Source organism: Podarcis cretensis (genome assembly GCF_951804945.1).
Source record: "Podarcis cretensis genome assembly, chromosome: 8".
Classification (NCBI taxonomy): Eukaryota; Metazoa; Chordata; class Lepidosauria; order Squamata; family Lacertidae; genus Podarcis; species Podarcis cretensis.
In genome coordinates, this window is record NC_137177.1 from 47,363,377 (window position 1) to 47,435,465 (window position 72,089).

Here is a 72,089-nt window from a genome sequence, read left to right on the forward strand (position 1 = left end):
GCCTGCTCATCTGTATGCCCTGTCCTTTTTATCCAAGATGTTTGAGAACTGGCTTGGTTTTCCCTTTCTCATTCAATGGGCCCTGTGCCATTTTGCCACCTGAAACAAAGCCCAAATTGTGCTCCCTCCATGCTGGGGCCAACACTCTTAAAAGTTGTATTGTACTACTCAAACACTAGTTTCTGCCTTCATACTGTATATCCCACTACCACCACAATGCCCTGGGTGCAAAAGATGGTTTACAATGTTTTAGCTTATCATTAATTTAGTTCGTAACACAGCTTTCTCTATATAGCATCTAAGCGGGACTATTTGAACAGGGGCAGGCAGGTCAGGAGATATGGAGCAGGTGTACAATACATTGTTGTCTTGCCCCACTATTTTGTTGCAACCTGCCCAGCACAGGATTAGCCAGTTGCAATCAGGGCTGAGTAGGATTTTTTAAGGCATCCCTGATTAGCATTTTGGGATGACTCCTCCCACCTTGCCTGCCTATTCTGCACTGTTCTGGGGTGTATAATTAATTTAGCTTAATTTGCTGTTACTGAAGAGCATCAAGTTGGCTATCCTTGATCTTGTCTAAAATGGGGAAAAAATAGATGCCTGTAACTATGCAATGGAAAAGCAAATTATTGTTTATTTTTTACCCTATTTTTGATGTCACCATGCAAATCCTAAAGTAGAAAGTTCCCCTTGCACTTCAGTGATTTTTTAAAAATGTTTCTTTATCTGACAATAGTTGCTGTTGTTAATAGCCAAGAGAATTGCAGGCAAAGTGTAAGAAATAATGCATGGATTTCTTGCATGTACCAGTTAATCTTATGTCTTGTGGGGAAAGCAACGCCTTAACCCTTTTATAACTCAAAGTCTAAGAAGACTGCCACTTAAGTTTATACTATGTTTTGACTCCACAGTTTCTTTTGGCTGAAATCCTATGCATATTTACATAGAAGTACAGTATGTCTCACTGAACTCAATGGAGCTTACCCCTGAGTAGACATGTATAACTCATTGCTCTGTCAGTTTACAATGGCCATATTAACACCCTCTGCTCTCTTCCCTCGTTTTCAAATACTTTTTAAAAAAATGCTGTCTACCTTAGCTCTTCTATGCCAGATTTCTGCCTAAAGCAAAATTGTAAGGCTGATTTATAAATACATTGATGAATCCAGCTGCAAACGTCTTGTGTAATTTAATATGCAAAAACTAATCTGACTCATGCATGTCGACAGCCTTCCCTGGGTTACCAGCAAGTCAGTCAGCTTTAAGTTTTGATTTTCCTTCTGCTTTAAAGTCTCCTCTCCTGAAGGAGCAAGACTTATGGCCTGAAGCTAAATAGGTTGGGCATAGATCTATACACCTTATATTTCCACTTATCTCTCGAGCTGGCTCTCCAAGTGACTTAGCTCCCTTAAAATAATATGTGTGTTTTCCCAGAAAGATACATATAAAATAATATCATGGGTAGTTTCTTAGAGCAAAGGGAATCTGTAATATTTCTTATATGTTATGAAGGGATGGGAAAGTAAATTGGATAATGTTTCATTGGAAGAAATGTTATCGTTCCTTCACTGGGAACAATAGAATGGGTCTCTCCCTTGGAAAGCATTGGCATTGCCTTGAAATCAGTTGTGATGGCACCACCACAATCCTAAAACATTTAGCATTTTTATCCCTGTTAGCTTGGTAAATTCTTCATATTTAAAGCTAATAATGTGTAGTAGCATGACTAATATGATCCTTTAATTGGATATCTCTCTTCTTTTTGACAGTAGAGAATGAAAATCCACGAACATCTTATTTCGTTTGTATTAGCAAATATGGAAGTTGCTAAGCGATCTGGTGAGTTTACATGTTACTGTCCTTAAACATTTCCCAGTGCATTCCAGATATAGTAGGCAGGTTGTACAATCTGCTTCCATATGAGCTTGCTGCAAGAGACATGGCTTCTTCAGCAGTAGCACCTGACTTTAGAACCACCACCTTAGGAAAGTTGGCCTCGAATCATAGACAGTGTCACTTAGGTGACAAAGACTGTCCTGTTTTCTCAAGCTTTCAATGAACAGCAGTTGCTTTTACACCTTTATAGGGTTTTGCTGGACATAAGAAGAGTCAGCTGGACCAGTGCACCAGTATCCTGTTCTCACAGTGACCAAACAGATGCCTGTAGGAATCTCTCAAGCAAGATTGGAGCACAAGAGAACTCTCTACCTGTGGTCTCCAGCAACTGGTATTTGGAAGCGTTACTGCCTCCAGCTGTAGGGGCACAGTATAGCCACCACAGCCCTCTCCTCCCTGAATTTGTTGAACCCTCTTTTAAAGACATCCAAGATGGTAGCCATCACAGCCTCCTTGAAATATTGAAGGGTTGCCCAGTATATGATTTACTTATTAGTATTTTCTTTTCATGTTTTCCAATTTGTATTATAAGCTGCCCTGAGGATTTTTCACAAATGGAAAGAGGAAGAGGAAGTCTGTTTCCAGAAACAGAAGACATTGCTGTATGAGAAATGGCATCCAGCTTTCCCTAACTAGACATCCCTAAGCTCACAATTTGCAGGCCTGGCAGAGTATCACACTTGGTTGAGATTCAGCCTGATCAGCCTTTCTTGAATCAGGTACCTTTGGGCTATGTGACTCCCTGGTATGCTAGTCCACAAACCTCAAGGAAGTAGGAAAGTCTTAATCCCAGCTACAGCCATTGCCTATGAAAAATCTGTACCTTTGTCAGTGATCTTCCTGTTTCCCAGTTTGATCCCCAGATGGGCATGCTTTCACAAGTTATCCCCTTAACTCTCAAACTACATCAGGATTTTTATTATATACATATACATAAACTAGTCCATTTCATTCATGTCTATATTTTTTAACTGTCTAAAATGCATATTCCAGGCACACCCACAAATCCATGCAGATATTCATACTGAGCATACATAAAAAGCTCATGCCTCCATCAAGACAGACTGAATGTCTGCAAAGCAAAATCACAGATGTCTGTGTAACCACACATGCTGACTGTATAAGCACAGAGATTAGAGTTCCACAATATTTCTTCCTATATACATTTTCCCATATAGATACAAAAATGTACGGCTGTCATTCCACAGTCCCCACTGAATGATTTGTAGTACCTCATCACAATCTCGGATTGTGTTTTATATTTCAGTTGATATATATTTTAATTTGTCATGCAAATTTGCTAAATTGCAACTCACTTCTTGTAATCTGTAGATTTGTTATAGTTTTACTTATACTGTCTTAATGATCCGGGTGGCAGGTGATGTTTCACAGTTGCCTATGCACTGATGGCTGCCATCTTCCTAGTTGGAAGCAATCTATTCACGTCTCTTGATTAAAATGTTTGGCTCCAGGTGACGTGTCCTCTGTCAGGAATGCAAACCAGACTTGTTTATTTCTGTTCTTTCTGACCTTCTTGGCATCATGATACGTGTGGGAGTAAACAAATAGTAAAATCCAACTTTTGTAAAGAAAGTCAGCAGAATTTTGACTCTTCGGTACATAAACAGCTTTGTTGAGTGAGACTGTACAGCTGTACAATGTTGCACTTGTGGTAGAATTGCACTTCAGAGTCCACCAAATAACAACTTTCCATGGAGTATTTTAAATCAACTTGACTTCAGGAAGTACATGAAGTAAACAATACACCTGCCTCAGGTTTTTCTCTCTTTTATTGCAGAAAAGTGAATATGGAAAAAGTGCAAGAGGAAAAACTGAGCTGCTCAGGAAATATCAGACTCCCATTCCTTTCAACAGAACATGCAGAGGAGAATTCCCTCATAGATTGTGTCCCAAATCAGACGTGTGACAGATTTGGAAGTAGCCTACCATGTGATACAGCTCTTGCAGGGCTTTGTTACTTACTGCAAGAAAGGGAAATGACATATCTGAGTGCTTTCTGAATTTCTAAAAATTCCCTACACTTGCTAAAACTGAAATACATTGTAATATTATTTATCCTCTGTTAATCACTGTAGAAATATAGTGTGCTGCCTTATATCAGGGCAGACCACTGGTTCATATAACTCAGTGTTGTCTACTCTGAATGGCAGCACCTTTGTACAGTTTCAAGCAGTTGACAATCCCAGCCCTACTTTGAGATGCTGAGAATGGAACCTAGGACTGTCTGCACACAAGACAGATGCTGTACCACTGAGCTATATAGTGTTTCCTGTAAAATAAGTATGTACATGTGTAACAATGCATTTAAAAAAGTAAAGAAAATCAGAAACTCATTAAACTTTGAAAGAGAGAAGAGAAAGGGATAACAGACTCATGTTCTTAAGAAAGAAGCTGAAGAAGGCAGAAGCTGAAATGTTTTGCTTCAGCACTTTTGTCTATCTACCTGTATATCTTCCTGATTCCCATTTGCAGTCTGAAGTGCTGCAGGCCAGGAACCTTATGACCATTTATCGGATATGCTTTTGTAGACTAAAAAGGTAAAAGGTAAAGGTACCCCTGCCCGTACGGGCCAGTCGTGTCCGACTCTAGGGTTGTGCACTCATCTCACTCTAGAGGCCGGGAGCCAGCGCTGTGCGCAGACACTTCCGGGTCACGTGGCCAGCGTGACGAAGCTGCTCCGGCGAACCGGCACCAGAGCAGCACACAGAACGCCGTTTACCTTCCCGCTATAAAGCAGTACCTATTTATCTACTTGCACTTAAGGGTGCTTTTGAACTGCAAGGTGGGCAGGAGCTGGGACCAAAAGACAGGAGCTCACCCCACCGCGGGGATTCGAACCGCCGACCATGCGATCGGCAAGCCCTAGGCACTGAGGTTTTACCCACAGCACCACCAGCGTAGACTAGGAACATACAAATCAACAAAAATCCTAATGATTTGTATAGTTCCATTTCTAAATCCCACTGAAATCAATGTTAGAATTCCGGCTCCATGATTGCAGTCATGGGTTCTTTGTCTTTCACATGACGGTATATGTTTTCACTCCACAGAGTGGGAAGTGACGGAGACAGGATGTTTGTGTTACTGTGTTCCATGAAGTGGGACTATTGTCCGTTGTTCTTTTTCTCTGTGGTGTCTGATGCTAGAGAGAGAGGGAGCCATGCTGCAGTGCTCCGTGTGTGTTTATATGTAAATAAAGTAGATTAGCCAAAATGCTGAGTTGCTGAGGTCTGTCACGCAAACTGTGAACACTCTGCGGATTCCTAAAGTGTGCCGATGTCTGTTGGCATCGGTCGCTGTGATGTTCGGGCTGAAGAAAGCTTTTGAAGCTCCTGAACAATCAACCAGGAGGGAGAGAACATGCCAGTTGGGCATGTGTCTCTGCCAGGGTCCTACTAGAGTGTAGGACGAGCTCCTGACAATCAACACCACTGATTTCAGCAGGATTTAGAGATTGATGAATTAGCACTTGGTCTCTCATCACTTCATTACTTGTTGACTCACAACTGAACTACTGTCTTGCACAAGTTAGGTTTGCCTAATTTGGAGTGGGGGAAATGCACGCTAGGTAGATTTTGAATTTTCCCCACAATAACTATCTATCCAGGGAGGGGGAATCAGAAACAAGATTTTGTCACTCTGAAAAACATAGTGTAAGAAATCACATTCAAACTTTCATGTCTACCCTTTCCCTGTTTATAAGGAATGAAAAATTGTACCGACAGGGATAACGCTACAATCTCTTCAAGGCTTGCTCTCCATCACTTATGTTTTGCCAGACTTGTCAGTATAAACATGAATGTGTCTGACATTAATGGGACATTGTTCCATGTGAAAAGAATCTCTGCATGCAAAAGGGATGGCTTCCTGAGTTCAAAAGAGAGTGAAAAACTGAAGAAAGTGATGATGGTGGGAGAGATATCGAGAATAACTGTTCTTGAGACTATTAGATATTTCCTGCCATTTGCCACAAAATTTCACTGAACTGCATAATTCAAATACTTCACTAGTTAACAAGGTTCATGTCCCTCCTTTTATGGATCTGAAATTCTCCTCCTAGAATCAGAACTTGCATGACTTCCATTCGACCACTCCAGTCTGGGGAATTAGTACTGTTGCAGATGCCACATAATATTCATTCTGCACTTGCAAGAAATCAATCTTTTAATGTAGCAGCACCTATACTTTGGAACTCCCTGCTTATTGACACCCAGCAGCAGCCGTTACTGTACACTTTTTGGCATCTGCTTAAAGCTGTTTTGTTTAGGGAAGCCTAACAGACATGTAGAATGCTGATATGTGTTTTAACCTTTTTTCCTTACTGCTGCTTTTAATTATTTGTTAATAATTTTTAAATATTTGTTTTTACCTGAGCTTTATGGATAATTTAGATGTTTTAAATACTTTTTAAAATATTTTTTTAAAAAAACAACAACAACCAATTACAATCAAGGGACCATCCAAACTCTGTTTAAAAGCCTCCAATGAAGGAGAGGCCACCACCTTCTGAGGTAGCCGGTTCAATTGTCACACAGATCTTACAGACATAAAGTTCCTCCTAATGTTTAGTTGGAATATCAGTTCTTGTGATTTGAATCCATTGGTTCGGTTCCATCTCCCATGTGGCAGTTAGATATATGAAGATGGCCATCGTATCACCTCATGCTTTTAACTTATCCTGGAAACCAGCAATAAAGAAGCTAGATGTGTCTTAATTTGATACGCTACCAAATCCAAACTATTATTATGCCAGTGATGCAAAACTTGGCCAGCTGCTGGTGCCCATTATGCTTAGATTCAATTTCAATCGAGAAACTGAACCTGCATTTTCTGTCCCAAATGCAGCAGGACAGTTCTGGTCTTCCCATTTCTTCTCTTTGATCTATTTCTTCCTAGTTGAAGCCTTATACGCTTCCTCTCCAAGTGCAAAGTATGAGGCATTCTGTTTTATGACTAATCTTTTGGTTGGAGGCCAGGGTTGTGCGAGTCATAAGTAATAGCCCCCATTAATCTGCTTTGACAACTAACTACAGCAGTCAATCATGTTTTCCATCTGCCCATCTGGAATAGTCTGTGTCAACTCATGGTTCACCTTCAGAGATGAGTCTGGATATTATTACAAATTACCACAATAGTCTAGTCCCATTGTTTTAGCTCCCTGCCATCTTCAGTCTCAGTTTCTCTGGCACATAAAAATTATTTGTCAGACAGCAGGGTAGACACTCATCAATAGCTTTTTGAGGTGGATGGAATTAGGTTTTACCGGTACTTAGAGTAGAATCACTTAAACTAATGAACATTACTCATTTAGGTCCATCAATGTCAATGGGCCTATTTTGAATAAAACTAGTTGAATGCCACCCTATGCAACAGGATAAACCAGGTGCATAGATAATGAAATCTAGCATAGAAATGTAACACAATAACAGATGGCACAATCTTGTTCTTGTCTATTCAGAAGTAAGGCCCACTGAGTTCAAATGGACTCATTCTACAATGGTGTGTATAAGGTTGCATATTAAGACTTTAGCCTTATACACACTTACTTGGAATTATAGGATTTGCTCTGTAAGAAATTCATTTTGATATTGCACATCTAACAGATATTTAGAGCACGATTCTGTGCATGTCTACTCAGAAGCAAGCACCATGGAGTTCCATGGGACTTATTCTCATTGGAGAATACCTGATGGTGCAGTGCTGCATCAAATGATCTGCAGGCAAACAGTTTGCGTTTTAATCCCCAGCATCTCCAGCTAGGGCTGGGGAAAAGTCTTATCTGAAACCCCAGAGAGCTGCTCCCAGTTCTTGGAGATGAAACTTTCAGATACCTGTGTATATAGAACTGCAACTATCAGCCTGGACACTTAAACACCATTTCATGTGAAACAATGTTTTGCCCAGTAACTGCTAATTTTTTGCTGTAATCCTAAACCCATTTACCACAGAAAAAGCTTCATTGAATGAAATGGGACTTAGTTTTGAGCAGACCTGGTTAGAATTGCACTGTGGGGCTCTCTCTCCCCCCCCCCCCTCAAAAGTTCAGAGCTTTTAGTTTACAAGAAAGTTATATATGTGTCCTTTTTGTTTTTATACTTTCTATCTGGCCTGTGAGGCATTGCTAATTTTTGAATTATGGCCCTATGTTGTTTATAATTGTTACAGCAACCAGCAAGTGTCCAGGAAATATGCAAATAAATAAAATTGGCAACTTGATTTAAATGGACGATTTGAACTAGCCTTTTATCTTGGTAGCTTATGTCAGCTTGCTTTATCCATTCTTCTGGATTCAGAATACTGAGTAACTGTTCCACAGCACATGCTTGGAGGAGAAGTACTCAATGAAGTGTGCTCCATGAACTTTTAAAGTGGACAAATGATTTCAGTGTAAGGCTGAAGTCCAATACGCATTTACTGGAGGTACTCTTAAGTAACTCAGCAGGACTTCCTTCTTATTATTCATAAATAAGATCATACTGTTAGGTTGAAAACTTCAGTTGTTTTATTGGGAGGGATGGCAAAGTGGACTTAAAGACAACACCATGGTTGCAGGACCAGAAAAACCCACAATTGGTTCCATCCCATTTCTGACACAACTTCCAAGGTTTGTTGCCTTGATGCTTTGTCCATTAGATGCTGATCAGGATCAGGACTTTCTGCTACTGTCCTGCACAGTTCTCTTGTCAAATCTTGTCAGTAGCCAACTGATGTAGCCTTTGGATTCAACAAATAACATAAGCATAAAATTGTGGTTCGAGGACCCGATCCCCGCTTTGTGGAATGAAGACACACAGACACAAAGTATAAGGTTAATGGGCAAGAAAAGGCCACAACTTTATTGATTACAGCAAGTGAGAAGGTATTGGCTTAGGCATTGGACCACGGCAGATTGACTCCACCCACTTGGAGAGGGGTGAGCCCAAAGGGGGTTTATTCACCATAAGGTGGAGCCTGTTGATGCTAATACAACTATAAGCTCTCCCCTGATGTCACCGAGGGTCGTGCCATGGCCCCCCGCCACACAGGCATTGGACAGGATCCACAACTGCCGGATTCCTTTAATGGAATACCCAAATTTGAAGGGGTAGGTGATGGCCACACCTAGCCCTTCCGCATACCATTAACACATTGCAATGCCTAACCTAACCGCCAATACCAAGAAAGTTGTGACGATTGCTACGAGGTAGGCGAAAAAACCAAAAGGCCTAATGCCAATTGGAAAAATTCCTACCAGGCCCCCTGGGCAAACTGGGTGACCAACCTAAGGTCCATAGCAAGGTCAAGAGAAAAACTAAGCCCTAAGCTCTAAGGGAGTGGAGGTTGGGTGACTCGCGGCGAGAAGGCAGAAAATGAGGCAGAATGGCTGGCACAGCAGTAAGTTAAACTGCAAACCACGCCCCCTCCAATCCGCCCGGTTGGGCGCTTACCTGTGGGCGTGGTGCGCCAGCCAGGTGAGTGGGGCAGGGGGCGTAACGCCCCCCTGCATGACGCAGAAATTGCGTCCCGCCCACAACACCTCCCCTCTTGGATGAGGAGAGGCTCTGTGAAACGTATACATCTAAAGAAAAATCACTGCACAAGCAAACCGGTATATCAAATGACAAAGACTGAATGTTTGTTTCTTTGTAGCTACATGCAGAACTAGGCACTAATTCATAGAATAGCAACCTGCTCCCTTATTATTTATAGTTGTTAGACCATTTAAGGATTTCAGTCCTGAAGCAGATAAATAGCTTTAATATGGTGTCTTCTGCTCTTGTTGTCACTCATAAGACTAATAAGAAAAGTGACTCAAACAATGGAATGCCCCTCTTACCTTTCAACATCTGGTCATCAATGTGCAAAGTTAAGAATAAGTGACATTGTTAGTGAATCAGACATTGAATGTTTCAACATTATTAAAATGTTGCATCAATATTCATGCAGTATCAATCTGGAACCATTTTGCCTTATGGCTTGGTTTTCTTTAAAATATATAGGCGTTTAGAACCTATTGCAATGGTCTTTTCCTTTAACGAAAAGGGGGGGTTGTTTGTTGGTAACACTGAATAGTTATGAGATATTAAAAATAAAGAACCACAAGAAATGCTCTTAAGATATATTACCATTTTGAATTTTAACCTTGAGCACATCCACCCAATAGCAAGTGAACCTTGCTATAAATCTCACTACTCATCACTGAAAAATATCCCCTCCTCACCACCACCAAAACCCCCACCCCGCATTACCAAATTTACTATATTTAGAAATCTGTAGCAAAGCACAGATTTGGATATATTTCTATTGATGGACAAAGGTTCAGCAGCAGAGCACATGCTTTCCATGTACCAGGTCCCGGGTTCAATTCCTGGTACCTCCAGGTAGGACAGAGGCTCAGCCTGATACTCTGGAGAGCCATTGTCAGTCACTGCCGCAGTTTCTTATGTTCCTATCTTGAAGGCGGTTCCCTATGTAATATAAGAATTACTTTCTTTTAAAAAGGAAAAGAAGTAGACAGAAACAAACAGTACAACCAACTGAAAATTTTGCAGTGCAGCTCAAAATGAATAGCCCATATATTTACCATGTGGCTGTCCTGAGCACAATAAAACAGCTGAAAGCTTGAGGAATGACTGCCACGTTTCCCTGTTCTGGGGAGAGCAATAAACATTACTGAGCACAACTGAGAGGGAAACAGTAAAACCAAATGCAGATTTCTAGCCCATAGCCTGCTGACCACATTGTCCTTCCCAAGGTGAGTAGCAGAGTAGAAGGAAAATCTGTTCCTGAAGCATCTTCTTCCATTGCATGTGGATTTCTTTGTGTCAGGATGCACACATGTACATGTAAAACAGCACAGCAGACTCGAGATTCATGGGGTACAGAAGAACATGAGGTTGGGTTTTAAGCACATGCACACTTATCCCTCCATGGTGTGGAGCCATTTTCAATTATCTGCTGACCACACCCTAATATCAGAACATTCAGTTGAATGCATACAGCTATGAACATAAGATACTTCCAGTGTAGGCTGGTCCATTAGAGAAGTGAGGCTCTGCCTTCAGCCATTCCCACCTGCTTATCTCCTTATTTCCATCTAGCCTTGGGAGTGGCACTAGCTGTCAGCCTCCTCCTCCTTAGTCTTAGTATTGCTTTTGTGGAATTCAAACTGGAGGAGGATGGCGGTAAAAGCAGAGTTCATTGGCTCCACTTATCATTGACTGTAGGTCTGCCAGCTATTTGCTCCACTCCACCTACTGTTGGACTCCCTGTCTTATGCCCTACCAGGCCTAATGAGCACAAGGCTCCACTAGGTACTTCCATGTGATGACATATTAGAGGCCCCTTTCATGTATTCATCTGACGTGTCAGGGGTGTGGTCAGAGGGTCACACCAATGTTAGTGTTCCTCCCCTCTCTCACATGTTCAGTAAACCTGTGATTGTGAGGAGGTTTTCTGTGAAGGGCTTTGTACAACAGACAAAGTGTGTGGCAAACTATTCCATATACCAGGAGGCAGAAAGAAAGGTCACAAATCAGACATCATGGAGAGGTTTGGAGTTCTTAGTTCATTGACCTGTTCCTTGCTTGTCTGGTCCATTTCCATCTTTATTGCTTGGACAAGATTTAGTTTTGGCAATGCATTGCTTTTGCTGTAAATCTGTACTATGTTCTTGCATTTTTAATGTTCAGCTGTCTTGTGAATTATCAATAGATTGTTTAATTCTACTGTATATTTATCAATGTGACATCATTGGGGATGTCACTAATTTGACTATCATTAGTTTATTATTTATATGACCATTTACAATTTTAATGTCTTATTAGTGTTAGTGAACTATGTATAATATTTTGATGTTGGGAGCTGGCTTGAACATAGTTTACTCTGAAAAGGTGGCATACAGATAAGCAATGATGATGCTATTTGGATGAGCCTTGAAGGGATGGGAGTGCATGGAGATTTGCAGTGGCAGCTATTAATGTTAGTTTGAAAGTCAGACAATCCACAAATTCAACCAAATGCTGGGTTCTGAGAGTCCTCCTCATCCCCTTCTCAACCTCCCTCCTTCCCCAAGGCACTCAGAGACACATACACATACACAACAAAAAGGAAAAGAAAATTCAAAACAAAGTTGCTTGGCATCCATCTGTCTCAGGAGACAATGGAGGAGTGAGCCTTTGGGTGTAAAGACAAACCATTGGAGAATTATGTCTGCTGAGACTGTAGAGGCTAAAACAGGAGAGACATGTTTTGTTGCAGCTGGGACACATGAAGACATCTGGTTGTGCTGATGCAAGTGTACCATGGCATTTCTTCTTTCTGTGCTCCTCTCAGCAGTAATAAAAATTAAAACAAAAACATTCAAACAAAAATATCAGAGCTAAAACCCTTCAAATATATATATATATATATATATATATATATATATATATATATATATATATATATAAAATATAGAATCATAGAGTTGGAAGAGACCACAAGGGCCATCGAGTCCAACCCCCTGCCAAGCAGGAAACACCATCAGAGCACTCCTGACATATGGTTGTCAAGCCTCTGCTTAAAGACCTCCAAAGAAGGAGACTCCACCACACTCCTTGGCAGCAAATTCCACTGTCGAATAGCTCTTACTGTCAGGAAGTTCTTCCTAATGTTTAGGTGGAATCTTCTTTCTTGTAGTTTGGAACCATTGCTCCGTGTCCGCTTCTCTGGAGCAGCAGAAAACAACCTTTCTCCCTCCTCTATGTGACATCCTTTTATATATTTGAACATGGCTATCATATCACCCCTTAACCTCCTCTTCTCCAGGCTAAACATGCCCAGCTCCCTTAGCCGTTCCTCATAAGGCATCGTTTCCAGGCCTTTGACCATATATATAGCTAGCCACATAGAATAAAGAATGTTTTTGCTGCTTGCCTAAATGCCATCAGAGGAGTTTGAAAATCATCATATGAATGGGGGAGATATATATGCTTGTGAAGTACAAGTGACATTTCCTGATGTGTATAATTATTTAGAGCTGTGTACACATTGAAACATACACAAAGGGATTAATTTGTGTATATCACAGGTGTGTAACATTTACCAGATTTGGAGGCTACTACTGAATTTCAGGTGCAGATTTATATGGCAGACCCATTTTCATTTCATCTGTCATATTTTATATTACAGCACTCTGAAATTCTAGATTTACAATTCAAGGCATTGACTGTTGAATTATAGGTGGCAAAATAAAGGTAGCTTTCTTTTACAAATGATGATTTAAGGAACACTTTGAAGCACCATTGAGCTTGATTGCTGACAGTATATCTTATTAATGAAATTCCACAAGCTGCCACACTAATTATAACTTTTTCATAGACTGAATATGACCATCCAGAATCATTTCCTGTTGCTTAATCTACATGAATTACAATTAGAGCAGCAACCAGTGTTCCATGAGGGGGTGCAGAGAAGTTAGGATATCTAGAAATGGCTAGCTAAGAACTTGAAGCCTAGGGGAGCAGCCATTTTGAGAATATAGAACTATAGAGGTCATATGTCATTATACTTTATCTGCAACCAAAATGCAACCACAGAACCACTGAGTGATGACTATCTCATCTCTATTTTAATACTTCCAGGGAAGGAGAGCTGACCATCTCCCAAGGCAATCTGTTCCACAGCTCATTCTGTTAGACTCTCCTAGTGTTAAGCCAAAATCTGCTTCACGGTGATTTCCATCTATTGATTTTTATCCTACCCTGCAGAGCCAAAGAAAATAGGTCTGCTCTGTGTTCCATCAAAACCTCCCCCCCCCCCCGCAAAATACCCCCTGAAATTTCTTGTACATTTTACCCAACATTGATTCTCCAGATTCTGCCCTAGAATTTTATCATGGGTGAAACAGATTTCAGCATTGTTGCATATGCGAAAAGCAGTATGGTGCTACAGTCCCAGTAGTCAAATGCAGCCCTCCACATCTCTGTCTCTGAGACTGCCTCTTTCTGTGGCCAAACATCCCTCTTCTCAGGCCTTACTGCTCACTGGCCTGCTCCAAATCCTCTCCAAGTTCTTTTGCCTCTTGTTTGCCTGAAAGAAGAATAGAAGTCTGCCTGCCTGTCTCTCAAACTTTGAGTTTTCAACTATAGCCTACTGCCCAACGGTTAGAGTTACAGCAGTTGCTCCACCTACATTTTGCCTCTACCCTCACCCACCATTAGTACACGGCCTCCAGAAGGTCGCCCAGGAGGGAATATGGCCCTCTAGAACATGAACCTCCTAAAATGTGATCCTTCTTCTTTAGAACAGCATTTCTTAAGTCTTCGTGGAGTTTAAATTCAATTACAGCACACAGATCTTTGTGATTATGGCAGTGTTCTGTCATTAAGATAATAGCAGAATGGCACACCATTGTTGTGACTACTGAAATGACACCAAATTGTCTCACTTTGAAATCTGATCAATTGTCCTGTGCTTCCTGTACAATGATAGCACCCAACAACCCAGTTTGTTTTGATTATCATGCTTAAGGCAATTAACAGGAGATAATGAACCTGTCACAGATAAATATGCAAACAATTGAATATATTGTGAAGCAATGAGAATGAGGAACATACTGGCTGGAATCTAGAATATGCATGCAGCGTTATTATTGTAATGTGAACCCCCAGTCAACTTTATAAGTAGTGGTGTACCACTTCATGTGTATGGACTGTAGCACTTTAGACTGTAGGTTGGGATTGGCATATTTCTGCAAACAAAATAATTGCCTGCACATGAAGAACATGCTGCTGCAAGTTGATGCCACAACTAATTAAGCCCTGGCCACTTCTCAACTTTAAGCCTACAACCACTCAAATTAGAACCACTCAGATTAGAATGAGATTCTAATCTAATTCTGAAGTATCCCAAGCTCGAGAACAAGGATGTAGTGCCTCTGGTGCTTCAGATTTTGTTGGATCCCAACTCCTACAAACCCCAATCAGCATGAACAATGGTCAGGGGTGATGAGAGTCAGAGTTCAGTAGCATTGGGGATGGGCACAGATTTCCTGTACTTCTTGAAGTGGGTGCCTCTATTGTAGTGGCTTTGCTGTATCCACTGAACTCCACATGCAACGCCTTCCCTGAGACTGAAGTGAATCCCAATTTCATGTGGAACACTGTTTATTGTTCCACATGCAGCTTTGAGTTCCAGTGCTCATCCTTAACTCCCCACACCCCAATGAATCTCATGCTCTGCTAATGCAGTTCCCCAAATACATTTAAAAGAGAGAGAGAATCAATCTCAATATCACATTGTTGTCCTTAAGGTCAGAATAAATTTCACTAGAAAGTTTACACCATCTGTGTGGAAGGGAGTGGAAGGCACCATCAATAATGCAACCATATGAGAGAGAGAGAGAGAGATGAAGCAATTTCTGCTCTGAGAGATGCTTCTTCTCTTCCCTTTGATTGGTTATTATTTGATCTCTTCTATAATAAACAGTTTCCTGTTACTGCATTTCCCAGAAACATTGAGTCATCCCTTCTATAGCATCTGCAAATGGAAAAAGATGAATTGCTCTTCGTTATTCCCTACCTTTGCCACACAAAAACTCTCACGTACACATCAAGCAGGCATTATCCAGAAAGCATTTTAATAATGGGCTTTCTTCTCCTGTAAACATGTTCTAAAACCTTATTGATCTGCATCCCACTGTTATAATCCCCCCCCCCAGTGATCAAGCCTATCTCTCTCTCTCTCTCTCTCTCTCTCTCTCACACACACACACACACGAGAGAGAGAGAGAGAGAGAGAGAGAGAGAGAGAGAGAGAAGGGGGAGGGAGCTGACACATGAATTCAAAGAGGACTCTGTGGTTTGTGCCCTGATACTATGTTTCAGTCCTCAAAGCAGCTGTGTGGTGGAATTTATTCTACTGACTGTGTAACAGGTTGGTATTTTAAACCTGTGGAACCTGAAGCTGACATCTCTCCCCAACTAACTACAGCAGAAAGTAATTGCTGAGGCCATTGCTGTGATAGTATAAGGACTTGCTTGTTGTTTTATTGGGGTCCATGATCATGAGCAGGCTTCTAAGCATCTCCTATTGGTATTTTTACGAAGCAGTTTGGCAACTGAGAGACCATAAGGACAGCCTGTCTAGCATCCTCACAGTGACTAACCCAATTCCTGTGGAAAGCCCCATAGCAGGACATAAGTACAATTGCATTCTCCCCACCTGTGATCCTCAGAAACTGTTATTCAGGGGCAGAGGAAGGGGGTGCAATTGGTGCGGTCCCCTGGGTGTCACCGCTGGGGGAGGGGTGACAAAATGTCAGGCGACACTCACCGTGGGGCCTGCAGTGCACCCGAGCCACGAATCTCTCCTGGTAGAGACGTGGTGGCTTGGGCGCACACAGGATCCACAGTGCCCAAACAGTCCACCTGCTGCCTCCCGCTGCCCCCAGCTGTATGGCGGCTGAGTGGGAGGAGGCAGGCAGATTCCGGAGGCCCCATGGTGCACCCCGCCCCTATGGGCAGCTCACCCAGCCCCTGAGCGCACTGCCCCAGGCATCTCAGCAGCTTCCTTCACTGCTGCTGTTATCCATACTGGATCTGATGGTGGAGGTAGAGCATAGTCATCACAGCCAGCTGTGAGTAGCCACTGTTAGATTTGTCTAATCCTCTTTTAATGTCATATAATTTGGTGGTCATCATCTTGGGGGACTGAATTCCAAAGTTTAACCATGTGAATATTTTCTTTTATCTGAATATTCCAACATTCATCAGCTTTATCAGATGGTCCCAAGTTCTAGTTTTATGGAAGAGAGGAGCTGTTCCATTCCCTTGATCATTTGATGGGTAGCTCAATTGGTAGCACTTAATCTCAGGGTCCTGGGTTTGAGCCTCATGTTGGGTGAAAGATTCTTTCATTGCCAGGAGTGGGGCTAGATAACCCTCATGGCCCCTTCCAACTCTACAAGTCTGTGATTCTGTGATTATGGTTGCTCTTTTCTTAACTTTGAAAAAAGAGGCTTCTTTTTTGAAAAGTTGTGTCCCCAGGTATAGACGAAACCAGGCCAATGTTCACTACATTGCATCATGGCACTATGACATACAAATTGTGATCCTTGGTTGACTGGAATCTCTTGAGGATGCATAATATAGGGACAAACAGAATTGTGCCAAAACAGCAGCAGAGAGACGACAGCAAACAATAATGAGAAAGCTAGGATGTGAGGAAATCAAATCCTGAGCTGGGAGATAGGCAAGTTATGTGGGATGTAATCCATTGGTGCAGTCAAAAGCAAAATTCCTTATTTCCCTAGAGTGGTCACAGGCAGGGGGACTTCCAGTCAGTGTAACTTCCTGTTCCACTGGATCTTCTCCTCCTGCATGTGACCTGGGAGATAGATATGGCTGACTCCACAAAAGAGCCGAGTCATACAGCCATTTTGCCAGTCTTTTTTTTTTTCTTGTCTTGTTTGCTGTTCTTTTGCTGCCATTTTGTATTCTTACTGTAATTTTGCTGTCTGCTGGCTCTCAGCCAGCAGCACATAAGTTCAGTCTCCATATGAGATAAAATCACTATTTATTGTGTAACTACCCAGTAAAGCCTACATTTCAGGGATCTTTTTGTGGACTGCAATGTGAGTAAACTTTTTGTTACTTTACTCAGAAACTCTTGTGTCTTTATTCTTTTGAGAGGGATCAAAGGGGACACCAGGAATAAACTGAACTAAGAGCTTCAAATGAACCTGCAAACTAGCTTCCAGATATATTGAGGATTTGCTCTGCTACATCACTCACTAGCGTGAGAGAAGGAAGGATAATACGTATCCAATATATCCTTCCCTACTATCCTTTACATTCCCACAGGTTACAAGTTCTGGATTGAGATACTCTCCCCGTGAAGGAGCAAGTGTGTACTTTGCAGGTACTCTTAGATACATCTTTGTCACTAGATACCCTCTGTGCCCTTTTACGAGCTCCATCTGGTTCACTAAATATGGCTGTTCCTGGACTGGGATAGCCAGACTACAGTAGTCCATGCATTGGTAACCTTAAAACTAGATTACAGTAATGTGCTTTATGTGGGGCTGCCCCTGGATCTGCTTTGGAGGCTTCAGTTGGTGTAGAATGTGGTGGCCAGATGGCTGATGGAAGCATCTAGCCAAGAACATGTGGCATCATTATTAAAAAAAAGGCTGTGCCAGCAGCCAGTCTATAACTGAGCCACATTCAAGATGCTTACATTGATATACAAAGCACTGAACAAGTTAGGTCCAGGGTACCTCAGGGATCTTTTGAACCCTTATATCCCAGTTTGATCACTCAGATCACCTGCAGGACCATCACTGGTGGTCATTCTTGAGCTGATAAGGCTCATTTGATAGTAACAAAAAATAGAGCCTTCAGTGTCATTGGCCCAGTATTGTGGAAGACTCTGCCAACAGAAATTCAGCAGGCACCTTCTGTTTCAATATCCACTGAAAATGTTCCTTTTCCTCCAAACCTATGCAGGCAAATCTTTCCACAATGGTAAATTGATGCCTGTTTTTATCTTTTATGTAGTTTTTGCAGTATGGTTTTATGTATTTTTGTTGTAAACCGCTTTGACACTTTTTAAATGACATAGTGGTGAATAAATATTTTTATAAATAAGATAAACAAAAATAAATAAGAAATATTTCTTGCTAAATCAATGTTATTATTTTACTGTTTTTACTTAGCTTCATGAAATGTTGGCTTTTTCTTTTTAACTGAAACTGATGAGGATATGTGATGGATTGATTAAGATTTTAAAAAATTAAGATTATTAAGATTTAAAAAAATTAGAAACAGAGGGAACAGAAAATAACAGATATGTACATTCCTACATGCCAGTGAGGTTTGGAGACAGATTTGGGTTATGAATGCCAATATGCACATCACCCCAATCTCTGAAGGGTGTGAGATTCCAGGGGTTCCAGGAACTTATCCAGGGTTCTGTTTCCTCGGAATGAGGGACAGCAGAGACTGTGGTGTATTTGTGATATATGGTTTATTTTCACATTTATACTGCCTGAGCCCATGATGGAGGGGCTCAGAGCATTAACACCCCAAGAATGTGTTGCTTCTCTCATAACCATAACCTTGAATTCCAAAAGAAATCAAGCATGGCTCTGTCTCTTAGCTGCCCACCCTGCAGCTTGCAGCTTTTAGCTTGAATACACAATTCAACTCTTTGTCTATCTAACCAACAGACAGCAGAGGAGGGGAGGCACCCATTTGTCCTCTGGCAACGAGCCACTTCCTTTGTTACCTTAACAACCCATACTTAGGCTATTATCTCAGCAAGACATTAGCCTGGCTATTCCAGCAATTGAATGCATTCTGGATCTAGGAATCAGAAAGGGGATCAGGCATAGATCCTACCCCCAGAAACTCACAACAATACTTTAGGGCTAAGATTTTCAAACTTTATAGCACAACTGTGCTATTACAGGTGAAATGTAAGATTAAAAGAAACTATCTATTAAATCTCTGATGGTGCTTCATGCCCTGTGTAAACGGTAAATAAAACACCTGATTTTACTTTCTGATACCTTATATTTGACCTTGAACAAAGTTCTTGCTTGCAGGCAGATTTCATCTTAATATGTTATGTGGCAGAATAATGATGCTTTCTAGGGAGAAAATATGTGCTTGAAGAATAGAAATAATTTGCCAGTAACTTACCTTGTTATTGTGCCCTCAGCAGTATCTTAAACATTGTTGTGTTCATCTGTATTTGTGATGGTTGGTGTAAACGTAAGTGACTGCATGGGGTCTGAGGTAGTGTTCTGTCTTAGAGCATTCCTATACAATTTGATAAACATAGACTTTTGGAATGATACAGTCAAAGTGAAGGGATGGGGCATAAAAAGAGCAAGAGACGGGAAGAGGAAACAATGAACGATCCAGTCTGTGCTTTAAAACATCACTCTGTAGGACTTCCGGGTTGGCGCCATCGCCGAATGGCGGACTCCCTCCGAGCTCCGGAGGGAGCCTGCTCGGCAGGGGCTGGGTTCTACCGCGCTGGCGACGCGGGGACCCTTAAAAACCATGGGCGCTGAAACCCATGGGCATGGTGACTCGGCGGGCACCGTTTGCGCCCCCCCGACCCGCGAAGGAGCCTTTTTAAAGGCTGCGGAGCGGGTGACAGGGGGGGGTGCTGTGAGTCCTCCGCTTCCCCTGCCGAGCGAAGCCGCATGCCATTCGACGGAGAGCGCTGACTTCTTCCATTGAAAATTTGGACTTTAAAAGAATAACCCGTGAGTAATTGGAACTTGGATTAAAAAAGGGGAAAAATTCTTTTAAAATTCGGAGTGAGCGGGGGAGGTGCAAAAAGGAAGTCAGCCTCCCCCCTGTTGTAGAGGAGCTAAAACAAAGGATTTGACAACTAAGATCGAGCGCAACCTTTTTTCCCCCTTTTTTTTGATAAAGTTATTAACTTCGCGATGGAAAATTATAAGACTGGGCTGGAGGAGAAAAGTGGAATGTGAACTAAAATGCAACCCCCCCCCCCCCGAAACCCCGGGAGTGATCCGTAAGAGCGCTGGGAGAGGAGAAATAGAGGTTTTGACAGCTGTCAAAGGAGCTGTCAAAGCGGAAGAACAAAAAGAGAACTTTGTTACGAGGACTTTGCTGGTCACATTTGTTACAAATTGGATATAAATTGTTTAAAACAAGGAATAATAAGTTACTTTGACTGTTGGGTCTGATCGGGAAGGAAACTGAGTTATTATAATCCCTCTAGAGGAGCTGTGGGACACTACAAGTATTGTTGGCATTGAATTTGAATAGGACTTTTTATCGCCTGGGAAACTGCAGAAATGGAACACTATTTTGTCTACAGAGGTCTACACACTAAAGGAGACAATAGATTTATCTATTGAAGAATGGAAGGGACTTGACGTAATGTTTTGTTCCTGAATAACAAAGCCTCTGCAGAGGAATTAGAAACTTTTTGGAATTAGAACATTTCTGCAGGAGAGCAGGGAAGAAAAAAAAAGAGGAGGAGAGAGAACAATAAGAACAACAAGAATAACAAGAACTGGATAAAGTTGGAAGATAGACTCCTTCCAAGATCGGACATGTGAAATCAAAGATGACCAAAAGACGGCAAAGACTAATAAAAAGACGGCAAAGCGGATTGGTGAAGGACTGTGGTTTAGATGTGGGAGCTCCAGGATGACAGTAGACAGTGACGGACATTGGGAACGCAACCGGGAAGGGGGGGAGGGAAATTTGGAATCCAAAGGGTGTTAAATTACATTTTATTCTTTTTTTCTATTTTTCTGTATCTTAATCTGTATTGCATATTAAAGAGGGGAACTCGCGGAAGGGAACAGGTCGATTTTAGGGGATGGGAAAATATTTTTTAAATTGGGCCAATGATAATAATTTTAAAATTTGGGGTAAGAATTTGTTGAATCTATTTGAAAGAACTGGAATACAAGAGGGGGAGGGGAGGGGAAGTCCTGGAAAGAAGCCAATGAAAATAAGGTTTTAAATTTGGATGTTGTTTTTTTTTGTTATATTTGAAAATCTTTAATAAATATTATTTAAAAAAATAAAATAAAACATCACTCTGTAGATGAAGGAAGAATGGTATGACTTTTTTAATAAATAAAGAAGAACTGCAATTAACTATGCCCCAGTTCACAAATTTGTTGGATAGATGATCCAATTCACCCCTCACTGAAATTATTACATATGTAATTGGCATGTCCACTTTCTCAGGCCAATGACTCACTAAGTCCAAATTTCTGTTCTCACAGTGGCCAACCAGATGCCTATGGGAAGCCAACCTGAGTGTGATAGTGCTATCCCTGCTTGTTATTCCCCAAAACTGGTATCCCGAAACATCTAGTGGAGGTAGAACATAAGGTTGTGTCTGATGTTGCTTCTGCTAACCATAGACCCATTGGGAGACAATCAACATCGTAGTTGTTCCATCAATACAAGCATTTTTAACTCCCACACAGAACAATCTCTCCTCTTGTTTCTACCACATGTTGTTCTGGAGGTTCTCCTGACCACTCAGAGCCAACTGGAGGAGGTATGGGGCAGGGACAGGGGTGGGGAAGTCACATTGCAGTAGTGGGACTCATTGTGTCAGCAATGCTGGTGCACCCATGTACTTTAATCCAACCCTTTGCCATTATAAATTCAAGTCTATTATTTCAATTGATCTATTCTGGGTAAAACTTAGTTGAATATAACCCTCAGTCATCATAGCTAGCAAGTGGTTACTGATACGTTTGTCCTCTGTAAAAGAATCCTGTTTTAAAAACATTTACCGTAAGTTAATGGTCATCACTACTTCTGGTGGAAGTGAATTCCAGAGTTTAACTGTGCTGTGTTGAAAAGTGCAGTTGTACCTTGGAAGTCACATGGAATCAGTTCTGGAAGTCTGCTCTTGGAAGCCACAGAAGCCCTGTTGGACATTCGGGTGCCAAAGAACATTTGCAAACTGCAACACTCACTTCTGGGTTTGCGGTGTTCAGGAGTCAAAATGTTTGATTTGCAAGGTATTTGGGATCCCAGATTACGACTGTACTTTCTTTTGCTTTTCCAAAATGTTTCAACGTTCAGCTTCATTTGCTAGCTCCAACCACTTCTCTCTATCCGAGTTTCTTCACACCATGCCTAAATTTATATACCTCTGTTGTGTTGTCCCTTGTGTGCTCCCCCCCCCCCCAAATTAAAAAGCCTCAGATGTTTCAACCTTTCCTCATTGCTCCAAACTCTTGATCATTTTGGTTCCCCTTTTGGTTGCATAATCTTAAAATGTTTGCCATTTGAATTGGTTCCAAAAGCAACCACACCCACCCCCTGCATCAGCAGCTCTCCCATCTCCTCATCCCGCACTCTGACATGCATGGCCACACATGTGACCTCAGTGAAAGAACTGACAACTAGCCAAACAGACAGATGGTAAGTGATGCAGAAGGGGAAGAAAAGCCACTGGCGTTTATCTGACCTCTCTGGAATCATCACAACTTGATGCTGACGCCTGGTTAATCGGTGATTTATAAAATTGTTCCCGTTATAGCTCAAAAGGTGCCAGTTCCAGAGAATTTTGCCTGTGAGAATTTGGCTTCTGCTTCAATTCCATTTTGAGACAGAATGCATGCATAAAATGGACTTTGTTTTGGGTGAGGTGGCTTAGGGAAGAGATGGGCAGAAGTAGATTGGAATCTACTGGTGGACATCTGGGTGACTTACAGCAGATCAAAAAAGATTCATAACTTCCAGTTCTAGGGATGAGGGAGAAATTTGATTTAGTTTACATTTCAATGTGAACCTTCCTAATTTGCACTTCCCGAAGCAATTATGTGAATTGAAAAAGAACTATGATTTTAAATTATCATGTTTCCATTAATTTGTTAAGTCCATTAATTTCAGTGGGTCTACTCTGAGTATCACTAGCATTGAATACAGAATATAACAATAGAGCCAGCCCTGAGTGGGTGGGTGTGGGTGTGATTGTTTAAGGCTGACATCTACCCATGACTGACTTAGAGAGGCAAGTTCTAGGGATCATTTTTGCATGAACATCCCCCCAAAATTCCAGTTTGAAGGCAAATTGGTCTCAGCATGAATCATGGCAGCTGTAAGTGCATAACCATACTCTAAATTTGAGCTGGATTAATAGTCATTTTTGTTGGTGTTTTTGAAACAGAATCCCTGATCAGGAGCTTGTGTAGAGTAGAAAAGAATTTGCTCTCCATCACAAAGAATGTTTCAAAGCTTTATTGCAGAACAGTCTTAAGATAGTTACAAATAATTGTAACAAGATACAAAGTAACAAATAAATGTTACAAGATACAAAGTGACCCCTTGCTCTTAAATCAACAAACACTGTAATCCTGTCTGGTTTAAGTCCTTAATACAGATCAGTAACTTTCCTCGCTTTGATCCCAGAGAGAGATCTATCCAAGCATCTTGTCTCATCATCATCCTGGAGTTTAGTCTCTCCTCCAACATGTTGGGAGCTCCCTCTCCTGACATGAGTTCTCAGGTTTCTTCTTCCTTCTGACAGAGAGACCACTTGGATCTCTAGCAACAAGTCATCAATTAGCCTAAACCCTCAAACAGGAAACATCCACCTTTCTCTGCAGCATTTGCTAGAGAAAAACCTCCTACCTAGTGATTCAAAAACAGTGCATGCAAGCATAACTTTTATGTTATGTTATGTTATGTTATGTTATGTTATGTTATGTTATGATATGTTATGATATGTTATGATATGTTATGTTATGTTGTTATGTTATGTTATGTTATGTTACGTTACGTTGTTATGTTATGTATATTTAACTATTCTACCCCCTGTAGGAAACTCTAGGAACTGTAGTTTGGGCCCACCAGGAATCTACTTATTTATTTAAATTTATTTATTAAGTGGTTTCCCATCTCACCCTTCTTATTTTTTTTTTTTGTTCAGGATGGAATTACAAGCAAAAAAATCCAATCATCAAAGAGGGTTCAGAAATATAAAAAAACTAGCACAATCAATAAAAACCTATCAGCATATTTTTTATATAAAAAACACCCCAAAATCATTCAGTAAAAGCAGCAGATAAAAGCAGTATAAAATTAATTCCAGCCAGGATTAAGTATGAATTAAAATGCCTAGGAGAATAAAAACTAGAATTCCCCGTAGTCTTTGGGAGAAGCCCTGATAGTTAAGTTGGCATAAAATGTATATGAGCATGTAATGCAGAAATATACTGGTGCTGCAGAATTATCTCCTAAGGTGCATAAGCCTACTGTAAAACAGCATTTCATTAATCTTGCATTTTATTTCTCGGATTATTCCAAAATTAAGGAGTTCTCTTTGCCACTTTAAAATCACAGGAGGACATGTATGTAATAAGCATCCTTAAATCCCCCCCACCCCCGTCAAAAGCCTCCATATAACTGTTAATAGCTTTATTTCAAGAGGTTGGATGGTCCAGTATTGTTAAATTAAACAAGAAGAATGGACAGGTAAAGTCTGTTCCTCCCTATTTATGAGAGTGGACTTCTATGGGTGAGACACCCTCCTCTTCGGCTGCACAATTTTAGTTCAAAGGCATTCCAATTCAGAATTTGGAGATTCTCTCTGCCTCCCTCCCTCCAATATTTATTCAGTTTACAAATGGAGATATTGCATGACACTGATTGAGAAAAGGAGTCGGCTATTTTGTCATCAGTGAGGGCAATATGAAAATGACACAAAAAGTTAATTCAAAGAAACACTTCCCTTTCCATAACAGTTCACAGTTAATTTGGCATCTGCCCACATCTTTGGAACTTGTGATCCAAATACAAATCCATTTTCCAAAGTAGCAAATAATTCTCTTAAATTATAATGGACAACATTGCCCCAAGTCAGTAAAGGCAATTGCTATGTGTCATATTCTAATTGCTTTCAAATGCTGATTTGGGGACGGGGCAGGGGGAATGAAGCCATTTCAATTACTGATCCAGCATCCTAGCTCCGAAACTGAGATGGGGGGGGGGGGGGAGCAATGAACAGTTTATGCAAATTTGGCTTCAAAATTACTTCCAAGTTGGAATGATTTAAGATCTGTTTAGCCTTCAGCTTATTCCCAATTGCTGGATTGTAAATTCTTGAAAAATGTTGCTTTATTGTACTTGAAAACACTGAAAGACCATTAACAGCTGTGGCATTAGATTCAGGGGCTGACTTTTACCAGGGAAGCTGTCCATAAATAAGTCTACCATTGGATAGAGCAAGAATTCCCATACATTTCCTCAAGTTTTATTAGCCAAGACACTTTATAATAATTATGATAAACAGCCCTGTCATTAAAGATCAACTAGAATTTGATAAGATTAACTGTAATACAATCTTTGCTTACAGAGTCAGTATAATAAATTGCCCCTAGTCTTAGGAACAAGGTGTCACCCAATTAGGATGTTTCTTTAAATGCTAAACAGACCCCCCCCCCACGTCTGTCTCTCTTTAAAGGATGGTATTTGATTAAAATCACTCTTCAGGTTCAAGTCACAAGCAACAATTTAATGTTTTCACACTCAAATAATTCCAAGCTAATAATGCAGTTTATTTTCTGCATATCACCACAAGGCTTTAATGATATAGAAGCAGCAATCTACTTTTTAAAATTAGAAAGATGAACTATAATTAGGGCATAATTGCAAAAGCACTCAGCATGAGTTCAGCTTACACTGTGACCGTGTCCACATGAAGACATTAACTCAAAAACAGGCTGCTCAGAACAGATTTTTCTATGTGCATGACTGGTACGCAAGTGTCCACACACTCCCTTAAAAAAAAATGTTGTATGCATTGCATTCCACCATGTTCACAGTTAGTGGTGGCCAGTTCTTATTGCCACTGGCAAGGTGGAAGGGAGGGAGGTCAACTCCATTTTGGACCCAAGTCAATGGACCCAAGTCAATGTCAGGAAAAGTCAACTAATTCTACTTTGGTGCTCATCCTCTTCCCTGTTGAGTTCTACAAGGGCAAAACTAAGACCAAAGACAAGAAAACTAACAAGTACCCTCTCCAGACTGGTTGTAAGTAAGAAGTCAGCAATTGGTGGGAGCAAGGACTGACTATGGACAGACTGAGGCTGGTGGGGCAATGTCCCATTTCCCCATATGACCCAGTAATCCCCCTCTGTGTTCTGGGCCACAACATCACATCAGTCTTCACCATGTTAGATTTGCCACTGAATTTTCCTAACATGTTTTCATTTTCAGAACACTCATATTGAGTGTTCTTGTTGAACTTGAGAACTTACGAAGGAAGAAACAGGACTAACCCACACTGGTCAGTTAAAAGGTTAAAAATACATTATAAAAATGTGACACCAGAGTATGTGACTGTAGAGCAGCAATCCATCATCAATGGGAAATTGCATTGAGAACTATATTACTTTTTTTAGCATTTTCCCCCCAAATCAGTGTAGATCCAGCCACAATTATTTATCAGGACAACTGCCACACATCACTACCTCGAACCCAAAGAATACATTGATGCAGTTTAATAGTGAAGAAGCATAGTGACTGAGAGGTTCTTATTAAAGCTTGATACCTTTTCTGTGATGGTGCCCTGGCTGTTGAACTTCAACTCCCATCAGCCCCAGCCATCATGGCCAATTCTGGATTCGAAGCACAACATGATGGGAGTTGTAACTCAGGACACCAATTTGGCTACCTGTGCAAAAGAGGTATGACTGGTACCTCTTCTAAAATCTTTCTGGCATCAGGTTAAAACTCTCCCCCCACACCCCAAAAAACATTAAGCATTATATCTGTTGATCTGTCAGCTGCTCTGGTTTATTTATCTATCTGAAATTTGTTTTATTTGATCGTTTGTTTTGTATCACTTTATTTTACTGTTAGTATGAAGCGTTGCTCATACCCTTTGTTTACTGCCCTGGGAGCCATAAGGATCAAGGGCAACTTAACATAAGTACACACATACAAAATACATACATATGTATTATGAAATTTGGGGAGTGAAGAAACTCCATTCACTCAGAGCTCATCCACTTGCCCCACTGCTTCCTCCTAGGTAAACTCAATCTTTACTACTGGGGGCTCATCCACACTGACTTTTGCTCACATTAGTAGACACAGGTACATGCTTTAAAGCTCCCTGTTCCATTGTTTTTACCCCCTCCTGGTGTTTTTCCCACAAAAAACCTTACTCTTTACCACTGAACTGGAGCAAACGACAATATACAGAAAACCCAATTTGACATTTCTTCCGATTCAGTGTTAAAGAGTGGTTTTTCCTGAGGAAAGAGGCTCAGACATGGATCAGGAAAGCACAGACCTGTGCCTAGAAACTGCTGGCCAAAAGGTAAGTGCAGGTGAGCCCTGAATTGGAGCAAATGTCAATCAGGTTTTCCGCAGGTTAATGATGGCACAGATTCAGCAGTAAAGAGCAGGTTTTCCTGGGGAAAGTGGCAGGGCAAATGGAAAACTGGTTGGGCCAGTGCCTAGAAAGCAAGAGGAAGTGTGGATGAACCCTCAGTAAAGCTGATAAGGCTGCAACTACCCCTTGTAATTTCATCTTGTAAAATTTCATAGTGAGGTTTGAAATTGTCACTCAAGAGAAATCAAGGGACTGAAAAGTTTTTGATAAGCATTACTAACCATAGTTGCACTCCACACTATGTATCAGGAACTCGGCATATGTCTTTGTCCTCACAACAACCCTGTGAGGTAGGTTAGGCAAAGAGATAGTAAGTCACCAAGTTCAGTGGGTGAATGAGGGTTTCAATCTCTGCAATTTTAGATCAACACAAGATGGGGAGCCTCCAGTTGCTTGTTGAACTCCAATTCCCGTTAGCCCCATTTAGCCCATTTGTAGTTCAACTCAATCTGCAGGTCCCTTATCCAACCACTATATCATGCTGACTAAGTCTGGTGATCTATTACACATGGCTTCCAACACCCCCTCATTCCTAAATACAGCACTGCTCTTGGGACCCAGCAATGGCATCCCATGAACATCTTTTCCCATTGAGTAATTTGTAAGTCTGGGCACCAAATGATCCTTGCAGTAACCCATTTTGTATGCTAGAGCTCACTTGGTTTTAATGAGTAATGCACACCTTTTTTTAAAGAATAGCATTTCGTTCAGCTCTGAAAACTTGTCACTGAGGTTACAAAGGGAAGGAGGCCTTTTGATGTTCTTTCGTAGGAGATATTTTGAAGGAAATTAAGCATCAAAAGCTACATTTAGGTAACATTTCAAGTAAGCCTCTTTAGGGGGGGAAATAGACAAAGGCCTGGGAATTCAAAAATCAAAGCAGACAACCCTTCATCAGGCTTTCTCCATGTAAAATAAAAAGAAAGGGCTGATGGATGGAGCATGTATTTTCTCTTTAAGACTCTTGATGTTGTGCTTCTAAGAGCTCCTGAAATAGCATATAAATGCTTATGGCAATACATACTGAGCCAACACAATGTCAAAGACTGTAAGAGCCCCAGTTTAGATGTAACTGTCCAATTATCATTTATTGGCATTATCAATTACCAGTAGCAATTATCAGGCCAAGAAAAAGTCTTGATCCTTCACCCTCCACTTGCCTCCTCTGTGAAATCTAAACACAACCTCAGCCAGAAATCTGGCTGCTGCATTTTGGACCAACTGATGTTTCTGAGTCATCTCAATTTATCATTGGTACTGGTAGAGTGGAGGCCAATGGTAGGTGGAGCCAGGTAATTATATACCCATTCTCCCTGCTGAGTTCTACAAGGACAAAACTAAGAGTAAGGAGCAGGAAGCTGGCAGCCAGGGACACCCCTGAGATCATTTTAAGTAAAAAGGCAGACCAGTGGGGGCTAGTTGAGGGCAGACTGAATTGATGGGGAAGCAACCAACTAGTGCCAATGGATCAACCTCCCCTGGACCAGGCCAGGGATTCTGGATTACCTTGACAGTAGTCAAGTTTAGGCCTCCCAGTCTGTAATGTTGCACCATTTCCATTTCCATTAACAATTAAAAGGAGGGCTGTATCTCAATGGCATAACATTTGCATTGCATGCAGAAGGTCCCAGGTTCAATCCCCAGATAGATCTAAAAATGTTCCTTGTCTGACATCCTGGAAAGTCACTGCCAGGCAGTGTAAACAATACAAAGCTAGATGGACCAATGTCTCTAATTCAAGTTGATGGAAAGGACAATGGAAGAAGCAATTAGCTGTGTTCTAGTTTGGTCACACTCCCTGTAAGGAAATACACATATGGCATCAGCCAAATTAGTGTTTATATATGGCAGAGATTTATTTATTCATTTTCCTTTTGAATAAATAAGCACATTACAATATATGGATAGAAATGGAAGAACGAACAAATACACCCAGAAACTGGTCCAGAAGGGCAGTTTAAAGTGCCCCTAACATATTGGCTCTTATGAAGAGCACCTTGACTGTTCAGAAGCAATTATGGCAATGATAACTTTGGATGAAATGAAGCAAAATGTGCAGAATTTATCTTCATGTTCGGTTTTCTACATAATAAAATGGCTTCCATTTATCTTAGTTCACTTTCTTTTAGGCTGATTAGTTAACTGGCTTCAAAAGCAAAATATGAGCTGGCTTACAAATTGTTCCCTTTGCCTCCTGCGCTGTCCAAGAGTTAATACCAAGCCTGTGCTAATTGAGTGAACGAGTGACTCCTGTTACAGATAAATACATTGAATGAGGTCGTGTTTATTTGGATACACTGAATTCCAAAGCTGCAAATATCTATCACTAGCTACAACGTAGCACCAATTTCAGTATTCACTTGCTGCAACATATTCTAATTCAGCAACATTTTTAAAAGATGGAACACAATAATTTAATAGCACAAATCAAATTGAATGTTTTTCAGATTTTGGTTTGAAATGTTGTTGTTTAGTCGTTTAGTCATGTCCGACTTTCATGACCCCATGGACCAGAGCATGCCAGGCCCTCCTGTCTTCCACTGCCTCCCGCAGTTTGGTCAAACTCATGCTGGTAGCTTCGAGAACACTTTTCAACCATCTTGTCCTCTGTCATCCCCTTCTCCTTGTGCCCTCCATCTTTCCCAACATCAGGGTCTTTTCCAGGGAGTCTTCTCTTCTCATGAGGTGGCCAAAGTATTGGAGCCTCAGCTTCAGGATCTGTCTTCCCAGTGAGCACTCAGGGCTGATTTCCTTAAGAATGGAGAGGTTTGATCTTCTTGCAGTCCATGGGACTCTCAAGAGTCTCCTCCAGCACCATAAGCATCAATGCTTCGGCAATCAGCCTTCTTTATGGTCCAGCTCTCACTTCCATTCATCACTAGTGGGAAAACCATGGCTTTAACTATACAGACCTTTGTTGGCAAGGTGATGTCTCTGCTTTTTAAGATGTTGTCTGGGTTTGTCATTGTTTTTCTCCCAAGAAGCAGGTGTCTTTTAATTTTGTGACTGCTATCACCATTTGAAATACACCATTTGGTTTGAAATACACCTAACTAAAACATTGTATCATCTTAAAATGCCAGAAGAGTCATAACCTTTTAGCTTAGGTTTTACTCAGAGCTGTCTCTGCCCATGACACGCCACAAAGCGTCCTCCTCAGGTGGCAGAAGTGCAAGACCACTTCCTGCCACTTCTGCCACTGAGAAAGAGGCATTGCAGCATGTAACATTGTGGCCCATGTGTTCAGTGAGATCCAGGGCCTGGGGAGCTGCTCAGCAACACTTTGAAGAGCACCCTGCCTCTCACAGAACTCGGTAAAAGCCAGGGCATTCCTGTCGTCCCTTGGTTACCCCCTTCCTGGCACAGGGAGCCAATCGGCAACACTTTAAGGAGCAGCCCAGCTTGGGGCACGGCAGGGGGGAGAAGAGGTGGCAATTCCTGTTTTGCCTCAGATGGCAAAATGAGATGGACCACCCCTGGTCCCGTCCCCCCCCCCCCCCCGATTTCAGAAGTTGCATAGCTTTGGGTGTGGGAGATGTAACAGGAAAACACATTTTTGCATTCTGTTAGTTCAGAGTTATATGCAGAATTGCATACCCACAATTATTGTGACTGTTATAAAGACTCGGAAACATTTGTTCCGAATTCTGGTAGGATGCAGTTAATCACCAAAAATCATATTCATTACTGTGACCATCAAAACTGAACTTTTAAATTCTTACAGCAAAATGTTCCAGCTTTTTGCACATCGATAATGGCATAATGAAAGGTTTGCACTCTCTGGACATCCCAGATGATATTAAAAAGGCATCAGGAGTTTCTGAAAATGCAGTGGATTATCATAACAACAGAAATCATTATCACTAGAAGATCACTGCCTCTCCATAGTAGGGTCCCTAAGTGATGAAATGTGAGATAAAAGATGCAGAGTAGTAGTAGAGAAATGGATGCTCACACATTGTAATAGTAATAAGGTACCTAAAATCCTCGAGGTGGGAGGCTGGGTAAAGATGCTCATATTTGCTTCTTGAAAAGCAACAATCAAGAGGGACTGTTTTGAGGCTTCAACAAAGAGTATTAGCAGTGCCTGAAAGAGACTGAAGCTTCTCCATTTTAAAATCCCAAGGCAAAAAATTGTCCCACTGCATGTATTATTTTTCATTTTCTCTTTCCCCTCCTTTTGCATCATCATATTTAGGGAGGTATGAAACCTGAGAATATTTCTAATGTGGTATTCACTGAAATCCCACCTAAAATTAAATTGGAAATGAATTTTGATTACTTTTTTGCAAGCAGAGAACAGTGGAATTTAAAGAATATTCATAAAGAGTTCTTTTTAAATAAAATTAGCAACATTTCTCATGCACTTTGCAGATCATTTATGATCTACATTCCCAAATGTTTTGTACAGACATCTAATATTGGTGATTGTTTCTCATCCCCCATTGAATATATTTATTAGTTGTCTTTCAGCATATCATCAGTTCCCCATTAAAATTCAAATAAACCTGTCTAGCTATTGTACTTGATCAGGAGCTCTAGCTTCTCAATATCTGTGTTTTACTGCAGATAGAACTGGCTAGCTATTTCTCACAGGCTGCTGGGTATCCTAGGACTAGCCTGATAAAGTGTCAGATAAATAGGACCCAATACCAACAAAGCACATTTGTATCACACAAATTTTTGTGGGAGAGTTTAGCATTCCATTAGCCTCTCCTATTGCAATAATTTAATTTAGCATGCTTAACTTGGGCTGCATAATGTCTTTTTTTTTTAAGTTAACACGAAGTTTTTTTTCTTTTATGCACTAATATTCTGCTGATACACTGATCCAAGCCAATAATTGGTGCTTTTATTAAACACTTTTACTTCTGGTGCTTTATCATCACGATAATATCTCTCCCTCTCTCTCTCTCTCTCTCTCTCTCTCTCTCTGAATTTATCTCTCTCTCTCTGTGTGTGGCAGTAATAAAGAAATGGAACAGATGGAGCAAAACCAAAGTGCAGTCTTGTATTAGTTTTAGATAGCCCCTTTCCAGCACTCTTCAGAATATCTGGGATTTAATAACCCAGCAAATACTGAGCAAATTTCTCAATTAAAGTACGTCCCTGTGATGAAACAATTTAAAACTACTGGAAACAGGGAATTATGCCTTGCTCCCTTGAATGAATAAGATGACAAATATTAACTTTAGTCTCAAACAATGAATAATTCTCTTTTACCTCTTTCATTCCAAGTCTGGATAATGTTCAAGGTCTTTGGCAAATGTATGTTGTCCTTAACTGGAGCAAGCTAGAACCATAACGAATGATAAAGTGCCATTAACAGACTTGCTTTTCGTGATAATTTTAAGGCAATTAGCTCTGGAAAACATTTTAGCTCAATTTAGACATCATGCCAAACCGTGATTCAGAAAATGTTAATGGTCCTTTCCATCTTTCAGACTTAAAAACTGCTATCGTTTGGTGTGATGTCAAACCTCAGTAAACAAGCTAGGAGGAAAACAGAATTAGAAACCATTGTTCAAACTGGCTTCACAGGCCATGGTTATGGTCTTTCATTCAAGAAACTATAGTTATACCAAATGCCTGACCTGCTCCAAAGGCTATTTCAGCTCAAGACATTAGTGTTAGCAGGTATAAACATTGTTTTAAAAGGAGTTTTGTTGCTGCTATAAACCACCATGATTTTTATGGGAGGTCAGTATATAAATACTTGTATCTCTCTTCTCTATACTATAACTGCACTTGTCTGTCAGAATGCTGGTGACCAAGTGCACATGCACAACCTTGGGCAAGAAGGCCGGCAGGCAGATTAAGCATCATTGCAGCACACTGTCAGCAGGGAAGGGAATGAAGGGGATAAAAATTGTCTCCCCTGATTGCCCCTACCCCTGATATTGAAAATGAGGAGAGAAGGAAGCCTGCATTCTCCCTTTTATTCTCTTCCCCTTACTAGCGGCAGCAGCGACAGGGGGAGCACAGGGAGGGGGCATTGGCCAAGCTGTGAGGAATGGGGTTTTACGGGGCTGGGGCAAGAAGGGGTAACTGACCCTAGTAAAGAAAGAAAGAAAAACTGTTCCAAACAATTTCTCAACTGTACATTTGAAAGGAGCAAGACAGCCATGGTTACTGGAAAACAGGGCTTAAAGACAATACTAATAATAATTTGTTATTTATACCCCACCCATCTGGCTGGGCCTCCCCAGCGACTCTGGGAGGCTTCCAACAAAATATTAAAATGCAATAGTCCGTCAAGCATTAAAAGCTTCCCTAAAAAGGGCTGCCTTCAGATGTCTTCTAAAAGGCTGGTAGTTGTTTTTCTCTTTGACATCTGGTGGGAGGGCATTCCACAGGGTGGGCCCAACTACCGAAAAGGCCCTCTGCCTGGTTCCCTGTAACTTGGCTTCTCGCAGCGAGGGAACTGTCAGAAGGCCCTCGATGCTGGACCTCAGTGTCCGGGCAGAACGATGGGGGTGGAGACGCTCCTTCGGACAATAATGGATTATGAAGGTAGTCAGGATGGTATGTGGAACAAATATTATTCCTCAAAGGGTTTCAATGCCTCCCCTGTGAGTGCCTGAGGGCCCTGCTCTTGCCACTTACCATCTGGCCTGGGGCGGGGCCTGAAGCCTCACAAGGACTGCTCTGCTGCCCAGGAAGACTCCCCTGTGTGAGTGCCTGAGGGCCCTGCTCCTTCCTACCACTTACCATCTGGCCTGGGGCGGGGCCTGAAGCCTCACAAGGACTGCTCCTGCCACTTACTATCTGGCCCAGGTGGGGCCTCACAGGGACGGTTGTTGCCACTGATGCTGCTACTGCCCAGGAGGACCCGGAGGGGTGCAGAGTTCTTTTTAACATGTTTTAAAATGTTCCTTTCCCTTTAGATTTTTTATATATGGGGGTGGGATGGATGTTTGGGTGGGCTTGGGAATTTAGATTTCCCTTTAGATTTTGATGAATTTGTAATTTTTGCAGTTTTTATTTGTATTCTTTTATTGTTTTCTGGGTTGTTTTTGTTTTTTGTTTTTATTGTTTTAAAGTTTTATTGTTTTAGGCTGTGAAAGAATAACATTAATTGCCATCAATGGAGGCTACTATGAGGCTTGGGAGTGCTACCGTGGAGGGAGGTATGGCGGTGGGGGCAGATGTTATAGGCGAAGGGGATCGAGATATGGATATGCTCGTACCCCTTCCAATCTGCGCCTCATCCCGAGGGACGAGGGTAGGGTGAGCAAGGATTACTCACCTCCGTCACTGGTGCTGTGCAATGCCAGGTCTATAGGCAACAAAACTGCCACCCTGTGAGATTTCTTTACCTCGCAGGGGGTTGACCTGGCTTGTGTGACGGAGACCTGGGTGCACGAAGGGGCAACAGTTACCTTACGAGAGATCGCGCCCCCGGGTTTCTCCGTTCTCCACCAGTCCCGTACTGTGGGCCGGGGGGGGGAGGGGTGGCATTATTAATCCGGGAAGATTGCCCTTTCAGGGCTCTACCATCGCCATTGATCCCTGGCATTGAATGTGTTGGCCTAGTGTGGGGCTCCGAGGAGATCTTGGCTGTCTGGCTGGTGTACCAGCCACCTAGTGCACCAGCAGCCACCCTGTCAGGCCTATTGGAGGCGGTGGCCGGCTGGGCCTTGGAGTTCCCTAACCTATTGGTATTGGGGGACTTCAACATCCATGCTGATGCCACTCCCTCCCCACAGGCTCTGGACCTGGTGTCTTCCATGGCGACACTAGGGCTCTCTCAGTTTGTTTTGGGCCCCACACCTCAAGCAGGCCACACGCTGGATTTGATCTTTGGCGTAGGTATAGATGTGATCATGTCTCCTTCGATGAAGGTGCCATGGTCTGATCACTACGCTCTGAAAGCCAGGATTGACTTTCCACCCCCACCCTGCTTAGGTGGCGAGCCGATTTGGGCTCGCCCGCAGAGGCTGATGGACCCTCATAGATTCCACCAAGCCTTGAGGGACCTTGCTCCCCCTGGTGACTCATTGACTGAGCTTGTTGAGGGCTGGAATATCCAGCTCCTGGCGGCCATCGATGAGATCGCACCGAAGCGCCCTCTGCGACCCCGCAGAAACCGGGCTCCCTGGTTTACCGAGGAGCTCCGGAAAATGAAGAGGGACCTCAGATGGCTAGAGCGGGTATGGCGGGGTGCCCGTGACGGAGCCTCAAGAACATCTTATAAGGCTTTTATGAAAACCTATGAGATGGCGGTGAAGCCTGCTAAGAAGTCTTACTTCTCTGCCTCCATTGCATCCGCTAGCTCTCACCCGGCGCAATTATTTAGTATAATCAGGTCTTTAACGTCCCTTGAGGGACAGCCAAATTTAAATAACAATTTGACACACAGCTGTGAGGCATTTGCGAGCTTTTTTTGCGGAGAAGGTCTTGTTGCTCCGCCATGACCTCCCTGCCAATTTGGATACAATAAAGGAACTGGAGGCCCCTTGACTGTCCTCGGGTCCAGTATTGGACCACTTCGACCGCATATCCCCAGCTGATGTGGACAGACTCCTCCGAGCTGGAAAGCCTACCACCTGTCCTCTCAACCCCTGCCCGTCTTGGCTGATTAGCACGTGTCCAGACGAGGTGCGGGCCCTCCTGAGGGATATCATCAATTTGTCCCTTGGCACGGGGACATTCCCAGGGGAACTGAAGGAGGCAGTGGTGCGCCCGCTCTTAAAGAAAACATCATTAGATCCTTTAGATCTATCCAATTACCTCCCGGTTTCGAATCTTCCGTTCCTGGGTAAGGTGATTGAGAGAGCGGTTGCTGAACAGCTTGGTGGGTTTCTGGATGAAACATCGGCTCTGGATCCATTCCAGTCCGGCTTCCGCGTTGGTCATTGGACCGAGACGGCTCTGGTTGCCCTAACAGATGATCTTCGTAGACAGATGGATCGAGGCAGGCCGGGGCTGCTGATTCTTCTAGATCTGTCAGCAGATTTTGACATGGTCGATCACGAACTTCTGGACCACCGCCTTGCCGACGTGGGGATCCAGGGCACAGTCCTTCAATGGCTGCACTCGTTTCTTTCTGGTCAGGGACAGAGGGTGGCGCTTGGGGGGGAATTGTCATTGCACCACTCCTTGGTGTGTGGAGTACCTCAGGGTGCGATACTCTCCCCGATGCTTTTCAACATCTTTATGCGCTCCCTCGCCCAGCTTGTCCGGAGTTTTGGGCTGGGTTGCCATCAGTATGCCGATGACACCCAACTCTATCTGTTGATGGATGGCCATCCTGACTCGGCCCCAGACGCACTGACCAGATGTTTGGAAGCTGGCTGGATGGTTATGTGGGAGCCGGTTGAAGCTAAATCCTTCGAAGACAGAGGTCCTGTGGCTGGGACGGGACGATATGGGATTTGGGAGGCAACTCCCATCTCTTGCGGGGGCGCAATTAGTGCCAGCACCGTCCGTTAAGAGTTTGGGTGTAATCTTCGACACCTCCCTTTCCATGGAGGCGCAGATTGCAGCTATAACAAAGGCGGCATTTTTCCATCTCTGCCAAGCTAAGCAGTTGGCTCCTTACCTCTCTCGCCCTGACCTAGCCACTGTGATCCACGTGACGGTCACCTCCAGACTGGATTATTGTAACTCGCTCTATGTGGGGCTGCCCTTGAGACTGACCCAGAAACTCCAGCGGGTGCAGAATGCTGCAGTGAGACTCCTTATGGGGTCTTCGCTGTGAGATCACATTCACCCAGTGCTATACCAGCTGCACTGGCTCCCGGTGGAGTACAGGATCAGGTTTAAGGTGCTGGTTTTAACCTTTAAAGCCCTATACGGCCTAGGACCCTCGTACCTATGGGACCGCCTCTCCTGGTATGCCCCACAGAGAAACTTACGGTCTTCAAATAAAAACATCTTGAAGGTCCCAGGCCACAGAGAAGTTAGGCTGTGGCTCCGACCTGGTGGAACACTCTGTCACAAGAGACTAGGGCCCTGTGGGACTTGACATCTTTCCGCAGGGCCTGCAAAACAGAGCTGTTCCGCCAGGCCTTTGGCCAGGGCACAGCCTGACTCCCTCCCTCGGCAATCTTCGCAGAGCTCTGGCCCAATGGTGGCCAGTGGCTTGAATTTAATTAATTTTATTATGAATGATTTTAGAGTGTTGTTTGTGTTGTACTTTTGTACTGTTTTATTGTTGTTAGCCGCCCTGAGCCCGGCTTCAGCTGGCGAGGGCAGGATATAAATAAAATTTATTTTTTTTTTTTATTATTATTATTATTATTATTATTATTATTATTATTATTATTAATGGATCATATTGACAGGTTTCCTTTCATGATCCAAAGAAGCTGTTCACTTCTGAGATCTTGCCAGAAATTGGTGCCAATGCCGGCAGTACTTTTCCAGTGGTGGCAGAGGCAGCGGGGTGGGTAGGTGGTGGGGCAGCACTGGCAGGGTGGGGGTGGCAATTCCCATTTTGCCTCAAGTGGTGAAACAGGATGTGCTGGTGCTGCCTCACCCCAATCTACAGGAAGTACCATTCTGGAAGTTTATTAGCTGCTTTGGAGAAGTGTGTGTAGGAGGGAGAAATGCACAGCATTGCTTTTTGACATATTAATATTAACGTCTACTTCAGATTGTGCCTAATTTACTCTTCATGTGTTCTTGATACATTTCAAGGTGGACTGTCAGACATGAATGGAAGCCAAGTACAACAGATTCTGTATATGTGCAAATGTACACATATGTAAATGTCTCATACGGTTTTTCGTTCTGCTATCAAACACACACACACACACACACACACCATTTTTAAAAAGTCACTAACCGTATGTCTGAAAAAGAATCACCATTTGTTTATGCATTTTATTATTTTTATCCTGCCATCATCATGGAACTCAAGGTGCCATACATGGCCTTCCCCAATGGCCACCCATCCAGGCACCGACCAGAAGCAAACCTGCTTGTCTTCAACATAGCAGGGTGCAACCTATGCCCACAGGCCATGAACTGGAAACCAACCAACTTCCCCACCACAATACAAAGTAGGACACTGGAGCCCTATTCAGGTTTTCCTTTTAAGTATGCAAAGAGGGAGTAGGAGACTCCTTCTACTCCTTGCCCTTCTTAAGATGAAAGGCCATTGTCTGAAGTGGGCAGCCTCCTGTCCTCTGGGAGGCTCACCTGGCTTTTTACAACTCTCAAAAATCAGGGTGGCGATAAGCCATTAAGGGTGATGAGGATGGGGAAGGGGAAGGGGAAGGAGGCATTGCTATCACACTCATCTCTATGGTCCCACCTCTCAGGTTGACTTAACATGAACACTTGAGAGGGCTTGGGAAAGCTGTAAGAGTTTGTAATACATCACCCTCATTCGGGTGATTTAGCTGCAGACACATTGAACTAAGTAATTCAAAGAAATGGCTTTTAAACATTTATTAGCTTTGCGAAAGAGGCAATTTTGGTAGTGGGAGAGAAGACACAACACCAGATGCAATTATGGGAGCCTTGGGCCTCTTTGTACTACAGCTGTAGCTGATCTCTTACACCACAGAATCTTGGAACTACTTGGAAGCCCTTGCATGCCATAATTTTTGCTATTTCCAAATTAAAGGAGGGATGGCACACAATCCTTTGTTATTCAAAGAATGTTGGGTTGATAATTAAACTGCACTAAATGATGATTATTTGTATGGAATATTATCTGCACCAAATCAAAACAATAAAAATAAAAATCTCTGGAATATTTATGCAGCTGTATATTTCACAACACAATGTCAAAACACTGTGATAAACAGAATTTCTTATCAACTCAAGCAGGCTTGGGCTCACTGCAGGAGATAAAAAGAAAAGGGGGTGTATTATAACATTTCCAGATTAGAGTTTACAGTAACTCACTTCCTTTTATCATCGCTTATTGCCAAGTTAACAAAATAGCTGTCCTGTAAATAAATCAGCCTAAAATGAGGCTCTGATCTTAACTCTGCTCTTTCTAATAAAAAGGAAGAATTAGTAGATTTCACAATAGGGTAGAAAGAAGAAAGAAAATTGGGGAGGGGGAAGAACCATTAATTTGTGCTTGTTTCTTTTTCTCCCTTCTCTTTGGTTTCATTTCATTTGCATGAAAATCAAATGGTAATTAGATGAGATATTCTATAGAGTTCACACACCATGTACCCATATTAGATACTGGTAATATGAGTGATAAGTATCAGCAGACAAGAACAGATTTTCCCGAAACAAATATATTCCATTCAGTACAGTTTCTCTTATTCCAACTCACAGAGACATCTGCTCTTTTGTGTGTGATGCGTCTATTTTGCAAGCGAAGAGAGAGCAGGGCAGGGGGGGAGAGAGAGAGAGAATATGGCAAGTGTATAAATGAAACAGAAGCACTAGAAAGATTTGACTTACCAAGGGAGAGAGAGACTTCAAAAGCTAAGCAGGCATCCTTTTCTTAAACTAATATGGTATTCTAAAATGAAAGAGAGAGATTTTATTTTTTAATCATGCATTGATATTTCATATTTATATAAATAAAATGTTGGAGTGTTTATTTACGCCCAAGACATTTAATGCAAAAGCCTGAAGTCCTAAGGGTGAGGTTACCCAAAATACTGTCAGTATTGTCTACTCTGACTGGTAGCGGCTGTCTGGAAATCCAGACAGAGTTTATACCGAGCCTTACCTGGAGGTGCCAGAGACTGAACCTCTATCACTGAGCTACAGCCCTTCCCCAATGAGAGAAAGGAATGAACCACATCTTCATGAAATCTCTGTGAAAGGTCACCCAGAGGTTAAATCGTGATGCCATCAATATGTTGACAACACAATAGCTCTGCCCTTGTTTCCATCATACGACACCAGGGAGGCATTGGAAAATGATAAATCACCATCCAGCATTCATTTAGCCATGGATAGGAGTAAGCAATAATAATAATTTTATTATTCCCACCCACCCACCCAACTGCATTGCTAAAATGCAAGCCCTGTTCATGAGTTACTCATGTGCTGGGTGTAAATGCATACTGTAGGGAAAAAAGTGGGGCTATGTTTTTTGACTCATCCCCCAAAGTTATGCCATTTCCTTTCATTCCCTGGCCTGTATTCAACCACGTTCTACTCAGAGTAGACCTACTGGAATTAATGAACCTAAGTTAGCCATCCCAGTTAAATGATATGGGTGTACTCTGGGTAGGACTATCATTGATTACTACCCATTGTGCACAGCTGTGTGAGAAGGAAGTCCAACAGGTGAGCGCTGAGTAAAGGTTTCGTGTGATGTTTTCTTCTCACACAAATGCATGCAGCATGTGCTTAATGAAAGAAAAGCATGCCATTTCCATCTGTGAATTTGTCTAATCCTCGTTAATCTCTTCCATGTTGGTGACCAGCACTGCTTCTTGTAAGAGCAAATTCCATCTTTTTGTCTGCCCTGAATCTTCCAACATTCAGCTTCGTTGGATGTTTCTAAGTTCTTGTGAGAGAGGGGATTTTTTTCTCTGCCCACTTTCTCTACACTATGCACCTCTACAATGTATCCTCTTACTCTCCTCTTTTTTCTAAAGCAGAAAGCCTCTTAACTAAATATGTAGCAGTGATGGCCAGGGCATCCTTGATTGGCTGCACTTGCTGCACCTAATGCCGATCCAAAGGTTCAAACTTCCAATTTATTATGTGCACCAACAACAAATTACCTCCTTTTAGGTGCACAAAGACCTTTCCAGTGATTAAATGTTTGCATGTGTGGTTCCGGAGGACTCTCTGAGGGATGCTTCATCTACAAGGTTTCTTTCTTGTTCTGTCTGAAATGGGATTTAGAGGTTTTTAATAGAATTTAGATGGGCTTAACATCTTCGTATATGCAAACCTTCTTCTGCTGATTTATTATATGAGTTTCCAGTTGAATTTTTATGTGACACTAGATCTACCCTGTGGGACTTGTTCGGTTCTGATTGGGTAATGTAAATTTCCAGTGGAGATTAAGCACAAATGAGCTTGAAATTGATTTATTATAATAAGTGAAATTGAGGTCAGAAGTCTTCCTTTGCTTTTTTTATTTTAACCAAGTCTGTCAGAAGAAGGTTTCTGTAATATTTTGCCAACAAGGAACAAAAGAAAATTATGGGTACATTTCTCAATTACACACTGGAAATTAGATATGGGATATTGTTCCCATCTCACTTGCTTCTTTGTACACAAGAGAATCGCAGGGAGGGAGAATGCCACCATAATTACATCCTTGCAGAGATGTTGTGTTGTTCAACGTGGCTGGATATTTTAGGGTTTGAGCCTGCACAAACACCATACTATAATAGAGAGTGGGTGGCATATGTAAAGAATATTTGTGCTGAATTTAAAATCATATATCATATTATTAACTCAAAGCATTTTCTCCCACATACAGTGCCACCTATTTTTATAGGGAGCCACTGCTTGTTATCATAAACACATAGTCTTAGATGAAACTTGGCAAAGCAAAAGAATTCAGAAGTGCTCCTGGAAAAATGAAAAGGCATTAAACATTTAACTGCCCTTCACTCCAGCAGGGAACATATACAGGCCAGCTAAGAATGCAAACTGTTTGCAGTCCTAAATCCACATCACTAGCTCAGGTTCTCCACTTTCCAATCTGGCTGCCTTCACCTATCAATCCTGCCTGTTATTCCCCTCCCTGCAACTTATCACAATGAAAGGGAGTTCCGGAGACAGGAGAGACAATGTAGGCTGCTATTGATCCTCCAAATATGATGACATACTCTGCTCCCTCCACAAGACCCAGGGCAACCACTTGGGTACAATACAACATAGAAAGGAAACAATAGTGCTACCATCCCACCTCTGGTGAGGTTAGAGCATTACTGAGGAACCAAAACAGGAATCAATAGGCACCAAAAAAAAATAGTGAAGACAAATTAAATAGGACACAGGGCACCATCTATCTAGGCCATGTGCAGGAAAGGGGAATACAATAAAGGAAAGGGGAATACAATAAAGTTCACACTTAAAGGTACATGTACCAAGTTTCCACTTTCCAATAAAACACACGAAACAAGACATAGCTAGCCTTCAAAAACGGTGTTTATCTGAAATTTGTGATGCGGTTCTCCAAAACAAATATTGTTTACAAAAATGCATATATTATGGGAAATTGTACATAAAAAGAATCTATTTGTGAAAATAGTATTCAAAAGTCATCCAAAATCATTACCAAAGCATGGGTCAAGCTAGTGCAATATTCAGTCTCAATGAACAGCCAGTTAGATGCCCCTCAGAAGCCAATAAACATGATTTAATGGAGATAGACATCCCTTGATGATTGTCTTCAGCATTTAACCAGAGATGCGCTTCCCCTAAACTGAGCTACAGTGTAATTCTAGCCATGTCTATACAGAAATAAGTCCTGCTTAATTCAATGATGGGGTTAGAATTGCAGCCTGAGCCTTTAAGCCCTTTACCATCATCTTCTTTTCCTTCATACAAAGGGGTCCTCAGCATTAAATCTGGGGATCCTGCTTGATCCTCAAGGTTCTCAACCTGTGGAATGTCTGGTTTGTCCTCTAAGGATTCCACATCGGGTACAAATCCAGGGCCAAGCAAGGCACCCGACAGCAAGTTTCTATTTAGAAGGAGTTCCACAACCAGGGTATCTGAATGTTCCCTCTCTTTCCCTATTTGTTTCACCTATAACTATATCTCACCATTTGTCTCAGCTCCACTCACAGGAGAGCTTCTTCTATCTGTCAAGTCATGTTTTAAAAGTAATTTATGGAGGGAATTATCAGAGCACCATACTAATGGTATGCTTCCTTTGGATGATCTTTTGCAATCAATACAGCCATCCATGAGTATAACAGATCTGGACAGAAAGAGATATTAGGCACATAACTGGGAGGGGGGAGGAGGGAGAAGGAGATATCAAAACAGAGTCCTTAATCTCCACAGTGGGGTTTTAAAGGATTTCAGATTCTTTTTAGTAACATTTACAAAAGTTAGGCCAGAAGAAGTCAAAGTAATTTAGATCCAATCTCTTTTCAGAAATGAAATGAACAGAAGTTTTATTAAAAGGAAATGAAGAGGAAATTGAACTTTCATATTTCATGCTGAAATTGTGATGACAGAAAACAATATTCATTGATAGGAACTTTAGGAGACAGCACTGTTTTATAGTGGTGGACAGGGCATTGTCCATATCAGGAGTGGATTTCACTGTCACAAAGAGCTAAGGCTATAATAGTATTTCTTATCTCTTGTTTTAAACTGTAGAATTAATTGAAATCTGTTAGTGCAGAGCTTTCAGTAAATAAATTACTGTGTTTCACAAGTCATACATATTCTTTCTACATGCATATCACATGGAAGTAAAACAGCAACAATTAAACCCCAGAGTTGGCAAATAATAGATCTATATTAAAAGAAGGCAGTGACTGCTGCAATGAACTTATTATAATAATAAGGCTTATACTGCAATACTAGCCATGTCTACTCAGTAGTACCTCCTACTGATTTAGTCCCACATAAGAGGGGTTTGGATTGCAGCCTTCTTTATTTTTGCCTTGTAAGCATAAGCCCTGTCCTTCAACAATAACTCTCAGAGCAGCTAGCAATCATAAAGCAAAATCAAAAAGCATCCACCAGCCTCAGAGCAACCGGAGTCTATATCAGGGCTGGCTTCTATCTGGTCTTTATAACTCTTTTCACCTTCTGCAGAGGTCCTGTTTTGAACCCTGAATATATTTTTCTAGTTGCACTGAGTCATTGAACTCTGATAATGTGTGCTGCCTGGGTGTGTGAATATGTGTAGAAACTAACTTAGTATACTTAGATGAAATGTAAGTTTGTTGCTCCACCCACTTTTACCTCTGGTCCTACCCACCATTGGAATATGGCCCTCAAATGGTTGCACAGAAAGGAATGTGGCCCTTGGGCTGAACAAGATTCCACAGTAATATTCATATATATCCATATTGTTGTGTTTGCAGTGTCCGTGCACAGCGGAATGATGAGGAATACGTGCACATACTCTATATTGCTTTATTTACGTTTCAAAGCTGGTAGATTACAGAAAAACATCTTGCCTCTGCCGGAGCAGAGAAAGCATCCTCTCTCCTCTAAAGCACGGAGAGAAGCACAGAGTGAGAACAGTGAAAAACAGGAAACCAGTGTACGTCACATCCAGTCTCCTTTCCCGTGAGAAACTCCAACAGCAACTCTGACTGGAATGTAAACATTGCCTCGTGACAAGCACTTCGCTGCACAGTGAAGAGAGCAGAAACCAACACATATATACTTCATTTTGAGCACTCAGATGACCTGCGCTTGTGTATTCAACCAGCACATATTCAACTTCAGCGGGTTAGGCTGCTCCATAGTCTGCAGATATTTTACTGTTAATAAGATGCTCCAAGCTGCAGTTCTGACAGCCACCAGTGGTGTAGTGGAGAGCAAGAACAATGATGTCATCTGCCTGAACACTAGGGAAACTGATATTCACTGGCCAGAACAAGCGAGGTTTAAGGTGGCAATTAGGGGTTTCCAGTTTATTTCTGACAGATTAGCATAGCTACTGGGATCCAGACTTCAACGATGGAATATTCTCAAGGAAAATGTCTGAGTTTGTTTCGCTCTCATCAAGAGCCGTTTGCGCCTTACTTCAGAAAGGAAGATGGCTTTGTGTTCTGCTGTGATGCGGATGGCCTGATGAATATCCTCAGAATTACACATGACCCACAAGAATGGTGGCTATTCATAGATTCCTCAAAGTCTATGTGTCTCAAGGCAGAGTTGGTGCATAATGGAAACTTCCATCCATTCTATTTGATTTGGACATACAGTCTACATGAAAGAACCTTACAAAAACCTAAAGCAGCTGTTAGATCAATGGTTCCCAACCTTTTTTTGGCCATGCCCCACCTAAGCAGCTGTTAGATCAATGGTTCCCAACGTTTTTTTGGCCATGCCCCACCTAAGCATCTCTAAAATCCTGGTGCCCCCCCTTGGTGTATAATTCTTATTATTCAAAAAGTAAACTCCTATTCACATGGATGGAGCCTAAAAGGCCATTCATTGTTAATAACTCATTCTTGAATTGCCCCCCTTAAAAATCAAACTGGCCCCCTGTGGGGCATGTGTCCCACATTGGGAACCACGGTGTTAGACTGTTTTCTGTACAGCAAGTACGGCTGGCATCTCTGTGGTGACTTGATTGTAGTGTGTCTGTGTTGATGGATCTGTATCTCAGATATAGGAAGTACTGCTGTTTTTTTATGTGAATGAGGCAGCTGAGCAAAGACTTTGCACTACAGGGAGAGAGACTGGCCTCAGAGGAAATATCTGAAGGTCACAGAGAAGAATGTGCAACCCCCAGCACTGGCAGGAACACACAATATCCTACAACGTCCCCTACACATCAAACTCGGTCTGGTGAAATACTTTGTAAAAGCCTTGGACTGGACTGCATCAGCTTTCAAGTACCTGGCTGACAAATTCCCTTGACCCAGCACAGCGAAAATTAAAGAGCAAGTTTAATGTTCTTTAGCAATGCTGTTAACTATCTTCCTTGGAAATGTCAGGGCAGAAAACTGGTTGAGGACACATTGTCTCTGTATCACAAACTTAGCCGCAAAATGTCCTTAAAGACCCACTTTCTCCATCCCTATTTGCATTTCTTCCTTGACAACTGTGGTGTGGTTAGCGACGAGCACGGTGAACAATTTCATTAGGGAATTTCAATGATGGATCCAATTCCATGTTGGCTGACTATTGTTGGACGCTCTCCAGAGATGATCCTGATACAAGGTACAGGCAAAGTGGCCTCAGATGTAGAAGCTGGCTTTTACCGGTACATGTCACATGCCTGTATTCCTCGATTATTGTGGTTCTCTAAGAAACAGTAGCCAATTTTCCATTGGCATTTTATATTTGTCTTCAGCACCTCGAAATCTATAAGAAATGGCTACTTTTATCTCAGAGGCAGGACTTTTGTCAAAATTTGTTGTGCAGTGTAATTGGGTACTGACTGCAAGCCACAACTCTCTTAAGACCCTTAAGAAAAGGCATGGCTACTAGCTGTGCTGATAGTGTGGCTGCTATTGTATATCCTTCAGTGTATGTAGTAGCACACCACATGATGGAGCGGAGCAATACATTGGCTTCAATCCATGTACACACTGGCTTAAATGAGTTGTGGACTTCAGTGAAGATATAGCAGTTGTTTAGAGGCCCTGGGGTAAGAGCCAAACCTCAGGTGCTATACACCATTCACAGACCAAAGGGGGGCAGGAAACAACATGGCCAATCATATAGTGAGATGACGAATTACTTCTGGCACTTTTCACTGTGTTAAATGGAACATGGCTGGAAAACTACATCTGCTCTAAAACTTACAGAGCAAAGGTGATATACAGCATTTGGCATAAAACCACATTGCATTTGATCACACATTCCACTTATCCAAGCAATTCAAAACTTTGTAGGAATTTAAAGTTTTCCACAACTTCTTCACACATACATTATATATTTCAAAAAAAGATATTGAGTATTAGACAAAGAGTATTAGAACAGGGAGGGAGCCGGTGTGTTTCTCTGGGTTTATGGAATGCTTTCCCGGGGGGGGGGGGACATTTCTCTTCAACCAGGCATTTTGCTGTTTAACATTCTGTGGTGTGTTTTTTAAAAATGTGTTTGTTGGAGGGGGTTTATTGGTTCATATTTGTTTAATATGTATTTTGTATTTTGAGGTTGTGAACCACTCTGTGATCTTTGGATGGAGACCAGTATACAAATTTTAATAATAATAATAATAATAATAATAATAATAGCCAACAATGTTGTTCAGCTGATGGTAAGGCTTCCATCAGCAGAACTGGAAGGAAAGCAATTTTCAGAAAGTCTCCCTACCCCTGTAACCCCCACACCCCTAATCTTCTACAGAGGGATTGTGATCCCTCCAGAACAGGTTTAGGGGGGTTTAGGAGGGTGCAGTTGTAGGGGGGATTTTAAAGAAATTTTACACCACCCCCAATGCTATTGACAGAAGTCTTAATCTCAGCTAAGCAACACCATTGGATGCAAACCTATATTTTTCTATGAATTTGCTCTTTCATTCTGATTCTCCTGCAGTACACGCACTATATGTCTTTCACACACTGATGCTTTTTGCACATTAACTAAAACAGTACAGAAGAAAAGAAGCAACACTGATGTGACTATGCATATATCTAATATACAACTAATTCAAAATATGAATTAAATTTTCAGAGTCACAGTTGTGGCTGCCCAGTTTATAAATTATGATGTGCTCACTACCCTCTGTGGATTGTACTGTATATCATACAGATGTCTATGATGGATCGTCTGTTTGCTTAGCAGTGTAAATAGAGCATTTATACCAGAAATCTGCAATAAAGCTGGAAGCTAACAGAAGCTTTTAAACAATTCTTTCAAGGTCGTGCTTTCAAGGATCACGATACTTCTTTCTCAGGCTGTTTCTGTTTGAGAACGCATAGGGTTGTAGCCAACTAAATTCTTTTCAGAGTAGACCTACTGAAATTAATGGAGTCAAATTAGTCCTATCCATTAATTTCAATGGGTTTACTCTGAAGAGAATTTAATTGGATAAAGAAAACAGATTGATTTTGCAGCCTTCCCTTTCAAGGAAATGGCCACCATATCATAAAAGCATCAAACACAGCGAATAAACAACAAATGAGAAAGAAAACCATGAATTAAATAAAAACCTGCATTTGTATTCAATTATTTATTTTATATTGTTTCCCCAAAACAACAATAATTGATAAGCTCTCTCTCTCTGTATGTGTTTATACATTAGTGTTGAAAGTTTGCTCTCTGACTGCCATGAATAAGTCTATCATTATGGTTTAGCTTCAAAGTGATGTCTGATTAAGAACTGGAAACTGATAAATAATGTTAATGCTCCTTAATGAATATGGGCAGCTCCCTGAATAGGCAATTCACTTGTAGTGGGATGGTGCTTGGCAAACCCTATATGAAAAAAAAGGGGGGGGGGAGAGATTGTGAGTTAGGACCAAATTAGTTCAGACATTAAACTAAGATGATGGAGCAAATATTTTCTCTTGTCCAGATGGTGGAATCTCAACCGGAAAAAGTAAGAAGAGCCTGCTGGATCAGGCCAGTGGCCCATTTTAGTCCAGCATCCTTTTCTCACAGTGGCTACCCAGATGCCTGTGGGAAATCCACAAAAAAGATCCAAGCAGAAGAGCACCCTCCGTTCCTGAAGTTTCCAGCAAGTGGTATTCGGAAGCATTCTGACTATGACTGTGGAGGCAGAGCAAAAGTTACAAGAAAGGGGAATTTTTACTAAACTTAGGAAACAATCTATTGATGGTAAAAGCTGTTTGGCAGCACAATGCCTTCCAAGGCTGTGGCATCACTTTCATTAGACATTTGATAGAGGTTGAGTGGCCACCTGCAGTGGTTGTGGCCTTGGATTTCCTGTCTCAGCAGGGGTTTGGACTAGATGACTTTTGAGGTAATTTCCAACTCTATGGTTCTACATCAACTGAGTATTTTGCCCCCTTAGCAGCTGCACAGTAGGAGTGAGTTAATGACCTGGATCAGGACTGCAATGAAGGAAAGTTGAACTATATCCACCCACACCATTTTACTGTAAAATGCAGAGAACAGGCATGGCTGGGTGGTACAGCTTAGGATTTGGGTACAAAAAGTCCCAGATCCTGTCCCCAGTACCTCCAGATAAGTCTGTGAGAAACCCCTGTCTGAAACTGTGATGAGCCACTGCTAGTGTGTATGGACAATGCTGAGCTAGATTATTATTCCTACTTCTTATGATGATGAGGATGATGATCTGAGGATCACAGTGCAGCTTGCAAAACAAAACACAAAAATGCATAGCATAGTAACAAGCCCCCACCCTCCAATTTGAAACACCATAGATTGTTTAAATAGCCAAAGAACTGGGAGAAAAGGAATGTTTTTGCCTGGCAGTTAAGGATGTATAATGAAGGTGCCCAGTAGTTTGTTTTCCCAGTAGTGATGTATGGAAGAGAGCTGGACCATAAAGAAGGCTGATCGCTGAAGAATTGATGCTTTTGAATTACGGTGCTGGAGGAGACTCTTGAGAGTCCCATGGACTGCAAGAAGATCAAACCTATCCATACTTAAGGAAATCAGCCCTGAGTGCTCACTGGAAGGACAGATCCTGAAGCTGAGGCTCCAATACTTTGGCCACCTCATGAGAAGAGACCCTGATGTTGGGAAAGATGGAGGGCACAAGGAGAAGGGGATGACAGAGGATGAGATGGTTGGATAGTGTTCTCGAGGCTACCAGCATGAGTTTGACCAAACTGCGGGAGGCAGTGGAAGACAGGAGTGCCTGGCATGCTCTGGTCCATGGGGTCACGAAGAGTCGGACACGACTAAATGACTAAACAACAACAACAACGAAGGTGCCAGGTGAGTTTCTATGGGTGGAGTATTCCATAAGCCAGAAACAACCACAGAAAAGGCCCATTCTCTTCTTGCCACCCTCCAGACCTCTAATGGAGGGGCACATGAAAGATCTCCGGTGATGATGATCACAGGGTCCATATTGGTTCATATGGGAAGAGGTGCTACTTGAGACATCGCGGTCGTGAGCCATTTAAGGCTTTATAGTTCAAAACCAGCACTTTGAATTGGGCCCAGAAACTACTTGACAGTCAGCGCAATCAGGCCAGAATTGGCATTGTATGCTCAAACCATCTTGCCCTTGTGAGAAACAAGGCCACCAAATTCTGCACCAGCTGAAGTTTCTGAACTGCCTTCAGAGGCAGTATAAGGCCTTGCAGTAATATCACTTAGGGGCTATGAGAACATAGTCAACAGAAGTTATGCTATCCATAGGGCTGCAGCTGGGGCACCAAGCAGAAGCTGAAATAAATTACAATGTGCCACTGAGGTTACCTGAGCCTCAAGTAACAGCTCTTATGTTCTTAGTATTTAAGATTATAGCAACTCACATACACTGGCCTAAATGTAGTTTCATATCACTGGGATTTCAGAATGATTCAATAAACACTGCAAACAATCCCATTGTGAAGGACTCAAGGACTTGGAAATTTCATACAGTGTTGCTGAATTGACTCAAATTTGTGTGTATTCAAAGGGATATTTATTCACATTGTATATCAATTACAGTCAGATGTTGCCTGGATGATCACCCCAGGATCTGCTCTGCTCTGCTGTGATTAATGCTCAGGTACAGTATCTAACTGTGTTCTTTATTGGATTCCCAAATGCTACTGTCTTTGTATATATGTACGTCTCCCTTTGAATTCTCCATTCTGAACTGCCAAAAGGAATACTGATTCAAATAACACAGGTTTGCCAATCAGCTTCTTCCCCTCCAGTACTAAATCAAATTTTGCTCACTGTGAAATGTGCAACTTTCTTTATAATTAGTTCTAGATATAAACTGAAAAGTGGCACACTTGTACAAATGCACAATTACTTTTGAAGGGTCGGAGCATCAAACTGAAGCATCAGTAAAGATCTACTATGAAGCTATATCTTCAAAATACAAGCAATTGTGTGTAGGGATGAATGGATCAGTCTATTTCTGGTCAATGAGCATTTCAGCAAGTTTTTCATTCATAAATCCATCTCATCCTGTTTTTACATTATTCTGTGATTTTTAAAAACCAAATAATCAAAATCCTACATGGAAATTCATATTTAAATAAGTCTTTTTGAATGTTTTTTAAAACATTGGGGCCTATTTATTTATGTTACAAATATGCATTTCTAATATGCATTGTTACACTTTGGGGGGCAAAAACAGTGACACAAAATTTAGAGTGATGCAAAATCAAAGGTTACTGTTTTCAGAACCACATATCAGTTGTGGGGCGCAGTGTAGATCTGGTCATTTTGCTTGGAAAGTGCAGAGAATGAATTCCTCAAGCACCCCTGGTCATTTGTATTGTTCTGTCAATGGCATATTTTTTGAAGCCCCTCACAACCTCAAACATCTATATAATTTCCTATGGAGGGTATAATACCCAGAAGCATATGTAATCCAGAACACGTCATCCTCCAGTGGAAGCCATGAATACATGATATTTGGCCTAAATAAACAGTCAAGTTCAAGCCAAAGTACAACCTCCATTACATCCTAGAGAGTACAGCAATTAGCAAATCTAAAGAATACATCTACAATTTTGGAAAATGCACTAGAATGTGTACCAGCAGTTCTGGAAGAAATAAAGGAGTTGGGTAACCTAGCAGGTTTTAAACTAAACAAACAAAAAACAACAATGCCAGTCAACTCACGAAAGTTTTGGAAAGAGTCCCTTAGGATACCTCCAAAGTAATAAAATACAGATCACAACAATTACCCAAACTCCTCCCTTATACAAGATACTATTTTGAGAACTTTATGCACAGATGCTTCAGAGTGTGAACGTATGCACAAGTTTTTACTTGTGGGGTTCTTTTTGCCAAAAATCCAAAGGAACACAGATGTTGAGATAATCTTATTCAAGTTAACAAAATTTAAACTCAGCTCTTAACATCATCTTCATAACCTTCAGTTATCTTCTGTGCTACAGCTTGTCATCATAAATACAAATGTAAGGCTCCCTGCCATTACCCGCTGCTTTCCCTCATCACACTTTCCCCTCTATTTTATTTTTCCTATTCCATCCTCTATAAGAGAATTGAAATGGGGGGGCCACTAGGTGGCGCATCGGAAGATGGCTGACAATAACATCTCTCCGACCCACACGAGGTAATTTGGAGGCTATGATGGGGGTAATTAGCTCCTTAACCCCCCCAGGATTATGGGGGGGGGCGGCCCTTGCCTGCTGTGCCCTATACCACCCCTGAATTTGTGGGGGTGGGGGCACTAGGCACAAAGCCCTCCTGTGGGATTTTCGGCACTCCTCGACGCCGTCCCCGATTCGCGCCGCTGGTTGCAATGATCTTTAAAAGAAATAATTTGGACATGATTAATTGCACATACATCAAGGAAAAAGGGGAGTAAATACTGCTGACAGAAGAGATCTCTGATAACAAGACAACAATAAAATACGAGAAGAACGTCAAGATACGGTAATGACTGAGGGGGGGAGGGGGAAAAAAAACCTGCCTCTACCTTTTTATGTGATTTAACAAGAATCCCCCTCCCCTAATGAGTCAGAAATTAAGGACTTAAGCTGTGGATTTAAGGCTGTGTGGAGATAAACTTTCGATCCAAAGCAATGTTTCAAGATGAAGCTGGAAAGCTAAGAGTTTTGGAGTGACGCAGTCAGGAAAAAATGCCGTTCGCCATTTTGTGAGGCATTGTGGGAGCTCTTGGGTCTGGGAGGAGAAAGAGAGAAATAGAGTTGTTTACATATCGTGAATCAACTCCTCGGTGGGACTTAAGAGCGACAAATGCCAAAATTTACGATGGATAAAGTGATGTTATCTACGAAGGAGATATATGGAAACCATCTGGACTTAGTGGAGGAACGGGAAATCCACACAGGATTATTACACTTGCTATCGGCTTAAGGAGACTAACAGAAGAGATTGTAAAGGAAAAAGAGAAATTATATGAACAAGATATGATGTGGCAACACCAAGATAAGACTGGATAGAATTATGAACTTTGTTTGGACTGATTGGGACTGATTTGGACATTAACGCAGTAATAAGAAGATGATCTGAATTCCCCTTTGGATCTTGAAGTATGGGTTCCCCCAACAAAATTTAAAAATTTGGCTTTGTAATTCGGAATTTATATGATGTGATTTAATTTGATGTGATTGGCCAGTTAATAAAAATTATTTAAAAAAAATATATAAGAGAATTGAAATGGCTTCAAGCTAAATTGGAAGGGGAAAAAAAGAATTTGAGAGAAGCAAATTTTGGGAGGTGATCAAAGTCTTCAAAAGGACAAATCCCAAACCACTTTGTTGTTGTTGTTTAGTCATGTCCGACTCTTCATGGCCCCATGGACCAGAGCATGCCAGGCACTACTGCCTTCCACTGCCTCCCGCAGTTGGTCAAATTCATGATGGTAGCTTCGAGAACACTATCCAACCATCTCATCCTCTGTCATCCCCTTCTCCTTGTGCCTTCCATCTTTCCCAACATCAGGGTCTTTTCCAGGGAGTCTTCTCTTCTCATGAGGTGGCCAAAGTATTGGAGCCTCAGCTTCATGATCTGTCCTTCCAGTGAGCACTCAGGGCTGATTTCCTTAAGTATGGATAAGTTAGATCTTCTTGCAGTCCATGGGACTCTCAAGAGTCTCCTCCAGCACCATAATTCAAAAGCATCAATTCTTCGGCGATCAGCCTTCTTTATGGTCCAGCTCTCACTTCCATACACCACTACTGGGAAAACCATGGCTTTAACTATACGGACCTTTGTTGGCAAGGTGATGTCTCTGCTTTTTAAGATGCTGTCTAGGTTTGCCATCGCCTTTCTCCCAAGGAGCAGGAGTCTTTTAATTTCGTGACTGCTGTCACCATCTGCAGTGATCATGGAGTCCAAGAAAGTAAAATCTCTCACTGCCTCCATTTCTTCCCCTTCTATTTGCCAGCAGGTGATGGGCCCAAACCACTACAGAACGTAAAAAGGAAGTCAAAACTGATGGAAAATCAAGTTTGGCTTTTTACTTGTTACCTTGTATTGGGCACTATAGTCACAAATTAGATGTGCATCACCTGTGATAAGTCCAAAATGAAGCCCAACTCAACTCCAAAACTTTCCAGGTTTGCTTGCCTCCACTGGGTGTTTCACTACTTCCGCCTGACCCCCACCACACCTGAACATCCGTACAGAGTTTCTGGGCCACTGCCATCAGTGATGATAGATGGAGAAGAAGAGTATGAGGTGGCCCAAATTTTAGACTCCTAGTGCCATCAGGGGCAGCTGCAGTACCATATTGACTAGGACTATGGACCAGATGAGTACTCTTGGGAACCTGCCACTGATGTTCATGCAGCAGAACAAGTGCAGTATTTCACCAGTGCTACCAGGCTAAGCTAAATCCAGGGAACACAGGGAGCACCTGTCAAGGGACGGGGGATATCACAAGCCCCAAAGCACTGTTTGAATTGGGCTAGGGTTGGCAGGCTCCAACACAAGAGAAGGAAGAAGAAGAAACATAGGGTGGGCTGTCCACATTGTGCATCAACTTCAGCTGCTTTTAAAAGTGGAGCAGGGAGGCTAGCTCCTCTCCTTGGCCTCCCAGCAGAGCAGAGGGTCTTGGTGGAGACTGGGGAGGTCTGTAGGAAACCAAGCTGGAAAGGCTGCAGCAACCAATTACAAGCTTCAGAAAGAGGGTGCAGTATTGTCACCTAGAACCAGGTGCCACCCCCACAGATGGGAGTAGAGGTAGATTCAGAGGAATGCATTTTGAAGTTCCAACATTCTTGGAAAGTGAGCAAGTCTCAAAAGAGTGTTATGTCTTGTTGTTAGAAGCTTGGAGATTGGGGTGAGGAAACAGTTGCTTCCACCCAGTTCTGAATGTCTTGCCTGATTCCTTAACTGCAGAACCATGACTCCTGAACACCATTGTCCACTACCAAGTCTGTACCATTACTTGCTTGAACAAAGATATACTTCTTACATGAAACAGTCTATGTCTGTGTATGCTGGGCATGAAGTTGGACACTAATGCTCTGTAGCCATATGGGTGGCTCTCCTTTCCCTTTCCCTGGAAAAGATGATTTTCAGTATGTATGCATGTGTGGAGGGTTAAATCCACCCTCCTCCTTCACTACACTCCTGATCAGATACATTTTGTGTGGGTGAAGTAACATAAAGCATCAAGAAATATAAAGTCAATGTTATTTGAAAAGGAAAGAGTTAAAGTGATAAGAGTTGATTCTTAGAAAGAAAAGATAGACAATACAGAAGGGACTGGCAAGACCAATAAATACAGACCAGAAGAGCAGCACAATAGGTCATCTGTTCCTGGGGAAATTGCACAGCTATTCTGTTGAGTTAAAGAATGCTGGCTTTATGGGGCTCAGGTTGGGAATGACAGAAGTTGAACTGAGAAAACATGGAAAGAGAAAGCTTTCTTCACCACATTGTGGAAATGTGCCATAAAAACTAAGTGAACAAAGCATGGTTGTTCTGCATTATATGTCCAGTGTGAAAGCAATCCTGGTATACAATTGCAGATATTCACACCCAGGTCTTATATAGTTGGCATACCCACATTGCATTTGTTACGCTCCTTGCAGAGCATCAGCTGAAATAGGGAAGTAAAGATTAAAATCCAATTATCAAACCAAATTCTAGTAATGCATCTGCAATGCAGACTCCAAGACAAAGTCATTATGTTCCAAGCAAGAGAGAGACTTGCCCCTCTGCAACGTCTTCAGAGCCATCCTACCACTTCAGCACATTGCTAAACAACACTTTACCTACCACTTTAGCAGTGGCAAACTCAGGGGTCTGACATGAAATAGGCTATTTCTTCTGAGATGGTTTAAGCTGGCTGAGGGAGTGACAAGAGAATAGAGCAAGCAGTCAGTGCTAATGACAAGTGCAACATTTTTATAGACTAAAGGTCGAGCAATGAATTTCAATTATGGAGTGTCAGGATGCCCAAATGTAGGCACCCAATAACAAGCCCAAAGCTTCAAGCTCCTGCAGATTCTCTCTTTAGAATTTCAATAATGCTCTTAGCCCTTAGCACATTTTACTTTCTTTCTTTCTTTTTCTTTTTAAACAAGAAGCCAATAGATATTATCTTTCCTATGAGAAAATCCATTCTGGCTTCCCTTCAGCTAAAATGGTGCAATAATTAAATGAAGCATGATGTTAGAATGTTGTAGGCATCCAGTGGATTCCTGCCAGCCCCTCCTCCCTGCTTCTCCACTTGTTTGTTTGTTTGATAAGAGGACAAACATCTGTGTATGCGTGGGATAACATTGTGTGTGTGTGTGTGTGTGAGAGAGAGAGAGAGAGAGAGAGAGAGAGAGATTAAATGAATGAATAAATAAATATGTGAATTCTGAGCTGTCAACTGATCAAATTTTTGTTGTTTAACCATTTATCTGTTAACCAGCACAGTTTAAATAGTTTTGTATACAAGCTGCCACAATATATCAACTGATGTGGTGCCTGAAATCCAATGCTTGTCTATTCAGAATTAAGCTCAACTGAGATCAGAGGGATATATTCCCAGGTAAATGAATATAACTCTTGATCTATGCTTCTGGAGATGACTAGGATTTTGCACTTGCTGAAGTTTATGGAGCAGACCAAAGATCAGCCCCACATACAGTGCATTGCAGAAACCCAATATTGAGGTTACCAATGCATGCACTACTATACACAGGTTGTCCCTGTCTAGGAAGAGGCATAACTGTCTAGGAAGAGGCATAACTGGCATGCCACCAAAATATGTAACTTCTCCTTTAGAGGGAGTGCAACCTATCAAGGACAGCAACTGGACTATCTCACAGATCTGGAAGCCACCCACTCACAGAGCCTCCCAGTAACATTCCCAGACTATATTGTATCCTAGACAAGACTATCTGCTTGCACTCTCCCATGTCCACCACTTCCCACTTCATTTAAAACAACAACAACAACAGGTGTCAGAGAGAAAGAATGAAGAGCACAAAATTTGTGTGCCTGGATACAAGTTCCTTAAAAGGAACTCTTGCATTGTATTCCTAGACATTAAGGGAAACTCTGACACTGGCATTTGCAGATGCAACACAATTTATGTAAAGGTTGCTTTTTCAAATGCATCCAGCAGACGCAGAATACTATTAAGGTCTGAGGTTGAAATCAAGAGCTTTCCTGGTGGGTATAAAGCAGGTCAATCATGAGCTGATAGTTGCTCACCCGCTTTGACCTAGTTCTCTAGGCAAGCCTTATAGTGTCCTTCCTCTAGATTCTGCTTCACTGCCTAGAGGCGAGTCCTTCAAGTTCCATTGCTTCTCATACCGTCTGCTTCAGCTCTCATGCAGGCTCAGCATAACTTCCAAGTTTTAGTCACTTTAAAAAAAAAACAACAGTTTTAAACCTTGCAAACCCTGGCATTTGTGGATATGACAAAATAAATGCAAATGAATGCTTTTCAAACACATCGGCGGTTTACATAACACAATTGGTGACATGCCTTACAAGATAAAGTTTTGTGCAAATGAGTTCACCATCTGGAGATTCATGAATACTGAAAAAAAAAGAAGGCATTTGCTAGAAATTTTATGCTTTTTGAATTCTGAAGTGAGAATATATTGAGGGTAAGAAGCCTGAGGACAGATTCTCCCAGCAGAAGGCCAAACCAGTGGCTGCTGAGCAACAAGAAGATGAGGCAGCCATTTGTGGTTGTGGCAGTGATGTGTGTGCACCTGTCCAAGAGTAAAACACTATGCTGCAAATAAAAAGTCTAGCAGTGCTTATTCAAAAGGCAAAAATGATACCTGAAGCATAAACTGGATGGAAGCCCAATACACAAACAGAATAGCTCACTATTTTTAGGGTAAACTGTTAGGATGGATCAGCACACACCAATAAATGCAGGAAACACTTGTGTTATTCCAATGTTACCTAGCAAATGCATAATGTGTTGCTGTCCATGTCATACATGAAAGTATGTGTATTTTAAAACTCCAGAGTGCATGCTGTTAGATCTGGACTTTTCTTTTGGGCGGCACGGTAACAATGGGAAAACAGTAGTACGTGAACCCACTTCTTTGAAAAAATGTATACAGCAGAAGAAATGGTTCATAGAAATACATATACCACAGATATAACCTAGAAACATGCATTATATTAGGGGAAGTTGTTTAGCATGAATGTGTATATTAGGCAAAATTCCATTAAAATGTATATTTTAGGTGAAATTCACATTGAAATGCTGGTGGGTTTTCATGAGGACTTTAAAAAAGTGCAAAAACTGATGTGGACCAAAGTTCTTCATGCCCATTAACTTCCATGGGTCTATTCTGAGCAGGACAAGCAATGGATAATGACCACTGTATTTCAGCCTAACCTACAACAAAGTTGTGGCATGGAACATGTGTGGGAGAACCTTGTGTGTGGTTTTGAGTTCCTTGGAGGAAAGTGTGGACATAAGTGGAATACACACACAAACAAGACCTGGGAAATTAGGGTTCCTTTGGAATGCGGAGAGAGAACTGTACACAAGACACCCTTTTTGGACTTCAGAATGAGTGAATATAGGCTGGGTGCAGTTTGCTGTCGAAATACTTCACTCCCTACTTGGCTATTGTTAAGCTGAAAGCTGGCATTATTCATTCTCATGTCACTCCCACAATAACAAAATATATTTATTTTCTATGTCAACTCTTTCTTGTCTTTCATGGCAAAGACCCTTTTTCATTACTAGATGCATAAATAACCAAGCAAAGAGACTGGCCAAGAAACCTGCTTGCATCATAATGAATTAAAAATGCACGTGCATTGGAAATGATATATTTAGTGTGATAGTGTTTTAAATTACACACTTGGATCCCCACCCAATATTTTAAAATTTTCCAGGGAAATGTTTTAAGTGATGATGATGATGATAGCAGTGAACCAATTTATAAAATAAAGCAATGACAAAAAAACCTACCCTTCCAATTTACTCAACGAAGAAGGTTCCTGTTGCTTTATACTATATAAAAAAATGAGAGCCTTATGTAAGCTTTTCATGCTGTTTCTGTGGCCACGTAAGTGGCAAGCCTGAACAATTCAAATGCTCCAGATGAGGACCAAAAATAAAAATTAAAGCTTAGGCTCCTTTCATCAGTCTTTAATGGTCCCACAGCAACTGAACTCCACACAATAAATAACTATAATTTGCATCTTTTATAATCAGACTCCTATTCAAGTGTGCAATCAGTTGCAAGCCAATAGGAAACACACTGAGTTCTCTGGGGGTATTCCCTTTGTCGCAAGATGTGGTGTATTTTCAGCTCTCTGACTACTTTACATTCTCTTACAAGTTTCTAATTTGCAAATAGATAAAAAAAGTTTCCTTCCCAAAGCTTCCCAACGGCTTCTTTTAGGGATGTGCACACAGAGCACCCCAGAGAAATGTCATGCTATCCAACCAGCCTGGATACCCATATATGCGACAAAGCTTCCTACGCATCCTTAGTTCAGCATAATCCCTGGCATGGACGGGCTCTTCTCCATCAATCTTGTCTCTGCTATGCAATACTGTCTGAATCCTAGAGAGATGCCAATCAGAGGGGGTGGGACCATTTAACCAATTTTCTCCAGACAGGAGAAAAACTCCAACAGTTTATTGGGAGGAGGGCGATTTGCCATCAGTGGTGGCACCATAAAAATGGGGGGAACACAGAAGGGGTAAAGTATATTTCTTGGTGGGGAACTTAAGCCCCACATACTAACATCTCTGAATTATTATTTTTAAGTATATATTAATGACAAATGGGAAGCATGTGGGGGATGAGCTCCTTGTTTGCACGGAGCTTGTCTCCCTGCTCTTCCCTCAGTGAGAGATGCCCATGTTCACATTAGTAGTGACAGGAACAAAATAAGGAAGCTGTGCTCCTGACGGTTTTGTTTTAAATTTAATTTTAACTGTTTAACCAGCCTGGTCAGCATCTTACATGTTCCACAGTGCCCCAGATCTGGTATCATTCCTGAACACTGAGGGAGGGAAAGACAGCCATCAATAATCACAACAGTAATAAAAATGGTGGAGGATATTCAAATACAATTCCGCAAAGTGGCCTTTTCTAGTTGGATATGAAAAAGAACAAAAACCCCTCAGAAATGTCAGAAGAATGTCTTTTGAATTTTTTTTTTAGCTCAGCTCTAGTTTATTTTCATTTGTAATATATACATTCAGTAGTATGACTCTTATTTAAAGGGCATTGAATTGTATCCGCCATCTATCGCTATTTACAAGGGACAATCCCTATATTCTGATTTCTGTTCCTTGACATTTATTTTTTATACACTTATTTGAGAACTGTTACCCCACCTTCTAATATGCATTTCTCAGGGTGCTGCATAGCATTTAAAATAAAACATCATAATAAAAGAGCGAAACTAATATAAATGACATCATGAAACAGAGACAATCTCAGCAGATAAAGACAAAGTTCACCACAGAAAATATTATCTGCTTTTCAAGGCAAAAGCTTGCAAAAAGTAGGGATAAATTCTCATAACTAAAAGAACCATCAACCTTTTGGGTTTTAAAATGGCAGAGGATAGGCTTTTGCACAATCAGGGAATCAAGGCAGGCAGTGAAAAGCATTCTGCAATATTAACAGTAAGCTTTTTTTGTGAGTCATAAAGTATGATAATACAGTGGTACCTCGGGTTACATACGCTTCAGGTTACATCCGCTTCAGGTTACACACTCCGCTATCCTAGAAATAATGCTTCAGGTTAAGAACAGTTTCAGATTAAGTATGGACCTCCGGAACAAATTAAGTACTTAACCTGAGGTACCACTGTACTGATGCGCCAAGCATGTCCTATTTCAGACTGCAATCCTAACCTCACTTACCTGGGAGTATATCCCATTGAATTCAATACGACTTTCTCCTGGGCATACATGGTTCAGATTGTGCTGCAAGTCCTTGAAATGTTAGAGGATATGCATTTGACTGCACATGAATATTATTGGAAACATTTGCCCTATTTCTGCATCATTACTCACATGTTCATCAACAGAGGTGCAGGAAACAGGGATGCACTAAGTTATCTAGGATATGAAGAGTGCAATCATCTGTAACATAAATGTGAAGGCTTTTGCACAACCTGGAGCCCTGCACAATTAGGGTTCAAAACATTTATCCACATCAGGCATCCCGAAACTCGGCCCTCCAGATGGTTTGGGACTATAACTCCCGTCATCCCTAGCTAACAGGACTAGTAGTCAGGGATGATGGGAATTGTACTCCCAAAACACCTGGAGGGACGAGTTTGGGGATGCCTGATCCATACAGTTGCATGTGTGGTGGCTACATCACTAGAGACAGCCACATTCTCCATTCAAAGATGTGAAGGTAGAACTATTCCATAGAATAGCAATTGGGCTATTGATAGCTGGAATACTATTTTATTCTGCGATAACTGAGCTCATATGTCACATGATTGTTGTCTCTGTACAAAATACACAGGAAATGGTGATGTAACTGAAAGTGGCCACACACAAAGCAAAATCATCTATGAACAAAAAAGAATCCCACTCAATAATACAGATCCATGCAATTATGCAAACATGAATGGGAACATTAGACTATTTTACCACCCAGGCATATAAGAATCCTTTACAAAGCCAGAATTTCAGGATGCTATTTCACATTTGGGTTGAAAAATGGTTAGATATAATGAATCCATGCCTTTAATGGTAAGTGCTTTCTTTCAAGTAGTGATTTCTAAAACCAATAGATGGGGGGGGGGGACTTAATTTTATTTTATTGGTCCCACTTTTAATCAGGGCCCGTCAATCACATGGTTTTACCTCAACTGAAAGTAAATTGATATTCATTCACATAGACAACTGCTTTCAAAAACTACAAGTTTTTTTTAAGCTTCATTTGACATTTCAGTTGAAGTTCACTTGGAGAAAAATATTTGCGTTTTATAATTTTACTCAAAATAATTGAAAGTTAAAGGGTACTATTGCAGAATGTGAGTGTTCATGATGCAAATGCAGCCTTAGCAAGAAATCTAACTTATTCCAGTTGTTTGGTTGCTTTTCACAAACAAACATGACATGAAAAAAGTATTTATTTATTTTTAGATAGTAATTATTCTGCATTTCTCAGAAAGGATAGATGATAAGAGATAAGGATGTCTTGATGTCTGAAGGGAGGGCATTCCACAGAGAGAGTGCCATTACCAAGAGCGCCCTCTGCCTGGTTCCCTGTAACGTCACTTCTCATAGTGAGAGAACCAGCAGAAGACCCTCGGAGGAGGACCTCAGTGTCCGGGCTGAGCGATGAGGGTGGAGACGCTCCTTCAGGTATACTGGGCCAAGGCTGTTTAGGGCTTTAAAGGTCAGCACCAACACTCTGAATTGTGCTCAGAAATGTATTGGGAGCCAGTGAAGATCCTTTAGACTGGTATTATATGGTCCTGGCGGTCACTCCCAGTCACCAGTCTAGCTTCTGCATTCTGGGTTAGTTGTAGTTTCCAAGTCACCTTCAAAAGTAGCCTCATGTAGAGCACATTGCAGTAGTCCAAGTGGGAGATAGCAGGGCATGCACCACTCTGGTGAGATTGTCTGTGGGCAAGTAGGGTCTCAGCCTGAGTACCAGATGGAGCTGGTAGACAGCTGTCCTGGACACAGAATTGACCTGTGTCTCCATCGACAGCTGTGAGTCCAAAATGACTCCCAGGCTGCACACCTGGTCTTCCAGGGGCATGTTACCCTGTTCAGGACCATGGAGCCCCTCACATGCACATGCACAACCCTATCCCTCAAAAACAGTACTTCTGTTTTATCAGGATTTAACCTCAATCTGTTAGCTGCCATCCATCTGCCAACCACCTCCAGCCACTCACAAAGGACCTTCTCTGCCCTCACTGGTTCTGATTTGAAGGAGAGATAGAGCTGGGTATCATCTGCATACTGATGAACACCCAGCATGGGGGAGAAGACGGAGCCCTGATTCACCCCACAAGTGAGAGCCCAGGGGGCTGAACATTCACCCCCAACACTACTTTCTGGACACGGCCCAGGAGGAAGGAGTGGAACCATTGCATAACAGTGCCTCTAGCTCACAGCTCCTCTAGACCGTCCTAAAGGATGCCATGGCCAATGGTATTAAAGGCAGCTGAGAGATCCATCAGAACTAGGAAGCAGCTTTTACCTCTGTCCCTAGCCAACCAGATCAACCAAGGCAGTTGGAAGAAAGAGAGGGAGACATCTCCAAGGAAAGAATGGCTCTCCTACACTTACGTTGGTTGGAGCTGCCAACCTCTCTATCAAAGCCAGTTTGTTAAGGAAAAGGTAACACTGAACTTCTTCAGAAACTAATAACACCACATTTGAGTCCCACTTAAAGTGCACCCTCTCAGATTGCTGGCACCAGTTTAACTAAAAGAACCTGGTAATAGCCTGTGTGTATATGTTTGTTTGCTACAGTCAATGCTCCGCTGAACCATTTGAAACACAGCCACAGAAAAGGTGTGGCTGACAGCATACATATCTGGAATCCAGGGTGGCCACTAACATTTCACCCCAAAAGACAAAATGCATCAACTATCCCCTGCTCCACCCAACTGCAAAAGGAGGATAAAAGAGTACAGAACTGTGTAAAACTTGCATAGGCAAATTTACATGCATAGAATTGTGTAATTATTACCATAATTTAAATATTATTTTAGTAAACAGTGACACACGTAGGAACCCCTTTGAGGTAGTTCAATACGGAAATGTAGAGGGCCTGGCCTGCATCTGTGATCCTGCTCTCGGTTGCATTCATTCACTGAAAACATTAGACTGGAGAACAATTGAAAAAAGATGGGCTGGACATGAAAGAGTTGTTGGGGCTAGCTCTATGGCAGATAGGTCAGTGGTAGACAGGGGGTCTGAACACTCAGAAACAGAGCATTAAAGTGCAGACTTCTGCCTGGAAAGAGGAAGGCAAAAGGTAAGTGTGAATAAGCCCAACATGTATGAAAAGCTGTAGCTATATGGAGGCTGCATCTGCAAAAACACTGTAGAGCTCCTGCCCCACTCATGTCTCATAGATGTTGCGTGACTAATGGTTAGTCAGATGGATGGAGGATCCTTGTGGGAGAAAGAATTAACCAACCCAGTAACTTGCCCTTTCTTCATTTCGAAATATAAACAGAATTTTTTACATGACATGGAATTAAGAAACCATGAGAGAGCGCTTACCAGCCTAGCTTTATCATTCATTTCATGAACCTAATGGTAATGACAGGGTTTCAGAAAAAGGGACACACAAGCATCTCTTGTTGCAGTCATTATGGGACCCTCACATCGGTAATGTTTCTGGAAATTGTGCTATTCTGAGCAATTTTAATCAGCACAAGCTATCAAGGAGAACAGGGTTGGGGCAAGGATCGTGAGATTCAGATTGGCTCATCAAACTTAGTCAAGGCCTATTTAAAGCAAGCATTTTAAAAGGGAATAATCTGTGCAGATTTTTAAACAGAGAAGGTTCTTGTTTAAACAACAAAACCAATTATATTTGCCCAAGTGTAAGATTGCTGTCTCTCTCACACACAAACATTAATTGTTAACTTATAAGTCTTCTTGCATGCATTGTGTTCCAGGATTTAAATTGCAGTTCCCTCCAATATTTAATTAGAATATTTTCAAAGAAGGGGGTCAACTACCATCACTTGTATCATCCATGTGTAACACCTCCTGTGACTTTGGACTGCTTTTTGCCTACATATCACATCATCTGAGCATTAAAGATTTTGATACAAACCACAACCTGAGTTCGAGCTCTTCAGCAAGTGGAAGACAGAACAGTATCTGATTTGCCAATTTTGGAAACATGATGCTAGATAATCATAAATGATTCTTGCTTAATTGAATTTAGATCCCACCCTTCCTCCCAAAGGAATGCAGAGCAGCACAGCACCCAAATGCTAAAACAATTAAAACTTCCAAATAATATAAAAACTATTCCAATATAGATGCAGCTTTCGAAAGATCTCTACATAAAAGGCTTGTTGGAAGAGGAAAGTCTTCAGTAGGCACAAAACAGAAAACAGAAATGGCATCTGTCTAATCTTTAATGGGAGGGAATGCAAAGGGTAGAGGCCACAACACAAAAGACCTGATTTCTGAGAAGGGGGTATCTGCAGGAGGTCTTCACCTGTAGGGTTCAATGGTTGATTGGATACATAAGGGATGATACAATTCTTTAGGTATCCTAGTCCTAAACTGCACAGGGCTTTGTATGCCAATACCAGAATCTTGAACTTAGTCCAGTAGCTAATTGGTAGTCAGCTGGACATTTGATCTGATCCATTATGGCTCTCCCCCCCCCCCCCCGAAGAGTGAGTGTACATGGTCAAGCTTGCAGCCCGATCCACAAATACTTATTTTTGGCTCACTGAAACTAATAGAACAGGTTGTCAAATTCTATAAAGTTCCATTAAATCCTGATCCTGGTGAAAATAGTTGTGCAGCTTGTTGAATTGCTTTGAAACAGAAGCAAAAGCAGTTGTCATTGGGGAAAGGAAAGGAAATGGCTTTGATTCTGCTTTACAAAACTGCTGTTCTTGAACTTGCTTGTTAATCTATACTATCAGAATATAGTATTCATTTATTATACAATTAGTATCTCTAGCACCTCTCAGTTTTCCCAGAATAAAATCTTTTCTTCTTATTTTCTTTCTGTACATTGACTCAGCTTTTTAATGACTGCACTTTGATGTAGTGGATGGAGTTATTTTTATCTTGCAAATACAATTTACTAGCTTGATTTTCAGAAACAAGAATGGCTGTCTCCTTTTGATTTTTCAAGCAACAGAAAATGTTCAGCTTTACAACTAAATTAAGGTGGGTAGTCCTCAGAATATTGTGCAATTTTTCCTGCACACCTCTCATTGATGGGCTTCCTTTGGTGATGGATTGCCTCTGTATTTTACCTATAAAAGAGGTTTGGTTTGTCTGTGAAAAAATCCATTGTTTTTGCTAAAAGAAGGCAGCCTAAACAGTGGAGGTTTAGGGTATGCAAAGAACTTGAATTCATTACAATGACTTCCTTATTCTTGAAAAGGTGTCAGGTACAAGAAGACAGGTGCACAAACTGTGACACTAGCCAATATTTCTTTGTTTAGCATATCAAGGGTATGCTATGAAATGTGCTTCAAATAAAGAACATTTGACTTTGGAAGAGTGCCAGTTTCTAAAGATTCTCCCAATAATAAAAAATGAAAGGGAGGGAAGTTACTATGATTTCAACATATAGAGAAGTAGTTATGCAGAGTGAAGCTCTTCTTCTTCTTCTTCTTCCTTAGAAGTGATTGGGTTCAGTCTGCTTAACAGCCAAAAATATAGCTGTCCAAGAACTAGTCCTCATAAATTGTGTCCCTTATATTCATTACACCTTTAATTATGTTTCACACATTACAATGTGACAATTGCACATTATCAATAAGAAGAGATGATATTTTACAAATCCAGATGATCACATAATCAATTCCCACTGTATATTGTGCTACACCTGATCAAAATTAAAAAGTGCCCCCAAACTGACACCAAATTAAAAATGTGGTATAATGTGACCATTTTACCACAAGTTCAAGTGCCAAGAGTTTTGTTTTTAATTGTGGTGACTTGGAAACTGGTGGTGGAATTTCATTTCCAATTGACATTTCAAAAAGCCAAGCAAGAGATTGTACGGCAAACATTGTATTTTACAAACTTAATCCATTCCAGAAGTCCAAAACCAAAGCCGTTCTTAAACCGAGGCGTGCTTTCCCTAATGAGGCCTCCCACTGCCAGTGCCCTTCCACCGTTCGGCTTCTGTTCGTAGACCGAGGTAAAGTTCGCTAACCGGAACACTACTATCAGTTTTGTGGAGTTTGTATACCAAATAGTTCATAAACAGGGCTGTTCTTAAACCTAGGTACCACTGTAAACACATTTAAAATTCTATTTTGCCCTTCAACACCATAACAACTGTTAGATAAATGGGGAAAGAGAAAGGGAACACACAGCAGATATAACTAGTTCAACGGTGTAGACACTTATCTAAGCTAGATGGGCCAATTGTCCATCTTAGTTTCTTATGTTTTCTTCTGACTGGTAGTTTAAAAGGTATAGAAAATATTTTTTAAAGTTTCCCACCCAGAATTGGAATGAAATCAGTGTAGGTGTCAGGTGAACCTCCCTGGGGAAGCCAGTCCCCAACCTCTTTCTGCAGTTGCTACCTGACTCACTTCGAAAATTGTAGGTATCCAGAAAATCCTGTGATGAAGATCTCAGAGCTCAGGCATGTTATGGAAATTAGCCCAGCTATTCTTCAGACACCCAGATGCCAAGTTCTGTAGGGCTTTGAAAGTGCCAAAAGACCAGGTGCATATCTAGCTTCATTTTTTGTCACTAGAGGCATAATTGGCCTATGTGGCAATGAAAGTCTTTAGAACCAGTTACAAATATATTTTTGATACACCTCCTTACATGTGCAAAAGGGTTTGTCAGTACAAAAGCAAGACTTATGTCCTTTTCCGGAATCTAATTCACATTCTACATGACAAATGACAGAATGAGATTTTTCCCTTTCTCTTTTGCTGAGACCAGTACATTTATATACATACAGATTGAACTCTCTCACTACCAAGCATTCCATTTTCACATAAATATCTACATCTTTAGCCTGCATATGTCCTATTTATGGTAGGGTTGTTGCACCTTCCCCCCCTCTCCTCTCTTTCTCTCACACACTGTATCAGTCTACACTGAAGTAATTTGGGGAGGTTCCCTCACCATCTGAGGTGAAGTGAATAGTGATTGGGTAAAGGATCTTCTCTTTAGACAGGTTTCCTCCCCAAGATAGTTCCTCTGACTCCTACTTAATAGTCTACAGCCTTTCAAATGTGTCTGTTGGAAGGGCGGTTATTGTTCTGTTCTTTCTGTTTTAATAATTTACTCCAGTTTTTATCTTGTATTTTATTCTGAGAACTGCCCTGAATCTTGTGATGAATGGTGATATGTAAATTTAATAAATAAGAATAATACATATCATTCTCATGTCAGGTGAAGACTTCCTTTTCTCTAAGTCTCTAAACTCCAAATAATTGTCTGTACTGCTTATTGTTTTATGTTGCTTTTATTTCTTTGTTGTTTTAGCATGTTTTTGGTCCTCTATTTTATTGTTTTATATAAAAGCTACTCTGAAAATATTGAAGGATAGTATAGGGATACTTAAATGAATTAATAAAACAAAACAGTCCTATATCTATATATTAACAATTAAGCTATTCCTCCATGAGCTTATCTAAGGTTCTTTTGAAGCCATCCCAATAGGTGTTCCTCCATTCCTCTTGTGAATCCAGTTTTCACCATTTGACTATGCATTGTGATGCACCACCTCCTTTTGCCACTTATTATTGAGCTGTGGTTTGTGAGATCCGGCATGCTTTTTCCTCCATCCACTTTTCATTTCTTTGGAATGCTCCCTTTGCAAATGGCAGGGAGGTTTTGTGATTATTATTATTTGAAACAATGGAATGCAGCGAACATTGGCAGGCCCAGTGCACTGACACTTTGCCAGCTGCTCCCACTACATAGGAAGCACTTTTTTTTCTCGGGGAAAAAGCGCTTTATTGAATTCTGCAAAAATGAAGGTTGCAGAGACACAATCAACACTGCAAGCATTAAAGGTCAGGCTGAAATTTAGTGCAGACAGTAGAAAAGCAATAATAGATAGGTGCAGGAATTGCATGTGGAATTAAACAGAATGAAATAAGACATAGGCATAATGCCACAGGTCCATCTTATATCTTTGCTCCAGAAGTCTCATGAACATAGTTTTGCTTTTGTTTTTTAAAGGGAAAAAATGGTTTCTGTTGCCTTTGCAGAGTTTATTGGTCAAGAAATATTCTATACCAATCACGAAGGGTTCAGAACGCATCTCATGGTACAGTATATGCTGTAGCTCTTGCTGTTTGATGAATACATTGCAGATTATTTGGGGGAATTAGCCAAGGAGTCTTGGTGCTATAATTGGTGTAGTTGGCAACACAACATACTTGGAAAGAGGACTACGTATAGGTGAAATTTGGCCGAGGCAAATTCTGACATCAGCTGACCATGTAGGCTAATTGCCTCCCTCAGCTCTCCAGCAACCATGCCATGCAGCAACCCCCACTGCTCTTGGATTAGTTTGCAGTCTTTGCAGGCTCCACCTGTGGCCCTGCAACAAAGGATCCAAAAGAATTGTTTCTCCTTGCTACAAGAACCTTGGGCATGTGACCCTTTCAAATGCACCATGGCCTTGCTGGGTTGGCATTCACCCTGGTACACCTGCCAAGCCAAAAGCTCACCTCAACGCCAAGGCAGCAGAGGGTGACAAAGAGAACCCTTAACCTAATAGCGCCTCAGGGAATTACCCCCAAGTTCCTAACTTGTCTTTCCTACCTGGTCTGAAAGACAATTAAAATAATGATGATGATGATGATGATGATGATGATGATGATAGTCATTCCAAGGACAGGACTCCCAGCAGTATGGAGGTGGTGAAAAAGAGGAGTCCCAAGACCAGTCAGGGAATTCTTCCCAAAATTCTCACTCAGACCCCAAATGGGCAACTAGCAAAGACCATACTGCATAGGGAGAGCACTTCAAAGAGAACAGTGGAGTGTGAGGCGGAGCCAGCTTATAAATACTGGCTTCTTCCACTTCGTGATTGGCCTAATGTGCCCACCTGACCCTTCCCCAACCATTTCGAGTCATCTTCTCTCTTGTCCTTTGATATTACTTTTTTAAAAACAACAGCAACGTAACTCTCTTGCACATGCCACTTTCTCTGAAATGCTTCCGTTCTGAGTGTTCTCAAAGCTATCCGCCTGGCTTTTAGCATTCATTTGGAGCCACAGCTATGCTACTGAGGAAGGCAAAAGCCAAAACATTTAACTAAACAATCTTAAGCTTACCTTTGTGAACACGTGACACAACACACTTTAAAAGAGGACTAAGTATAGGTGAAATTTAGCCAGAGTATAAAAATTCAATCAAACCAGCCTTCTCAAAAGATAATAGCAGCAATGCAAAACAGACATTTTCCTTCTTAATGCAAATCCAATACCTTTCGTTCAACTGATCCTAAGAACAGGCCTTTTCATTACGGATTATCTGTCTCCTTTGCACAGACATTATTGAAGATTAATGCATTTAATAAAAAAGCCACATGTAAGGATCAAACTAAGGATTGTGTTGCTAAGACAGAGCAACTGACTTCTTTTATATGAAACTCCAAGGTTTCCATCCGCTCCTAATCTGAAACAGGTGATTACATTGTTTAACAGATAGCTGTTTGTTATATTGGAGCTGTGAGCTCATCAAAGACAGAGTCATGTGTGTTTCCTGGCAAGTCAAACCACAAAGATTTAAAGAGTTGCTCTCATCTGCACCCCAGTACAAGATGTTACTATACTTAAAAAAGGGGAAAGCAAGGTGTTTTGATTTGGTTACCATAATGCTCCATATGAAACAATATGTGCTTATCAGCATTCCAGTGCCCCCACATCTTCCTCAAATACAGAAAATTCTCTCTTGCTACTTATACTTTAGGTTACCCACTTTGATTTGATGCAGCATAGTTAAGGGAAAATCAAAGCATTTTTTGTTAGCTTGTTTAATGAGCTGAGTGGCCTGTCCATTGGATGCATGCAAGGATCAGCCGTGAGCTCACCTTTCTGGAATTCTTTCCCATTTTAGCAGCGGTACATATCTGGGTCAAAGAGTTCCAGGGTGCAATTATGGTAAGACAATTCAGCAGTGGTCAGGGGGTACTGGCCCCACGGTCTTCATGCTTGGATTGAATTACCAGGTTGTTATGGGCCTTTGTGTTGCGGTGCTTGCAGGTTAACATCTCCTTTTCAGCCAGGTTTCTTCTAGGATGGAATAACAACATAGTGGGATGGAGCCTTTCCCACCTCTCCTCTAGATCAAAGTATCAGGATACCCTGGTAAAGGGGTCCAAGGGAAAGGATCCTGTCCATTTCCCCATACTGGGTGAGGGGAGGGAGCTAACCGGCCATGGAATTCCCCAATTGGTGTCCTGGAGGGGTTGCCCATATTTGATATTCAGCATATGGGGATCCTTAATTGAGGATTGACCCTGATGAAGTTGTCAGCCAGCAATAAGGTTGGCTGAGCCACAATACATACCCATTGCCTAAGCCAAAGCCTTTATGCATCTGTAATCATCAAAGTTGTAGCCATTCCTATTCCAGAAAGGTTGGCCTGTCTTTTATTGCTCCCTCTGCCCCTACCTTAGTGAGCTTGGGCTTACTGCAACTAGCCCCCAAACTACTTCCAATCTGCAGATAGACAATTAGCATCATTCTTCTGATCTTCAAACTTTCTGCAGTCATACTGTCTTTGGTTCTGAATACCATTACAGGACTCACTGTGAATTCACAACGTAACTTTGCACGTTATGATGAAAACCCTGTCTCCCAACCATAATTGCCTAATTGATTTTACTCCCTCTCTACCCTGAGTAGTTCTTAGTGAGGCACAGAACACCCATTACTAAGAAAAATTGCATGAACCAAAAAATGATTCCCATTACAGTCTATTTCTTGGTCTGTCCTAGCAAGTACAGTGGAATCTAACCTAATTAAATCTTATTTTAAGAGTAACACAAAGGGAAGAG